Genomic DNA, 72,089 nt, shown 5'->3' with positions numbered 1-72,089 from the left:
CCTTGTGTGGGGGACTTCGTCCCTTAGGATGTGATAATTGGTAATTGAATGCCTTGTACGTGAGGTGACGAGCACGTACTTGAGCAAATTGTTGAAACCCGGATTTTTACTCAAATGGATTCTCTTTCATATTTGCCTTACTTTACTTGCTTTTATAGCCTGTGCTAGCGTAGAAGAGCATGTTTAATTGATCCAAGCTGCCTATTTGTTTAAATTGTCTTAATTGTGATTACGTGGAGCATGTTAGGCCAGTATTATTTGATGCCTTGTATTGTTGTACTTAAATTTCTGAATAATTCGTTGATGTTGGTTGCGCATTTATATTGGGACTACGGATGCGGATTCCGAGAGTTCCCCCTTGATTGTTTACTTTGGGACTACGGGTTTGATTCCCGGGAGATCCCCCTGTACTTTTATTTTGGGACTACGGGACGGTATCCCGGGAGATCCCCCTGTACTTTTATTTTGGGACTACGGGATAGTATCCCGGGAGATTCCCCTGCACTTTTATTTTGGGACTACGGGACGGTATCTCGGGAGATCCCCCTGCACATTGATGATTGGATTACGGGACGGTATCCCGGGAGATCTTTTGATATCGATATGAGATTTGGACTACGGGACGGTATCCCGGAAGTTCCATTGGACAGTTGAAAAAAGGGCTACATGACGGTATCCTGGGAGACCCCCGTCGGTATTCTTGTAATTTTGCTGTATTTACTCTGTGTTCCTGTTTTGTCTTGCAGTTCTATATTTCATTGATCTGTCTTATCACATCGCTGTGTTCATTAGTTTTCTTCAGATTTCGATACTGTTAATATCTCGCTATTTTATTGTTTCTGTCTCAGTAGGGCCCTGACCTTTTCCTCGTCACTACCCAACCGAGGTTAGGCTTGGCACTTACTGAGTACCGCTGTGGTGTACTCACGCCTCTTCTGCACATGTTTTTCATGTGCAGATCCAGGTGCTTCTGAGCAGGCGTACTGCCAGTAGCTGTCAGGGAGCGTATTGGGGACTTGAGGTATACCTAGTCGTGAAGACTAGGTGCCGTCATGACGTGTTCACAATTGGTGAACTAGGGTCGTGACATTGATGCAGGATGGCAGAGTCATAGCCTATGCTTCGAGGCAGCTGAGGATCCACGAGAAGAATTATCCGGTTCATGATCTAGAGTTGGCAGCCATTGTTCATGCTTTGAAGATTTGGAGGCATTACCTATATGGTGTGACGTGTGAGGTGTACACTGATCACAAGAGTCTTCAGTACTTGTTCAAGCAAAAGGAGTTGATTTTGAGGCAGAGAAGGTGGTTGGAGTTATTGAAAGATTATGATGTTACTATTTTGTACCACCTGGGGAAAGCCAATGTGGTGGCCGATGCATTGAGTAGGAAGTCCGCCAGCATGGGTAGTCTTGCTTATATTCCGGCCAACCAGAGGCCGCTTGCTTTGGATGTTCAGGCTTTGGCCAATCGATTTATGAGGTTGGATATCTCTGAGCCTAGCCGAGTGTTAGCTTTCACGGTTGCTCGTTCTTCATTATTGGAGCATATCCGTGATCGGCAGTTTGATGATCCCCATTTGTGTGTCCTGAGAGACACGGTGCAGTGTGGAGGTGCCAAGAAGGTGACCTTAGATGATGATGGTGTCTTGAGACTGCAGGGGCGAGTTTGTGTGCCCAATGTTGACGGGATTCGAGAGTTGATCTTAGCGGAGGCCCATAGTTCCTGGTATTCTATTCACCCGGGCGTCGCGAAGATGTATCAGGACTTGCGGCAGCATTATTGGTGGTGTAGGATGAAGAAGGATATTGTTGCATATGTGGCTCGATGTTTGAACTGTCAGCAGGTTAAGTACGAGCATCAGAGGCCTGGTGGACTGTTTCAGAGGATTGAGCTTCCCGAGTGGAAGTGGGAGAGGATTACTATGGATTTTGTTACTAGACTCCCGTTGACCTGGAAGAAGTTTGATGCGATTTGGGTCATTGTTGATAGGCTGACCAAGTCAGTGCATTTTGTTCCTGTTGCAACCACTTATTCATCCGAGAGCTTAGCTGAGATCTACATCAGAGAGATTGTTCGCATTCGTGGGGTGCCGGTATCTATCATTTCGGACCGGGGTACGCAGTTTACCTCGCTCTTCTGAAGAGCAGTTCAGCGAGAGTTGGGCACCCAGGTTGAGTTGAGCATAGCATTTCATCCTCAGACGGTCGGACAGTTCGAGCGGACTATTTAGATATTGGAGGACATGCTCCGAGCTTGTGTTATTGACTTTGGAGGTTCGTGGGATCAGTTCTTGCCCTTAGCAGAGTTTGCCTACAACAACAGCTACCAGTCCAGCATTCAGATGGCTCCATATGAGGCGTTGTATGGCAGGCGATATCGGTCCCCAGTGGGATGGTTTGAACCGGGAGAGGCTCAGCTGTTGGGTACAGATCTAGTTCAGGAAGCCTTGGACAAGGTCAAGATCATTCAGGATAGGCTTCGGATAGCTCGGTCCAGGCAGAAGAGCTATGCAGATCGCAAGGTCCGAGATGTGGCTTTCATGGTTGGTGAGCGAGTATTGCTCCGAGTGTCGCCTATGAAGGGCGTGATGAGATTTGGAAAGAAGGGCAAGCTTAGGCCTATGTTCATTGGCCCATTTGAGATTCTTGACCGTGTCAGAGAGGTGGCTTATAGGCTTGCCATGCCACCTAGCTTGTCAGCCGTGCATCCAGTTTTTCATGTGTCCATGCTTCGGAGGTATCACGGCGATCCAGCCCACGTGTTAGATTTCAGCACTGTCCAGTTGGACAAGGATCTGTCTTATGAGGAGGAGCCGGTGGCGATTCTAGATTGGCAGGTTTGACAGTTGAGGTCGAAGAGTTCTCCTTCAGTGCGTGTTCAGTGGAGAGGTCAGCCTCCTGAGGCATCGACCTGGGAGTCCGAGTCTGATATGCGGAGCCGTTATCCTCATCTTTTTCCCGACTCAGGTACTTCTTTCTTTTGTCCGTTCAAGGACGAACGGTTGTTTTAGAGGTGGAGAATGTGACGACCCAAAGGGTCATCGCCTGTTTTCTCATTCATATCGTGCTTCCGAGGCCTTGAAAACCTCATTTTTAGTCGCCTCGATTTGTGTGCGCAGTTCGGGCACGAAGCCGGGAAGCTTATATATGAATTCGGTGTGAAAAATGCTAAATTTTGATCTTAATATGAACATATTTGACTTCGGTCAACTTTTAGGGTAAAAGGACCCAGACCCGTGATTTTACAATCCCGGAGGATCCGTAGAAAAATATGGGACTCGGGCATATGCCCGGAGTCGAATTCCGAGGCCTAGAGCCCGAGTAATGAATTTTTCTGTGAAATTGTTTTTCTAAAATTATTAAGGAATATGGAAATGAAAACTTATTAGAACGTGTTGGTATCGGGACCGTATTTTGGTTCCGGCGCCCGGTACGGGTCTTATATGTGTTTTAAGAGGTTTCTGTGAAATTTGGTTGAAATCGGACGTCATTTGGCGTGTTTCGGACTTGAAATCCTAAATTTGAAAGTTTATGAAGTTTGAGGAAAAACCATTGATTTTGAGGTTTGATTCATTGTTTTTTACGTTATTTTGGCGATTTGATCGCACGAGTAAGTTCGTAGGATGTGGTTGAGTTAGTTTGTGTGATTGGTTAGGAGCCCCGAGGGCTCGGAGTGTTTTCGGAGGTGTTCGGGGTAGTTTGAACTTAGCAAAAGTTGCAGAAAATCTGCAATTTATGCACAGGCATTTTCCTCTTCGCGTTCGCAGCCTGCAGCTCGCGTTCGCGATGCCTTCCATGTTTCCTTCTTCGCGATCGCGTTCTTCATCACGCGTTCGCATAGTTTCAGCCCTTTCCTTCATCGCGTTCGCGTGTGCACTCACGCGTTCGCGTAGAGTAAATCCCTGGACCCCAGCTCTTCTCTTCTACGCGTTCGCGATTAGCCTTCCGCGTTCGCAATGACTTTTCCTGTTTACCCTTCGTGAACGCGATCCCTTTTCCGCGAACGCAAAGGGAAATTTCGCCCAGTGATTTTTTTTAAAATGTTTAAAACAGTAGCTAGGGGTTTAACTCTAATTCTCACGAGCTCTCTTCTTCCCCAAGCTTCTAGGAGTCCACTGAAGCCCTCACTCTTTAAGACCACTTGGGTTAGTAAATCCCCACTTATTTCCTTCATTTTTCTTCATTAATTACTGAAATTCTAAGCTTAAGTCATGTAATCTAGGGTTGAAATTGGGGAAAATGGGTAGAGTTAGGGCTTTTCAATTTCCTTTGATTTAGACCTCGTTTTGGGGTCGGATTTGAAAATAATTGTATATTCAGGCTCGTGGGGGATTGGGTGATATGAAATTGGTTCGAACCTCGAGTTTTGACCAAGCGGGCCCGGGGTCGATTTTTGGAATTTTGGGAAGAAAGCTTAGAAAACTATATTTAGGCATTGGGTTTGATTTGTTTAGCATATATTAATGTTGTAAAGTCGTTATTTCATAGATTTGATTGAGTTGGAGCCGAATTCGAGAGGGAAGGCGGTTGTTGTGGATTGATTTAGCTGTGGAAGTTGAGGTAAGTGTTTGGTTTAACCTTAGCTTGAGGGAATAGGAGTTGAGTCTTGTTTGTTACTTGCTAATTGTCGAGTACGGTGTATAGGCATGGTGACGAGTATCTATACACTGGTGTCTATCATGACCGTGAGTCCTTATTTGTGTTTATTCATATCTTGTTGTGCTTTTCCATGCTTAGTTGATGATTCCTATGTGATGAAAGAGTATGAGAAGGAAATTATGAATTGTAAAATTCTTGGGAGCATTGGCTCAAGTGATAAAGTGAGATGTGAAGTAAGAAATGAAAGAAAGCTAATGAGTTATTGGTTACTCCTATGCCGGTATGTTTTGGTGTTTGGTAGACTTTTCTCCCTTGCCGGGATACTGAAGTTGTTGTTATTGTTCCCTTGCCGGGATTCCTCTTTTGTTTGTCTATTCCCTCGCCCCATTGTTTGTGATTGTTGTTTGGGTGAGGACGAGTGATAAAGCACGAAGGGTGATGCCGTGCACGATTTTGATATGAAAACTAATGCACGAAGGAACATTCCGTGCCATGATATGATTACTAATGCACGAAGGGACTTCCGTGCCATGATATGAGTGTTATGCACGAAGGATCATTCCGTGCCATCATTTTGTGAGGTAAAGCACGAAGGGTGATGCCGTGCACTTTATATGATTGTTTTGGTGAGAACGAGAGTAAACGCACGAAGGATGGTGCCGTGCAACTGTTGATTTCTTACTCTCGTCGATATTGTAGTTGTACTGTTTCATTCCTTATTTATTGATTTTATACCTGAACTGTTATAGCCCCTACAACATGCTCCCCTCCCTCTTGACTGGTTGATTTCTGTATACCTTTATGTTGCATACATATATATTGAACTGCATAGGTTTGTTTGGTAGTCCGGTCTATCCTCCTCACTACTTCGCCGGGGTTAGGCCAGGCACTTACCAGCACATGGGGTCGGTTGTGCTAATGCTACACTCTGTGCATCTTTTTGCACAGATCACGGTGCCGGAGCAGCTTTTGGACAGCAATAGTAGATTTGGGAGCTGACTTCAGTCCAGAGACACTGAGGTAGCCTTGCTGACGTCCGCAGGCCCGGAGTTTCTTCTATCTTTACTTTAGTTTGTTATCCTTTGTACCGGAACAAACAAAACTATGTTTTTATTCAGACATTGTATTTAGCATTCTCTAGACGTTCGCGAGTTTGTGACTCCAGTTCTTGGGTAGAGATGTATTGAACTTCCGCATTGCTTTCAGTTTATTTATATTTAAGACTTCCGCTTTTCTATTAAATGTTTCGTTGTTTTTAAAAATGTCGAGGTTTGCTAAAAGAGGTAATAGATAATTGGCTTGCCTAGCTCCTAATAGTAGGCGCCATCACGACTCCCGAGTGTGGGAAATCCGGGTCGTAACAATGCATATTCATGCATATTCATTTACCATCATGCTACGGCTGGTCGGGCAGTCATACATTTACCACCAGGCTACGGCCGGTCCGGCAGTTACAATTGGTTGGGCGGTGATGCATCATTATTTACCACCGTTTGGGCAGTGATGTATCATTATTTACCACCATTTGGGCAGTCATGCATATACAATTATCACCGAGCTACGGCCGGTCGGGCAGTCATGCATTTACCATCGAACTACGGCCGTTTGGCAGTTATACATTTACCACCGTGTTATGGTCGGTTGGGCAGTCATACATCTTCATTTACCACCATGCTACGGCCGGTTGGGCACACATGCATTTACCATCGGGCTATAGCCGGTAGGGCAATTACCACCGGTTGGGAAGTCATACATTTACCACCGTGCGACTGCCGGTCGGGCATTTACCATTCAACAGTTGGGCAGTCATGTATCATACGATATGGATAATAGAAATAGGCTCAAAGAGAAGCAATATGTATGTAAGTATAATAAGTATGCATATACGGTGGCACTTCAAAGATTCAGGTTGATTCTTATATGTCTTTAATTAATGTTAACTTATTCTTATGTTTCAGTTCTGCCTTATACACTCAGTACACTATTCGTACTGACGTCCTTTTGTTGCGGACACTACATTTATGCTTGAAGGTATAGATAATCAATTTGACGAGCCCTTGTAGTAGACGAGATTGGCACTCAACAAAGGATCGATAAGACTCCACCTTATTCGGAGTGCAGGCGAGTATATGAGTCATCGTGTCAGAGTTTTACTACAGACTTCTGGGTAGGCCGGTACCCTGTCCCATTTGATGTCAAATAATCTTGGAGGCTTTATAGACAGAGGTTCATTTTGTATAGTATGTCAGAGGCCTTGACGGCCCATACGTGTTCATATTTTAAGAAAATGGTTCACTAGTATAGTGTTTTCCCACTTACAGTTGTACATTATGAGTTGTGTCCATGTGGGCCCATGATACTTACAAAAGGAATGAGTCCAGCTAACTCGACCTATGTATGTTCTAGTTTTGGTCGAACGATCATGAGTTACAGAGTGGTTCTCTAGGGCCAGCACGACACCGGTTGCCAGCCACGCCTCCCCAGGTTTGGGACGTGACAAAGTAGTATCAGAGTGGGTCGTGTCCGAGGAAGTATACAAAGCCGTGCCTATTAGAGCCTCACTTATGGGTGTGTTGCGCGCCACATTTATAATTGGCAGGCTATATGGCATTTAGAAAATGTTACTCTTCTTGTGTTCCCAAAAAAGGGCCATAGAGCTGAGTCGTAAGAAGTCGGTATGAAGCTTTCGCCAGATTTTGTATGCACCAGAGGTGCAGGTATCACAGTAGAGCTTTAAAGCGTAATTTCCAACCTATGTGGAACGGAGTTTATGAAAGAAATAGAATATATGATACGATTTTAAAATGTAAATAAGGTAAAGGTGGAGAAGATACGAGAAACTCAAGTACAAAAGGTTATGAATAGTCCAGACATCAGATAGAGGTTGGGTTTTAGTTTAGTTTTCAAAGGAGACCCTAGAGAAAATTTTGTAAATCTGTAAAAGTTAACATTCGAGGACGAATGTTTCTAAAGGGGGGAAGGATGTTATATCCCGTACTTTTTTACGTTGGATTTGTCATAAGATAATTGACATAAGTTCAATGACAAGACTATTTTTTAGGTTATAAGTACTTATGGTATTTATAACAAGTGATAAGTAAATTCGTGAAGGTGAGAGAGTAAAAGAATCGAAGGAAATGAAATTCGTCAAAGTTTGACATTTTAAGGTAAAATATAGTCTGAACTATAATATCTGGTATTTATGGACTAGTACCATACAAGGTACCATATGACCATGATAGTAAGGTGTATAAAGTGTGTTAAAAGTGAGTAGTATTTAAGGTAATTTGAGATAATACTTAATTATGTGGGTAATTGGTTAACTATTGGTTAGAGGGGGATTATAGTTAATTAAGGAATTAGTGGGGATTAATTAAGGCTTTAGATAAGCCTTAGCGTGACAGCAAATCAAGCCCTATTTGGTGACTCTTAAATCATAGAAACAAGGTGGAATAATTAGGAGAATTGGCCAAAAAACTCATTCTTATCAAGTGGGGCCCACGCCACTTTAATAAGGAACATTTCTAATTTATTCATTCATTTTAGGAAACATATCACACAAGATTATGACCAACTACACAAATAGAGATCCTTACATCCCATCTCTAAGTAAAGATCTTCAACAAGAATTCATACGAGACTTCTTAGCATACTAGCAATGGGATTTTGCGATTCAAAGGGAGTACGGTACAATCTTTCTCAAGAATATCATACAGATTTTTCCCTTCTTCGATCTGTCGTTATGTGTTTTTCGCTAAAGACGTGTGTTAGATGGTTGTCAAGACAATCGGTTCAGGTATGTTAAGGCTATCCTTCTTTCTTTAGGCATGATCCAAGAAACGATACATAGTTTAACTCTTAGAAATAAAGGATGTCTATGTTATTCAGTCCCGTAAAGTAATATTCAAGCATGTCTAGGTATGTATCTAGTTCCCCATTGAGGTATTTGATAAAGATGTTATTGTTTATAATATAGTAATACATGCATCTTCATGCATATTCATTTACTACCGTGCTACGGCCGGTCGGGCAGTCATGCATTTACCACCGGGCTACGGTCGGTCGGACAATTACCACCGACTGGAAAGTTATGTATCATTATTTACCACTGGTTGGGCACTCATGCATATTCATTTACCACCGAGCTACGGCCAGTCGGGCAGTCATGCATTTACCACCAAGCTACAGCTGGTTGGGCAGTTATACGTTTACCATATTTCTACGGCCTGTTGGGTAGTCTTGCATCTTCATTTACCACCGTGCTACGGCCGATTGGGCAGACATGCATTTCCCACCGGACTACGGCCGGTCGGAAAGTTACCACCGCTTGGGCAATTATGTATCATTATTTACCACCGGTTGGGCAGTCATACATTTACCACCGTGCGACAGCCGGTCGGGCAGTTACCACTGATCAGTTGGGCAGTCATGCATCATACGATATGGATAATAGAAATAGTCTCAAAGAGAAGAATAATATACGTAATTATAATAAGTATGCATATACGCATGGCACTTGTGAGATTCAGGTTGGTTCTTATATGTCTTTAACTAATGTTGACTTATTGTTATGTTTCAGTTCTGCCTTACATACTTAGTACATTATTCGTACTGACGTCCTTTTGTTGAGGATGCTACATTCATGCCTATAGGTATAGATAATCAGTTTGACGAGCCCTCGTAGTAAAAGAGATTAGCATTCAGCGAATGATCGATAAGACTCCGCCTCATTCGGAGTGTAACCGAGTATATGAGTCATCGTGTCAGAGTTTTGCTACAGACTTATGGGTAGGCCGGTACCCTCACCCATTTAATGGCAAATAATCTTAGAGGCTTTGTAGAGAGAGGTTCATTTTGTACAGTATGTCAGAGGCCTTGACGACCTATATGCATTCATATTTTAAGAAAAATGGTTCAGTGGTACAGTGTTATTTCACTTACAGTTGTACATTATGAGTTGTGGCCATGTGGGCCCATGATAGTTACAAAAGGATTGAGTCCAGCTAACTCGACCTATGTATGTTCTAGTTTTGGTCGAACGATCATGAGTTACAGAGTGATTCGCTCGGGCCAGCACGACACCGGGTGCCAGCCATGCCTCCCCAGGTTTGGGGCGTGACACTTCATAGCATTATTTACCTGAAAATCTAGCAATACACACCATAAAAAACCTTATATCATAATTAACGGAAACAAAAAATAAAGAAAAAAGACTAAAATAAATGGTAAAATCACCACTCATCAACACCCCCAACTTAAAGCTTTTGCTTGTCATCAAGCAAATCAAAACCAAAAAATCAATGAGGCTCTACCATTTAAAGCACGATTAGCATCGCTATCATTTCCAAATCACATTCTCTAATTAAGCATAACACTTATGGATTTGGTTGGTACTAATAATTAGGCTCAAGCATGTGAATCTCAACCATAACTCCCTCATTTAAAAACAACTTCAACAATGCGATGGAGTTTCAAAATAATCAAGTGACAACAATCAAGACTCAAGAAGTGACTCAAAAGAACTAGTCTACTATATATGCTCAATTTACATAATTCGGAATATATCAATGTCAGCAATCCATCATAATCCATGTGCCCTCACAAGAAAGAAGTCCCAAATTCACCATATGAGCAAGAACAACATAAGGGACAAATGCATAAAGACACTCACTCTCAACAAATAATTTTAAGTGTTACATAATATCATGTCATAAACTTCCCCTTATTTTAATTCGCCGCATATTCAAGAACATTTGGTTGGAGATCCCATAAGGACTTCTTAAGCTTGTAACGTAGGTTTAGGGAAGGATAAGATAAGCATTTTGGATACAAGTGACTACACCCTCCTTGAACACTATACATTTATCTTTCTTTTGCACTTTGCTTATTTTTAAATGACATAGCCCTTATTGACATCTAGTTACCAACATAGAACCACCTTAAAGTACCTCTCTAGTTTTCTCAAGACTTCATTTTTTTTATACAACTATTTTCTTTTGGAGCTTCAGTATCTTCATATAAACAACTTTGAAGTATATGTTTCTACACACAATGTACATCTTCACCATTTCCCAATTAATACCAACACCTCCAACTTAGGCTTTTAGCCTCATTCTTAAATTCAAGGAGGGACGAGTTCAAAAGAGGGAATTATTTCACAAAAAGTTAAAAGTTTGTAATGAAGTAACCAAAGAAAAGGTTAAAGGCTCAAATGGGGTAAACTAGTGATAATATTTATGCAATGATAGGATCGAAAGGCTAAAGAGGCTTTTTAAAATATCACAAAGAATGCATAAGGTCATCCCTCCAACCAAACATAATTAACAATAGCATTGAAAGACTAATGGGGCAAGTTCAATATGATAAAAGTAAACAGAAGAATTATTTTTAACAAGAACTAACACAAATGGCACATGAACTAATCAAGACGGATCAATTTCACTTCTTAGTAAGAATAATTAGAGCAATATCTTGCCAACTAGTAGGCGAAGAGTCACCAAAAGAGCCAAAACGTTATCACAAAAATTATTCTTCCCCATGCAACTTACTTTTTTTATTTACAACAAAAATCCGGATGGGTATTGTTAATTCACACTTCACATAGAAGAGACTAATTTTATTAGTACCAAACAATACAAAAGTCTCCACATAACAAAACAAGACTAATTCTCTTAAGAAAGTCATCACGCCATCCATCATAGGGAAAAGTCGCCTAGTTCAACACAAAAATATTCCTCAGAAAAGAACCATAGCACAAAAAGAATCCAAAAATTTTTATTGAAAAGTATATTACTACTAAAGAGATAAAAATAATATAAACTAAAAACTGCTAGAGAAAATAAAATAAACACTAAAGGAATGAAAGTAAAATAATTAAAAACTACTAAAGAAAATTAAATAACAAAAGCAACTAACATTAAAGGAATAAAAACAACATAAACTAAAACTACTAAGGAAAATAAATAAGAGAATAAAAATAAAATAGAATAACAAAAACGACTAATCCGCATTTATATCCCATCACAACTACGTCCGGCAAAGGTATATGATAAACAATAGTAAAATAAGCCCAGCAAGGGCACACAATATCCATACAAAAGCATAAGCCCAGCAAGGGAACAAGTTAAGCATCAATGTACAAATAAAGTATACTCCCTAAAGCCACCCCCAACTAAAAATATTGCAGTGTCCTCACTGCACAATAACTAGATAAAATAAGAGTAGTTTGAGGGTCTCCCTGAGGTCTGCATCAGACTAGTAGATTACGGGAAAAGGCTAATCACTACCGTGGAGAGATCTCGGCCTCATCATCATCGGTAGCATCAGTATCATCATCAACAGCATTCGACAAGAATGAATACTCTTCACTCTTGTCTTTGTCCTCGACCGGTATCTTCCTGTTTGGATGCACCCATTTAAAGATGGCCTTGATACCTCTCCACATATTTATCATGAACTTTCCCTTCTTCTTATTTCTCTCTTTCTCCTTTTTGAAGTCTGCCTGAAGATCTACATGTGCCTTGGCCATGTTGCCATAGGCTGCCTCGAGTCTGCTAACAGAAGTTGCCAACATACCATGACACTCTACCTGTTTTTTTTAGGAATCTAGGTAGGTTTTCATTTCTTCCCTGGTAAAATACTCGGGCCTAGGCGGAGGGTGTAAGGGTCCACTAGGGAGTTGTGACACTATGTCACGGATAGCGCCAAGCTGCGAGTTTAACATCCCAAATGGTCCCTCAGGCAATGCTCCCTATGAGGATGACTCTGGTCCGGTTGACTTTCCTCTTCTTACTCCTTACTACACTACCCTCGCCCGTTACTCTCAACGTATGAAAGGGTTTGTCATCCGGTAACCAATTATCGGTGCTACACACATTAGCAATTTCCCGCCGGCACAACTCTATAATCAATGAAGGAAACATCAAGCCTGAACGGTCATCTTGCAAATACTCTTTCAGCTCCTGAATGATATAATGGCTGACATTCACATGAATGTCGTAAAGTAATGCGATTATCAAGGCCCTGCCATATGAAACATCTGAAACATGCCGCACGGTGATACTCTATTGCAGATGATGTAAAGCCACATTTTGGCCTCAGCTGTGAAATCGATGGACTTCAAACCCTTTCTCTTGTTCGCCCACCTTTCTCTCATACCTGCAGGATAAAGTTTAGAAGCTAGCCAATCTCCATTTGAGCAATGATCCTTTTCTCGCACCGGCTCAAGTGGATGGTTAGGAAGCCCTAAAATGTCATTGATATGTTCACTCCCAAACCTCACTATTTTGCCTCTTATGGTGAGTTGTGGGTCGTCTAAGTTTGTACGTTTAAGGTTTGCGTAAAACTCACGAACCCGCTCCTTATTGGCCTCGCACGGAGTAGGCATAAAACAAGACCAGCCAGTGGTCTGCAAAAGGCCATAAAAATCTAGAAGTAACTCTGCCAATTTATCCTTGGAGATCCCCTTTTCAAGCACTAATTTTTTTGTGAGAAGGTTGTCATAATACCGGCGATAACAATCAGCATACATGAAGCGTTCATTGTTAAATTGTTACTCCACAACTTCTTCCTCAATTTCATAATTAAATGTCATGTTTTTGTTCAAGTTCGGGTCCATTTTTGAAGTTTAAAGTACCTAAATATCAAACCAAGTTAGTCAGGAATTATAATCATGATAAGCAAGTCAAAACAATGCAATTAGGCCAAAGAATCAAGCCAAGCCCACTACTAAAAAGTAAATGGACACGATCTCATGCAATATAATTTACCTAACTATGAGTCGAGGTTGAATCCCAAAGAGAACAATATGTAGGCGATTAGGCGTGTAAGAGAATTATCACTTATTATGCAATGCCAAACACTTGAAAGGTTTTGAGAAAATATTTGAGTCTAAATGCGAAAATGTAAAATAACCTAGAAAGCAAGTAAAATGATCAATGGCTACAAGCATAGATGCACGGGGAATTATACTCAAGTAACGATCCAATGTATTTCACGATTTTACAAATATGAGCGAGTTTATGTTAATTAGTCTCGGGTAATAATTCTATACTGGATTCTTCCGAAGACTAACAAGAATTCCTAATTGAATTATCTCTAAAATAATTAAGAGATTAAGCACACCCGAATATGGCTACAAGTAGTTCAATCCTATCCCTAGGTAGAATCTATAAAGTGAGGGTTAAAGCCTCAAGTTCTTACTAATTAATCTTTCCCAACCCAAAATTATCTTTCAAAATTAATTCGAAGTAAATGGGTGAGTCCTAGGGTTAGCCAATCCCTTTGGAAACATTAAAGAACAAGAATAATCAATGAAACAATAACTCACTTCATAATAAATAAAAATAGTTTAATACATAAGCACAACAAGATATTTAATCCACACTTTAAATATGGATATTCCTATAAACAAGATTCAAGTGTTGGAAAAAATACTACGCACTTAGATATACAATACAAAGCAAGAAAATAAAGAAATGAACATAAATGGGTAAGAAATTCTCAATCAAAAGCTTCAAATCTTCAAAGCCCAAGTGTGTGTGCAAGAACCCTAGCTCCAAAACTTGTGTTCTCTAGTCAAGAGACTCAAAAATACTTCAAAGGTCTGCCAAAGATACCAAAGATATGTTTCCAATCAGTTAAGTCATGTATTTGTGGGTTTGGAACGGAGATAATGTAAATTGTCAAAAGTGACCAGAACTGAAGACTGTTGATCGCACCTGCGGAATAATCCTCACAGGTGCAGTTCCGCAGATGCGGATATCTTCTAGCAGAAGCAATATTTGGTGGAAAATATTTACTCCGCAGAAGCGGACATCACGCGCAGAAGCGCGACCGCTGATGCGGACATCAAGCACAGAAGCGCGTCCGTAGAAGCGATTTCTCAATCGCATATGCGATCCCAGTGAAGGTTGCTTAACTCCGCAGATGCGGCCTTCTCCTCGCAGATACGAGGTCCCATAAAGCGCATAGTGTTCTGCATATGCGGAATCACTGAAGGAATTTGCATTTGTTTTACTCTTTTTTGCTCAATTCCACTTCAATTGAATTTAACTCTCTTCATAGCATCATTTACCTGAAAATCTAGCAATACACACTATAAACAACCTCATATTCATAATTAACGGATACAAAAACGAAAGAAAAGAGACCAAAAGAAATGGTAAAATCACCACTCATCAAGTAATATCGAAATGTGATGTTTAAAATAAATAGTGTTGTTTCTTTTGAAGTTGTAGTTGTCTCTTGACACTACCAAGTTGTAATATTATGGTAGTATATATTGCTCCGTTTGAGTATTGTATTTTACCCCGTTAAAAGATTTGGTATCGTTGTTACTCTCTTATATTATTGTCATTTACCGTGGATATTATTCCTGGACTGGGTATTATTTTTCCCAACAAAAAATACCTTTAAAATAAGTAATTCCTTGATAATAATGTATTTATTATTAATCACTATCATTGTTTGACTCAAAAGATATAAAAACCTCTTTGACTCAATCAAAAAGATGAAGGGGTAAATCTTAGCCAAATATAATCAACTCCAGATCAAAACGTTAACAACAACCATAATATAAAAGATGAAAGAGGCATGATAAATCTTATTGAGATTGAATATTGTCTTTCTCATAAATTGATGAAAAATAGGTTTACATGTATTCTTTGGGATCTTTTCCTCTTTTCTAATATACAAGGGAGGAGCTTTTGTCCCCTCTTTTTCTCGAAAAATCCTCCTCCCTTGTAGAGAGCTTTTCTTGACCATTTATAGTCAAAGTCACTTCACCCGCTGCCTGACTTGAAGTTTTTTTGTCACTGATGTATCTTAGTCGTGACTTTAGGTGTTGCCTTTTCCGATTTGTCGGATGTCTCAGAGGAGAAATGGAGTGGGCTCCGTCGATTTTCACCGCCTGGTTATCGAGGCGGAGTGTCGGGCAACTCGGTCGTGGTGGTCAGATTTTGACCAATACAGTTAGTCCCTCCGTCTTTCGGGGTCGTCCTATGTCGGACTCGGCAGACGGATCATGTTCGTTAAGAGGTCGAGAAAAATCTGACCTACAACTTTTCATTCCTTAGTCGCATTCTGTGGGCTTAAGGCGGAATGGTGGTGTCTCGTCTATCCTCATGGACCATTGCAACTGTTTCGGAATCGAGACGTCGGTTGGTACTGAAGCGTTGGCTCGTGGTCACCACCATTATGACACACATTTCTGGGGGATTGAAATGTTTCGTGCCCTACCAGACCCGAATGGCGATTATTGGGTTTTGTGCACGGGGAATTTATATCTCTTATTAATAGAAGAAACTTGTCATTTGATGGATTCACTTTATCTTTCGCTTGAGAGAATTCTTCAAACATAGCTTTTACTGATACTTCGAATTTCTGCTCATCTTCTTGCTCGCTGAAATCCTTCACTTCTTCTTCTCATTACTACTTTTGGAGCGTCTTCTGCTAAAACGAATGGCTGGTGATTCTCTTCAAGACAACCTTCTCGCCGTTAATCTGGTACCGGAGAGTTCTGTTCAGGTCGCCGGAGGGGTGGATACGGCGGAGGATGAGGAAATTCCTTCAGTGATCGAGATCTTGCCTCGTCTGGGGAGAGAGACGACTGACTTCAGCTCAAGTGGCGGAAAGGAGCCGGAACCTGTCCTTTCTGTCGTAAAGGAGAGGGGGATTGCAGATCTAAAAGAAAGGTGGGGAATCCCCGATTATGTCGATATACGGCCGGTGGATGGGGACGACATAGTTCACTTCGATCGTCTCGGGTACTGCGTGTTCTACGCCTACCCCTTCATTGTAGGGTACGCCCTCCCTCTTCCTATGTTGGTGGTAGATTTTTGCCGTTTCTACGGAGTGTGCCCCGCACAGCTTTCACCTTATTTGTACAAGTTGTTTCTCATGCTGCTCAAGTATGCGAAGCTCGCCGGTCGTGAGGTCACCTTGAACCACATGCTCAGCATTTTTGCTCCTCAATTGATTCGTGGTTCGATGATTCATATGCGTCCTCAGGGTTCAATGAGTCTGGTGGTCAAGATGGACGACAGGACCAATCGTTATTTCTACGAGAACTACTTTTATGTGCGGACCGAACACATTATGGCGGACCCAAAGGGATTTCCTGATAGATGGAACTTCGCACGTAAGTTTGCCTTTTTAGTTAGCGAAATGTTCGACCGTTTTCTGTGAGTATTAAACTATCTCGTCTTTGTAGCCGAGAGATTGCCTCCACTACTGTCAAAGGGATTCGTGAAGGGATTCCCCCATACAGCGGGAATTCGCACATGGTCGACCTTCCATGAGAGGTTCGGACGCAGGCCCCTTACAGGTGAGATGACACCTTTATCCACTGTTCTCTCTCCTCTTTTGTTTTTGTTTAGCCTCTTATGCATCGTGCATCGTTGCCAGGAAGGGTGCGGAGAGCTAGGCCTCCTCAGCTAGCTTTTTGCCAACCGGCCCCATCCACTCGCCCTATCTCAGTATCCACTATACGACCTTCTTTGAGGGCTGCTTCGGTTGAGTCTGCGGCCTTAGTTACTCCAGCGAGGGCTGCTTCCCAAGACGAGGTCCCGACCAATGTCGTTCGCCCAAAGGACGAGTCAACGTTTACTGGAGAGGAAGAGGGGTCATCGAAGAGACGGAGAGTAGAATTTGAGACGGCGCCCCCGACGGTGATTCATCTGGAAGACTCTCCCACGACGGGTTCCGGCGAGGGTGTTATTGCGGCTCCGCCTATAGGGACGGAACAATCCGTTGGAGTTACTGGTGTCGGTGATCAGTGATTGGAAACCCCTGCCGCCGTCTTGGTTCAATCGGAAGTTCATGTCGCTGTTGATGATCAACACCCTGTCGCGGTAGAGAACTAGGCTTCTGGGGCCACCGCTATGACTTCAGACGTGCCCTCATCTTCTGTAGCGGGTCGTGCCTCCTCTTCTGCAGCTGAGAGGGGAAAAGGCGTGGTGATTGATGATTACGAGTCGGAGTCATACTTGGACCCCGACGATGTTAGGATGTTCGATGAGGGTCTTACTCGTTCGGTGGTTAATGCGGGGGGCTCGGCCCTTATCCTTGAGATCCCTTCTGGCGTTAATCTTGGCGCAGGGGAGGACTTGGTGCCGCAATTCAGCCTGTTATGCTCCAAGGCTGAGAACAAGTCCCTTCGGGATGTTCCCGATGCTGAGTTGAGGGACGAGGTGGTCGTCATGGGCTTAAGGGTACGTTACATTTTGTTTCCGCTGTATGCTTTTGCCCTTTCCAAGAATATTTGTTTAACCCCGCGTTTGCGTCTTCCAGACATACTTGGTGGAAGGGGAAAGCATTCGCAGGGCCAACACCCGGGCGAGGGTCTTCCTGAAGATGCTGGAGAAATACCGTCTCTACCGTGGCAGGTGTCGCGAGATACATGAGCAGCTGAGGGCGGATACCCGCAATCGGGCTCTCGGTGAGGAGTTGGAGAAAAGGGATCGGGAATTGATGCAGACCATTCGCAGTAAGAGCGAACTCGAGGAGCAACTTCGCCTTAAGGACGAGGAGCTCGAGTTAGGTAAGGGGATCGTAGCGGAGTGTGAGCACTTGCAGGGTAGGTTGAGGTCGATACAGTCGGAGATGGAACAGAACTTGGTCAAGGTCGAGGCGATGAGCATGGAGTGGATGAGAAAATTGACCGCAATGGAGAGCAAAGTCGCTGGACAAGAAAACATTGAGAGTGCCTGGTCTGAGGCTTTGGCGAGAGCGACGGCCCTGGAGAACAACATTCGCGTACTTCAATCTGAACAGGAATCGGAGAGGGCGACAGCTACCCTCAGGGAGGCGAGGCTCGAGGAGCGCATAGGTGTGATCGATCAGGAGGCATCGGTTCTGGGAGATCGGGTTGCGGCCCTGGAGGCAAAAATGAGCGATTACGGGCTTAGATCGAGTCGTCTTCCGCTGCCGTTCCTCGCCAGACGCACGAGCTCTGGGTTTATGCTGAAGCCTAGCGGGACATATTTAAGAATTTGTGGGAAGCGGGCACCGTGGCTGAGGCGGCTTATGAAGAAGCGTGGGCGAAAGCTCGGGAGGCTCGCATTAACTGTGGATATAATGCAGCGACGCCCGAAGCTGATGGGATGCGGATGGTGATGATGGAGAATCTCTTGGAGACGGCGATGATAGTGGTGATGGTGACGGCGGTGATGACGCCGAATGAAGGATGTGGCCCTCTGCTTTTTCTTTTTATTTTCCTTTCATTTGTCGATTGTCGTTTGTTCGTTCGTTTTATTTTTTTCCTTTGGGTTGGCTTGGGCTGTATGTAAGCGGTGGTAGCCCGCACTGTGACTTTGCATAAGTAAGAGTTCTTTTCTTCGTTGTTTGCATTGTACTTCACTTTTTATTTCACCTGTTTATGGCTTTAGTGTAAGACAGAGGCTCGTTATGAGTTCAGGTTTTTCTGTTCTTCCAGCGGTTGTCGACCTTTAGGGGTGTGCCGTTTTGAACTTATCGAAATGTCGGCCCGTCGTCATTCGATTGGGGTCGAACCCTTCTTTTTATTTGGCGAAGGCTCTTAGCCTTAAAGGGCATTATTTCGAACTTATCGAAATAGCGGCCTATCATCGTTCGATCGAGGTCGAACTCTTCTTTTTATTTGGCGAAGGCTCTTAGCCTTAAAGGGAGTTATTTTGAACTTATCGAAATAGCGGCTTGTCGTCGTTCGATCGAGGTCGAACTCTTCTTTTTCATTTGGCGAAGGCTCTTAGCCTTAAAGGGCGTTATTTCGAACTAATCAAAAAAGCGGCCTGTCGTTGTTCGATCGAGGTTGAACTCTTCTTTCATTTGGCGAAGGCTCTTAGCCTTAAAGGGCGTTATTTCGAACTTATCGAGATAGCGGCCTGTCGTCGTTCGATCGAGGTCGAACTCTTCTTTTCATTTGGAGAAGGCTCTTAGCCTTAAAGGGCGTTATTTCGAACTTATCGAAATAGCGGCCCATTGTCGTTCCGGTTCCCAGAGAGTTTGGCATTTTTCGTGGGAGTCCCAGTCTGTTTTGTATCGCTTGCACCGGATGATGCAAAGCTAGTGAATACGAGTGTGTTAATGCTTTGTTTTCAGGTACGTGCAGTGTATGCCTTATCATTTTCTTGTCTGAATCCTGCCGTCCACCTCAGAGATGTTGCCGGCAAGAGGTATTTCGGTTGTGTTGAAGCCATATTTGCCCTTCAATCGAGATTTTCTTGTGCGCGTTCGTCTGCGCGGGGCTTATGTGCTCGCATGGACAAAGAATGGGAGATGAGGATGAGCTATTCTTCGCTCCGGCCCGGTGGTCCGGTGGGAGAATGCAGGTTGGTAACATCGTTTGTTTTGTTTAGTATCGATGGTCAATGGGGCGAAGATTTCCGAGCCCGGCTATCTTGCTTGGCTCTTCTTCCTTCCCTGCGCTGCTCTCGTGTCTTACGTGGGTTGGGCTTTTCCTCCGTGTTCCTTTTGATGAGTGATTGTCCTTCTTGGTTTCGATCTGGGAGGAACTAGGAAATTCTCACTAAGAAATCCCCACAGACGGCGCCAAATTGTTTGACTCAAAAGATATAAAAACCTCTTTGAACAAATCAATCAAAAAGATGAAGGGGTAAATCTTAGCCAAATATAATCAACTCCAGATCGAAACGTTAACGACAACCATAATATAAAAGATGAAAGAGGCATGATAAATCTTATTGAGATTGAATATTGTCTTTCTCATTAATTGATAAAAAAGTAGGTTTACATGTATTCTTTGGGATCTTTTTTCCCTCTTTTCTAAGATACAAGGGAGGAGCTTTTGTCCCCTCTTTTTCTCGGAAAATCCCCCTCCCTTGTAGAGAGCTTTTTTGGACCATTTATAGTCAAAGTCACTTTACTCGCTGCCTGACTTGACGTTTTCTCGTCACTGATGTATCTTAGTCGTGACTTTAGGTGTTGCCTTTTTTGATTTGTCGGATATCTCAGAAGAGAAATGGAGTGGGCTCCGTCGATTATCACCGCCTGGTTACCGAGGCGGGGTGTCGGGCAACTCGGTCGTGGTGGTCAAATTTTGACCAATACAATCATAATAATTCTTACATTGTTGATTACTATATAACAATTTCTTCATTATCGTTATCATTATCATTACCACATAAACAATTCTTATATTATATTTTATGGACAACTTGCATGTGAACCAAATAATCCCTATGTCTATCGGTTGAAGCCCGATAACCAATTACAGCAAATGCTCATCTATATATGGAGATAAATATAAATCATCCTGATAAGAGAGGATCTTTGCTTTTTATAAAAACTACATATTCTTGTTTTATTTGATTTGTTCAAATCGCTGACTATTTTTTAGTTTTAAAAAAAAAAAAAGAAACGTTTTAATTTTTAAATACCATTCTTGAAAGTACATTCTAGGAATCTTCGCATGTTTAAGTATTTTTTAACAAATATAAAGGACATGCTTACAGGTGTAGGAGAGGGATAGAGCATCTAATTTAACAACCCACTTTTCAGTCAATTGGACTTCAAAATATTACTCCCTCCATTTCATATTAAATATGGTAGTTTAACTCGGCACGAAATTTAAGAAAAAAAAGATTTTTGAAATTTGTAATCTTAAAAGGGTAAGGTGTAAAAAGTTTGTGGGACCATGATATTTGTGTGGCTAAAAAAGTTTCTCATTAAGGGTAAATGGGTAAAATGAAAGAGTTCAAAGTTAAATTATTTCCAAATTTAGAAATGTGTCATTTATTTTAGAACAGACTAAAAAGGAAAGTACTTCATCTAATATGAAACGGAAGGAGTAGCACCTTTTTGCTGACGAGTAACATGACAACATCAAGCCAACTATTTAATTGCAAAGTCTTCAAGCTTCAAAGGGTCCTAAAAAATGAGTTCAAAATTAAGCCAATAATTAAATTGCATTCACACAGCATTTGTTTACAGTTTTCTTAAGTTTTAACTTCTATCTTAGCTAAATTTAGTATAAATCCATTTTCCGAATGCAAAGCCTTTCTTAAAGCGACTAATTCCTCATTTCGTTTGGGAACCTAAAAAGAAAGCATAGTCCTTTCTCCACCTCAATCTCTAATATTACAAATTGTAAATACTGTGGAAGTAAAGGGTTATACTATACCAACAAAGATAATTTCAATTATTTGTGAAAACATATCAGTTGATGAACACTTGATAAAGAAGCCTTATTTTGTTGTTCTTTTTGTTCTGTTCATTAAATAAACAACATATATATGGATCTGATTTTGGAACAGTGTGGTGGTGAAAAAGAAAAAAACAACAAAACAAAACCATACATTTACTATTGTCTCGTGAGGGAGGTCATTGAAATGAGAATCCTGCAGCTTTGGATAAATAAAGTATATGTTAATTAGATGTAAAGCTGACAATGTGAATATATTATGCTCAGAAGTTAAAATGAAGGTTTTTTTTAAAGCAAAATAAATAAAGAATGGTGCAATCTGAAATGAATGCAAGTCTTAGGAATTACTCGAAGCTCACTCCTCCAACTCCCTGTTTACATTTTAAAGTACAATAAGTAGTACTTGCTATATCCTTAACCTGCCATAAGTGATGTATATGGACCAGGTTGGTTCGGTTTTTATCAAAACCAAATCAATCAAACTATATCGAGTTTTTAAATCTATAATCAAATCAAACCAACAAAAGACGGATTTTTTAATCTCGATCTTCCTCGGATTTTTCGGGTTTTTTTCGATAAATATACTCCAAATATTTCTTTAGTACCTTTCTTTTGAGCCTTTGCTCACTCCTGAAGAATGTAGCGCAATATCTTTAATGTTGTAGGCTTGCTTCTTTTTCTTCCAGTATAGAATGGACAATGATAAATTTTACCTAAAACTATTTCCTTGCCATAACCTTCCTTTAATCTTTGATACCAATTATCATCGTATTCTTCTATCTCTGATGAAATCTTTCAAAAAACCTAAGCCCAACAATAAAATAGGATAATCCTTCAAAACATGCAAACTGAATATGTAAAATTATGCTGGTTACAAACATTTGTGAACAATTACTTCCAACAAATTCAAGAAAAGATAGAAGTACCAAGAGATTTACTCATTCCTTTGAACCAATTGCTAAATTCTTACATCTTAAAGTTATGCATAAATATTTCCATCATCTTTAAGAAAAGATAGAGGTGCACCAGATATTTAGTCATTCTTTACGACTTAAACCATTGGTGATAACATGCGAATGTGATCATCCATTTTGTGTTACAATCTCAATGCTAAAAAGGATTCAAGAGTCATAGAATTACAGCCAAGAGTCATAGAAGGGGGATTTGTAGTCGTACCCTATATTTATGCGACAGTTTAACCTGTGCCCTATTTTTAAAAACTATTTATTTCGTAGCCAACTAACAAAAAATCCGTAATAATATGACTATTATACCCCTTTCAAAACATATAAAAGATGCATCACGCATAAATCAATTTACGGTTCTCCTCCATCACTCCGTCTCTCCTCAGATCGCCTCTCGCAAACCAGATTTGAACCAGATTCAAATTTCAAATTCAAAATTATAAAATACATTGTGAGTATTTAAATTCATCTTCAGAATTCAAAATAGTTTTTGAAACTGATTGATTTGATGATATATGTTTTCTGATTGATTTCATGATTCATCTTCACTGATATGCTGAATTTGCATTCTAAATCTGATTCACTTTGAATTCTAACATTCTAATCCGACAAATTCAAATATGCTGAAGTTTTCCACTGCATAATATGCGGAAATTTTTGGTTTATTTGCTAAACAAGATGAGTTTTTACATATGCTGAAGTACTTGTCTTGTAGTTTAATCAACCTGAAGTTATTTAGTTCATATGTAAAAAATTTAGGAAAACGAGCTAAAACATAGCTGCACTGTGCAAAAATAAAACATAAATTAAAATTTAATATTGCACAAAAACTTCAGCATAAAGTGCTGAAGTTTTTTAGTTAATCTTTAAAAACTTCAGCTAAACGAGCTGAAGTTTTCTTCCTACACTGGGTAAAAATAAAAACATAAATTACAATTTAATATTGAACAAAACCTTCAGCATGGGATGCTGAAGTTTTTTAGCTCATCTTTAAAAACTTCAGCAGAACGAGCTAAAGCTTTCCTCCTACACTACGTAAAAATAAAAAATAAACTAAAATTTAATATTGAACAAAAACTTTAGCATGGGATGTGCTGAAGTTTTTAAGTTCATTTCTGAAAACTTCAGCACCTACAAGCTGAAGTTTTTGTCCTGGATTAATTAATTTTGTTGTACAGCTTTTTCAAATAACTTCAGCCCATTGTGCTGAAGTTACTTAGTTCATTTCTAAAAACATGCACTTAGTAAGCTAAAGTTTTTGTCCTGGATTTAATTTTGTAATACAGGTTTTTCAAAAACTTCATCCCATTATGTTGAAGTTAGTTAGTTTATTTCTAAAAACTTCAGCATTTAATAAGCTGAAGTTTTTGTCCTGGATTCATTAATTTTGTCATACAGATTTTTCAAAAACTTTAGCACTTGATAAGCTTTTTAAAAAACTTCAGCAGAAACGTAAAGCTTTTTCAAAAACTTCAGCATGGGATTCTGAAGTTTTATAGTTCATCTTTAAAAACTTCAGCAGAACCAGCATGGCATGCTGAAGTTTTTTAGTTTTATCTTAAAAAACTTCACCAGAACGAGCTGAAGTTTTCCTCCTATACTATGTATTTTATTAATTTTTTTTGGAAAAACTTCATACCAAATAATGCTTAAGTTCCTGAATATGTAAAACATTTTTCATATAAAAATATGCTGATGTTCTTTTTACGTCACAGAAATGCCCGAAACATTTGTAAATAATTATAGCCAAGAGTCATAGAATTACAGCTTTAGGGTTGGGCTTGGGCTTATTTTGTTGTTCTACATGAGTGGGCTAGAATTTAACTCCAACCTATTATTATAGAGAAAATCTCACTTTATACCCATTAAGTTCAAACTATTTACCCTTAAATACCCATACCTAAACTATTTACTACCTACCCATGGGGCCAAACTATTTACCCGCCTCCTCCCCCTGAATATGGAACTTTTCAAGCACCTACCAGTTACCTGAGCGACCGATCCGGCAGAACAACTCAAAAGACAGGTAATAAATAAGAGAATACTAAAGATCCGAGCCATAGAATTTCCACCACATCAACCTGTGATCGGTTTTCCTCAGCCAGTTCCTCCACCTGGCGTCACCGCATCATCACCTGAATATTATGCTCATGGTTATCAGGCTGTTCCAAGTTCTTCTACCACCCTCTGCTCCTATATTGTGTTCATGATTTTAATAGTTACCGCAATTAATTAATCAAATGCCGAAAAAAATCACCTGATATTCATGATTTTCGTGAATTGTTGTTGCGTTTTTCAGTGATTATGGGTGGGTTGACTTTATTGTACAAAAATTCAAATCCACCATTGAAGGACCTTGAAGCTTGAAACTCATAACTTGGTTTGTTTGAGTTTTTAATTATTTTGATCCGATCCTATATGGGTTTGTTTGGAAAGTTGATTGGAGGTTGTATCTAAAGTTTTAGTCAATTTGGTGGAGATTTTGTAGTAGATTTTAGAAGTTTGGGTTGAAATATAGTTGAACAAGAGAAGAAGACGAATTTGTATTGTATACTCAAATAGTATACAAATATACCATTTTGGTATACAATTCATTCCAACTATATACCCTATTAGTATAACTATATACTATATTGGTATCATATGCTAGTTGAATCATTTTTGATTGTATTAGCTGCATTTATTAGTACAATATTTAAGTTTCTTTTAATAATAGTAATATATTTCAACATCTTGAAATACTTTATTACATTAATATGTGGTACACTATTTTTTTTATTTTTCTCTTTATGCATGTGTGTTATGTAGAAGTAGTATAGTCATATAGTTGCCGAGAATTAACCAGTAAAACTGTATACCATGTTGGTATAGTTATATGCCATATTGGTATCTTATGGTAGTTTGAGCATTTTTTTGGTTGTTTTGGCTGTATTTTTAAGTGAATTCTATTCAAAAATTATTTATATGAACGTGATTTGCAGTGCTGAAATTTTTTTGTGCTGATGGATATAGATTATATGTATTATGTAATAGTTTTTATAATTATAGGCAATTGTTGGAACGACCCATACCACTAAACACCCTGTTAGTATATGGAATGAGCAAGTTGCTTTGCGAATATTTAGCTTGCAATGCGAGCATGTAATTTTCTCATACTTTTATTGTATCCTTTAATGTTTTGGTACAGTAGTATAGTCACAGATAGTTGTAGCAATATTCTAGAGCAATCATATACTCTGTTGGTATACATGTATACCATATTGGTATCATGTGCTACTAGAAGTCTTTTTTGCTACTTATATTTTTATTGCATTTTCCAATATTTTATTATCATTTCTATTCTAACTAGTATATATGGAGATTTAGTGGTCGTAGATTATATTGTCTTGCTCCATCACTGGTTGGTGTTACTGCTAATGGTAGAGTATGTACTAATATTTGTAGGGAAGGAGATCAAGGTTTGCATGGCAATCACGTGGAATTAAAAAAGGAACAAGAAATAAAGAAAAAAATAAAAATAAAAAAATAAAGAAGGAGTCAAATTTGAGTGTGAAATAAGTTATGGTAAAAATAACAATAATATGATTTGGGCAAAAATAAATGAATAAAAGAGAAAAAATAAAAAAAATAGGAAGAAAATGAGAAAAAAGAAAAGGAGAAAAGAAAAGAAAAAAGCATAGAAATAAAAAAGAATTGGAGAATAAAGAAAAAATTCCCCACAAAAACTACTATGGGTAGGAAATGTAATTAGTTTATGGGTAGAAAAATAAATGGGTAGACAAGGGTAAATAGTTTTATTTTTGTAGGTAACTGCGTCAAAACCCCAATTATAAACATCAAATTTTAAATCTGATTTTGCCGATGGCAGGTGGCTATTGCGTATTGACTGTCTGACCAGTGTAAAGCAAAAGACAAAACTACTTATCTGCTGATAATGTAATTATTGCTATAAATTACTGAGTCCAAAACTTTTTTGATGCTTTTTTGTACAAAAAGCACATTTTTAGTGTTAAAAAAAAGTAACATTAATAAGCATTTCGCAGTATAATACTGCGAATTGCTTTAACGGAATTTTAGCCGTTAAAGCAATTCGCAGTATAATACTGCGAAATGCTTAAAAATGGGCCCAACTATTTTTCAAAAAGCATTTCGCAGTGTTATACCGCGAATTAGGGTAATTCGCAGTATAATACTGCGAACTGCCCTTTGATTTATACGTCTTCTTCTTCCTTTGGACCGACACAGCTTCCCCACCCACCATTAAAAAACTCCAGCGATTCTGGCCCCCACCCCCCGTAATATTTTAAAAAAANTCTTATAAATAATCGCACAAAAGATTTTCGCGAATGTTACTACTTTCAGATCCCTTGATCGCGGATTTCAGCATTTAGATTTTTAATTTTTCCAAACTAGTAGGACATAACATTTCTCGTTTTCTTGTAAATAAACTAGTAAGATTATAATCCTTATATTCATCCCTGCAAGATTTATAGCTTTGTTCACCAATTTTCAAAAAGGTTTTTACTTTTGTAGAATAATCATCATCAGTCGGAATCTTAACTTTGAAGAAAACAGAACAATTTCACAAATTGGTCAATCTAAGCTTGGAAGATAAATAGTACATGACGTAATATTTTATGGTGCCAGAACTTTGCTTCCTTCATCACTCAGCCACTCCATTGGAAACTACTTATCGTAGGGATCGAAGAAAGGCCTCACAAACAACTAATTTCAATCCAAATATCACAGGAAAAGGACCAAAACAGACACATAGTAGATTCTTGGCATAGGAATCGATGAAAAGCCTCACGAAAAACTAGTTTCGATACGAAATATATAACACAAAGAAGGACTATAACAACACATACAGCAGATAGTAACTTGGGGTGGGGTTGCACACTTGCATGAATTATATATAGTTTATTTATTACAAGTCACTATCCGGAGTGGTCCAAATAGAAGCCGAAAGTAGGCGCCGGGACTTCCACCCCAAAACGAGTTTATTGGTGCCAATCTCCTCCACCCTATACCCATCATTGAATAGCCCCAACAACAATTTTGCTTGACAATGATTTGCAAAGCTTATATTACTCTCACGATACCCCACCGCACTCAACCACTCCCCCCACGAGCACCTCTCATCCTCTCCCCAGGTTCGGTATATCCGGGCCAATGACCCGGTTATCCGAGGCCCAAGGAACACGCGCTCCACCAAGGCCCGAGCCCGGCTTTGGAGCGGGAACCCTGCCTCGAGGGAATCATAAAGGGCTGAGTAGTGGTGCAATGTGTCCATGAACCGGCCCACGAACCCTTCCTCCTCTCCAACTGGCCGTACTTCCTCTTCGACTAAGGTCACGAGCCTCGGATTCAGGGTCTTGGATCCGGATAGGAACGAAGCGATTGAATCCGAGGCTCGATAGGTAAAATGAGGCAAGTGTAACATGCAATTTATAATTATAGCTTCTCCTCGGACCAACTTCAGAGCGGATGGCTTAAACGTCTCATCCGTGTCCAACCTGCAGTGGTGAAACGAAAATGGCTGGCCGCTGGATGCAGCGAACGCTGTTAGCCGACGTCCGGTCTCTTGGACCGTCCCGAACGACCGACGACCACTGCCACTCCTCGACAATGCTGTGATCCTAAGGTGGGGAGTTGGGGGCCCATCTTTTCTGGACACCAAGGCTTGCATTAAGGAAGCCCATTGGATTCCTTCCATTATATCGTAGTCCACGATATGGACTCTTCTATCATGAGCCACGGCTTCTAAAATAGCTTGATTTGCTGTGAAGTGCCCAAATTTGATAAAAGGGGAGATGTCCTGTAATAACTGAAAAGCAGCAAGCACATCTCCCTGTTGCTGCTCGTCCTTATAATTAGGAGAAAACATGCTCTTAGGTAAAGATCCTGAGGCTGCACCGTCGAGCAACGCCTGCAAGGCATCAGTGAAATGTGCGGCTAACCTCTCCATGTTGGTAGAGCCGTTAGGGGAAGCCAATTCCTTGAGCCGAACCAATATCACCCGAGCTAACTCACGGCTTTTGTTCACGCCGGTTAGCGCCTCAGCTGCAGCCATCAGCAAGTGAACAAGCTTCAGCCCGTTGACATCTTCCGACTGATTGTTATTCGATTCTTCTGATTCCTCCATCAACACAGAATCCTCTGAGTTGTAAAAAGTAGTCGATTTTGGGATATTCATATTCAATCCTCCTGAAGAATTGTTCCCTTCGATCATGGATTCAATTAGATCTTGAAAATTATCGCCGCCAGAAAAAGCATCCCAATCAACAACTGGGGACCAGTCATTCCATGTACAACCATGATCATGGTCATCATCAGAAGAGGAGGTGGTGGTAGTAGTAGTGGTAGTGGTAGTGGTGGTGGGGGTGGTTAAACCACCGTAATAATCAAAATCTGGGATGGTGTCATCAACCATCATCGTCGCCATACCTAACAATAGTACCAAAGGCCTTGCGTTTCAAGTGTTTGTTATTATGCTAACTCAAAGAGAAGTGTGTGATTTATAAAGAAGAAGAAGAAGAAGAAGAGGAGAAGAGAAAGAAGAAGAAGAAGAAGGAGGAGGAGGAGGAGGAGGCTGAAACAAGAGACAATGAAGGTAGGAACCTGATTGAGATTAAGGCATTAATAAAATAGGGATTAGTACTTTAATGAATAGAGTGGTAATGATAGGGAGTTTGGTCTGATTTTATATACTCCCTCCGTTATGGTTTCATATTATTTGAGGTAGTTTGACTCGGCACGGAGTTTAAGAAAAAAGAAGAAGACTTTTGAAACTTGTGGTCTTAAATGCTTAAGGTTTGTGGGGCCATGCCATTTGTGTGGTTATAAAAGCTTCTCATTAAGGGCAAAAAGGGTAAAATGAAGAGTTTAAAGTTGAATTATTTCAAAACAGACTAAAAAGGAAAGTACCTCATTTAATATGAAATGGAGGGAGTATAACATTAAGCGGTCATTTGGCATGACGTAGTAAAAATAGTATTGAATAAGGTGTGTTAGTAATGGTAAGATTAGTTATGTTGACATTAGTTATGTTGAGATTATTTCTCATCCACTATTTGGTTTGGTGTATTAAAGCATTGCATATTTCTAAAAAAAAAAAATGTTTACAAAAATATCCTCTACATTCCTTAACTTTGTACACTATTTTTATTGTAATAATTTTATTACCCTCCACATTCTTTACTCTCTATAAATCTAACTTCTTTTTATAAGGGAGCAAAATTAAAAGAAAAAGCTAATTGAAGTATTAAAGTTAAAAAGAAAACAATTTAATTGCTATGACATAAATACAAAATACCAATTATTAAAAAATGAATAGATTTTTAACAAATCAAGTAAACTTCAGTGTATACTTCGAACGAACCAAAATCAAATTTATTTTAATATTAAATATGATATTATTTTGATTATAGTAGAATACTAAGTTAAAGGGAAAAAAGTAATTAAAATATCACAATATAAAAATATACAAATATGACGGAAAGTATTTGAAATAGGTTTTGAGGGATTTGAGGGGCAATTAGTTTATGCATGTATTAAAAATCCTTGCATTGTTAATAACATGGTTTGCTATGTATTAGTTATACATAGGATAATGACAAATAGAATATATAACTAATACAAGTATTAGTTATTCATAAATTCAAAAAATATACCAAATAAGGGATTAGTAATGCACAAAGCTAATGTTTGCATTGTTGTTTCTAATACCTCCTACCAAACGACCCCCATATGGTGTCAATGAAAGCTGATTAATCATGTATTGTATTAATTTACACTTTTGCCCCCATAGAATATTTTACTTACTAGTTTGAGATTTAGCCCCAATTGAATTTGTTTATTTTACTTACTAGTTTGAGATTTAGCCCCAATGGTATTTGTTTGTCATTAATCAATGTGGTCCTCTACCAACTAGAAGGTCGGAAGTTTTAAGGTACATCACACACTCTTTTGGATTGCAATAACCTTAAGCAAGGGGGAATTATTTTTATTAGATAGGTGAGGTTTCCGACAAACGAAGGGCATACTTTTGTGCTTGGTTTATTCAAGAAATGTGTGCCATCCACGTCATGTTGTATGCTCAGAAAAAGATCTGTTATAAAAAAATTCTACATTGGACCACGATCTACAAAGATAGAAATCACTTTGAAATTGTTATGTGGTCCGACTGTGGCTATGTATTTCATTTATAAGGGAGGTCTCGGTGTGTATCTCAATTATTTTACGAGTATTTATTATTTTTCATCAATATAAGTGCGAAATAATTTCGCCCATTAAAATTTAGATATGCAGAAAGAAGAAATTGCATAACATTTGTTAAATGTGAAATATGCATATAATTCTGACAAAATCAACTAATAGTATATATCTTGGTGACGATTTTATTAGTACCATAATATTTTTTGATGAACCGGAAGAAAGTATAGAAGAGCGTTTTGGCAACTTTAAACTTACTGCTAAAATCTTTAATTATACTCCTTCATGAGTAACAACATCATTATATCATTTCTTAAAATTATATTATCAAAGACTGCTCGAGCAATTATTGCTATGTGTTTTCATGTCATACATACATATGAGGGAGCATTTCATGTACCTATCTAGAGATTATTGCATTAATTAGTAATTAACTTTTGAATTTGACAGTTCTCTACAGCTTATATGTAAAACCTAGCACATTAAAGGATGATATAGAGATTTATGGGGAGAACTTTATCCATAGTGGCGAACATACTAAATCAATATATACTTGTTACTCGGTATTGATTTCAAACTTAAATTTGTGTCATCTATATATCAATTAAAATTTTGTATTTTGCACTCGATGCTAAATACAAATTATAAGAAAATTGTTATAAAACAATAAATGAAGGAGAAGAGTATTGCAGAGAAAATTAGAGAGAGAATTCTTATTGATTTGGGATGAATTACAATGGAATAGGCTCCTCTATTTATAGAGGAGAAGTGACTTAGCCACCAAGTAAAATATAGGCATTCACCTTAAATAGAATTCTATTTATAACACACCCTCTTGAATGTCTATTTACCAGATAATGTACCTCGTTAAAGCGTTAACTAAAATAAAACCCAATGGGAAAAAAATTCTAGATAAGGAAAAAGAGTACACATATCTAACAATACGCCTTTTGGTTGCCTCGTTAAAAACCTTGCAAGAAAAATCTAGTAGGACAAATGTAACAACCCGGCCGGTCGTTTTAAGAATTAACGCCCTGATCCCCTATTAACTGCATTCCCCGTGTTTGTTTCTGGTATCGTGAGTTGTTGGGAAGATTCGTTTGAGTTTCGGAGTGCTTTGGGACACTTGGTCCCTAAATAAGAGCTTAAGCTTTAGAATTTGGACCGTAGTCGGAGCAGTGTGAAGACGGCCTTGCAATGGAATTCTGTCGATTCCGTTACCTCCGTTGGGTAATTTCGGGCTTAGGGGCGTGTTCGGATTGTGTTTTGGAGGTCCGTAGCTTAATTAGGCTTGAAATGCCGAAAGTCGAATTTTTGAAGTTTCCGGTTCGATAGTGAGATTTTGGTATCAGGGTCGGAATGGAATTTCGGAAGTTGGAGTAGGTCCGTTGTGTAATATGGGACGTGTGTGCAAAATTTCAGGTCATTCGAACGAGGTTTGATAGACTTTTTGATCGAATGCGGAATTTAGAAGTTTTAGAATCCTTAGGCTTGAATCCGAGGGTGTTTTGATGATTCGATGTTGTTTTGAGTGTTCCGAAGATTGGTACAAGTTTGAATAGTGGTATATGACTTGTTCGTACTTTTGGTTGAGGTCCCGGGGGCCTCGGGATGATTCAGGGTGATTGACGGGAAGTTGGGAGTTAGATTAAGCAGCAGAAGCTGCTGAATTCCTGTCATAACCGCACCTGCGGTTTGGGGACTGTAGGTGCGTAAACGCAGAAGCGTGTGGTCAGCCGCAGATGCGGCCAGATGAGGAAAAGTCAGAAGTCGCAGGTGCGTGTGCTTTATCGCACCTGCGGGACCGCAGGTACGGGTAGATGGGCGCAGGTGTGGTCCCAGTGCATTAAGTAAAAATCGCATATGCGGTTGGTTAGACCGCAGAAGCGGTAGCGCAGAAGCTGGAAAAGGGCCGCAGGTGCGGAAACCCTTAGCCAAAACCTATATAAGGGTTCCTTCGTGATTTTCAGCTCCATTTTACCATTTTTATCCGGGATTGAAGCTTTTTGAGAGATTTCTGAGAGAGAATTCAAGGGAGGTTCGAGGAGGTAAGATTATTGGAACCAAAACACGTTTATATGGTGTTATTTCACTGAATTGACAAGAAATTTATGGAAAATGGTGGTTAAAATTGGGGGTTTAGGGTTTGAAATTGGTGACTTTGATTTAGGAATTTGAGGGGTTGTTTGTAGTCGGATTTTGATGTATTTGGTATGCATGAACTCGTGAGAGCGTAAGGATTCTAGTTTTGTAAATTTTATCCGATTCTGAGACATGGGACGGGGGACTTTTTGGGCAATTTTCTTAATTGCGCGTGCTAGCTTCGAATTTATTAGTTGAATTAGCTACTTGAAGTTATATTTATATTATGCAATTAATTTGAATAGATTTGGGGCATTTGGAGTCGGGTACTCGTGGCAAGAACGTGATTTCGAGTTGATTGAGTTGGTTCGAGTTAAGTGGCTTGCCTAACCTTGTGTGGGGGAACTCCCCTTAGCTTTTGGTATTGTGGATATATGAATGCCGTGTACGTGAGGTGACGAGTGCGTACATGTGCTAATTGTTGAAAAACTCCATTTTCATTAAGTAGCTATAATTATGTTTTCTTCCTTGTTGTACGCTACTTGCAATTGAAGCCTACTGTCTAGTTTAGGGAAGCATGCCTAAGTGACTTAATTGTTCTATTGGCTTAAACTGTTTACCTGTATTCTGTGTAGCATGTTAGGATAGAAATATTTGTGTTTCCTTAGTACGAAATTGGATAAAATTGAATATTCTTCGTGATACTGTTGTGTGTTTACTTTGGGACTACGGGCGATATCCCGGGAGATCCCCCCTTGCTTGTTTATTTGGGACTACGGGTTGGTATTCCGGGAGATCCCCCTGCACATTTATATTGGGACTATGGGACTGCACCCGGTAGATTTCCCCCTGTACTAGATATTTACATTTGGGACTACGGATTTGGCATTCCGGGAGTTCCCCTGCGCATTATGAACTGGACTATGGGACGATATCCCGGGAGATCCTTTGTGTATTTACATTTGGGACTACAGGACGATATCCTAGGAGATCCCCTGTTGTCATCTCGGTGTGGAGTTACATTCTTTCTATGATCTTTCCTTCCGTTATAGTTTTTATTATCTTTATTTTTCCTGTCTCATTTCATACTGCTTTATCTTATGCCGTATATATGTATATAACCAGTAGAGCCCTGACCATCCTCGTCACTACTCGATCGAGGTTAGGTTTGGGACTTACTGGGTACCGCCGTGGTGTACTCATGCCCTTTCCTGCATATGTTTTTCGTGTGCAGATCCAGGTTCTTCGGCTCAGCTATACCGTCAGTGAGGCAAGGCGATCTTTTGAGGCTTCGAGGTATATTTGCCGCGTCCGCAGACCGAGGAGTCCCTCTAAATTCCCTCTTTTAGCTATAGATCTTCTGTATTTTCTTTTGACTAGACATTCTGGAGTTAGAGCACTATGTAGTATTCTCAGCTTGTGATTTTATGAGATTCCGGGTTTTGGAAGTTGATTTAGTTTTTTGAGAGTATGTGTTGGTATATTCCGAGCGGCATCTTATACGTTTTATTATTTTTTATCCTCAGTTTTTATTTGTTTCGTATTTTGTTTCTTTTCCGCAATATTGATAGGCTTACCTAGTCGTAGAGACTAGGTGCCGTCATGACAGTTTACGGAGGGCGAACTTGGGTCGTTACAAGTTGGTATCAGAGCTCTAGGTTCATAGGAGTCATGAATCACAAGCCAGTTTATTAGAGTCTCGCGAATCGGTACGGAGATGCCTGCGCTTATCTACGAGAGGCTATGTAACTGTTAAGAAAATTCCACTTCATTTGATTTCCTTGTCGTGCGAGATTTTTGATATCGAAATTCTAAACTTCTATCTTCTTTTCTCTCACAGATGGTGAGGACACGTGCTACCGGAGGTGACCAGACACCCGCGCCCCCTACGAGAGCCGTCAGAGGTCGGGGCCGGGGTAGAGGCCGAGGACACGCACGCAGTGCAACTAGAGCACCCACGCGAGCTGCTATAGAGGAGCCACCAGCAGCTCCAGCTGGAGCCCAGGCGCCTGATACGCCTACTGCCACTACTACTCCAGCTCTCCAGGAGACTCTTGCGCAGTTCATGAGTATGTACACCACTCTAGCTTAGGCAGGGTTGCTTCCCCTTGCTGCAGCCACATCCCAGGCCGGGGTAGGAGCCCAGACTCCCGCTGCTCGCACTCCTGAGCAGCGAATGCATGTTGAGCAGGTCCCAGAGATTATACCGGCACAGCCTGTAGCCCCAGTTCAGCCCGAGGAGAGGGCAGTAGCTTCAGAGGAGGAGCAGAGGAGGCTTGAGAGGTTCAAGAAGTACCATCCTTCTACATTCAGTGGACTAGCATCAGATGATGCTCTGGGATTTCTAAAGGAGTGCTACCGTATCCTCCGTACCATGGGTATATTAGGATCGAGCGGGATTTTCTTCACTACCTTCCAGCTTCGAGACACCGCCTATCAGTGGTGGCGTACTTATGAGTTAGACAGTCCAGAGGAGGCAGCTTCCCTGACTTGGACTCAATTTTCAGATATGTTCCTGAGAGAGTATGTTCCTCAGAGCCTCAGTGACGCATGGCGCGCAGAGTTTGAGCGTTTGCCTACCCCACACTAATAATTGAGTAGCGAGAGAGGGTTGGAGCAGCTTTTACCCGATTTGGGGTCGGGATCGAATCCACAGAGAGCTAGAATTTGGAATCGAGTATCTATCTAGTGTAGAATTGCGTATGTGTTCCAAATGATACTTCTATTCATTTTTGGGGTTTTTGTTTACTTCTACTATTATCAAACTACAAATGGTAATTGCAGCTAAATTATGGTAAGAGTCACAATGCTACGAGTTGTTCAAATAGGTTTAAAAGGCACTAGGGTAGTGACTTCCGCCTAGGTGGTCAATTGACGGGTACTTGAATCTAAGGCACGTTGACACATTTGGGGAATATGTTATAACCGTTTCACGACTTTACCCACTCTCCACCTCTCGGTGGTTCGAGTGATTTTGCCCGAATTGGCTTTCTCAAGACCAATTGGGTATGCAAATTTGCACAAGCAACTAGGGTTCAATTCGGGTATCACTCTCTCGAGGTTTAACCCTTTAATTGGGGCTATCAATCTCTTGATTACGCCCCGATTCATTGTTGGACCAATTTCGGAGACTTAGGCTCTCTTCCTCAAGAAGAGCTCAAGTCAACTCAACACAAACTAGTGTTTGCAACCACTAATTCAGAAATTAACCATGAAATTGGCCCAAATAACAAACACACATAGTCAAATTAGCCCTACAATACAAGACCCATCAATTACCCACACTAGGGTTGAGCCACAACCCTAGCTTATGGGTGTAGCTACTCATATTCAAAGAAGAAAAGCAAGAAATAGATGAAGAAAAACTCATATTAACTAATCACTAAGTTAAATACAAAGATTCAATGATTAAAAGTAGCTAAAATTGCCCAAAATGGCTTAGAAAGTCGAACCCACGAGTGCAGCTGCTTAATTACAATATCTGATACCCTAAAAATGGAAAAAGAAGCTATTTATACTAGGCTGAAAAATCTGGACAAAAATGCCCCTGCGGGGTTAGTGCGGACCGCATAAAATAGACTGTGGTCCGCACTGGGGCTTTGGCCTTGAAAAATAGCTCTCTGAATCTTGGTATCGCAGACCGTAGAGAATGGACTGCGGCTGCGGAGGCTTCTAGTGCGGTCCGCATAAAATGGACTGCGGACCGCATTGTCTTGAAAACTCCAAATTGCAACTTCTCTGATTCTTGGCTCTGCGGACCACACTAAATCGACTGCGGCCGCATTGCCTTCAGTGCGGACCGCACAAAACCTAGTACGGCCGTACTGCCTCTTAGCCTGGAAGTAAGCCTCTCTGAATCTCCTAGTGCGGACCGCATAAAGTGGTGTGCGGCCGCACTATCGATCAAATGGACTGCTGTGACAGAATCATATTCCTGGGTAATGTACTTTTTCAGAGTGTATAATAAATTAATAAAAGGTGATTGTATGTGCTTTGTCGTATAGAGATGAAATGTTATTGCATTCAGTGTTTTCTGAACTACTAAGTTGTATTGATTAAAATTAACCGTTTATTACACCTAGCTTTGTAACTTACTATCTGAACATGTTACTGTAAATTCTTTTATTCATGATTACAGATAAAATGTTGTCAAAATAAAGTTATTTGTTGTCGTTACTTTCAGGAACTCTGAATTATAGTTAGAGGCATCGTCAACCTAAAAAGGTAAGTTTATGCTATTTTACTTGACGGGAATCAATGCATAAACTGTGACTTTATACATAACTGATAAAAACTATTATTCTGTATGTGTCATTGGAATGAATGAAGTGTACTTTGTGTCATTGTTAAGAAATTTATGCTCTTCGTATTAGTAATACCATAATATAACTTATGTCGTTTATGTTTGCTTTGTCGTACAAGCTTTGAATGAGACCGTACTTTTCATTATCTCTATCTGGTGTTAGATTTAAATAAACAATAAACAAAACTTCCTTGTTAAAAGTTTGTAAACCATAATAGCTCTTTGAGCTTAGCATTATTAAGGTCAAAGTATATATGAATTATGGGATGAATTTAAGACAATGTGAGACATCTATATCGTCGTCTTTTTAACATTCTATTGTTAATAAATTCAAGTGTATTTCAACGCCATTTTATTGTCATATTCTCTTCAAAGAGGTTATAAAGTATCATTTCTTATTTTCAATATAGTCTATAGACCTACGTTTAATCGTGATTATATGAATATTTGCCTTGGCTTCTAGCTCATCTCATTTGGTAATTAATTTAGTTAGACAATTTGTCAGATACATAAGAGCTTGAGTTATAATGCAATAATAGATAACAACTATCGTTAATCTACTTGAGTACAACTTCTTATAATTGAAAATTGGATAATCGCATTAGAGAAACTACTGCCATGTACTAAATTTAGGGCAAACAACCCACTTTTTTCTTGGCCATATTGACGTATTCCTCTATCGCCTTTACAAGTATACAAGGCATTAATATTAGTAGCAGGCTCCGATAGAATTTGTTTCTAGACTAAGAAGTGAAAATGAGAAGGACCAGTCTTGTCTTTGGCATTTGTTCAAGTTTCACTCCTTTTGAGCTGATCTTTGACATCTCGTCACTTTGATGATCAAACCTGCAATCAAGCACAACTTGTGAGCCGTTTGGGACTATTTTTTATGAATTTCTACTCAAAGCATAAGCAAGAAGGAGTATAAAATGCGTCAAAATCTCTAGTTATTACTCATTCCCAACATCAGGTCTAGCATGGCTCGGGAGTTGGAGATGGATATTCCTTATCAGCAGGTGGTGAGCATTGCTTGGAGAGTAGAGGGTATGCATGCTCGGGACAGAGAGGAGAGGGAGGCCAAGAGGTCTCGAGAGTCGGGCCATTATTTTGGTACCCGTCCCCCAGCTGCAGCTTGTCATGGTAGGGGTTATATGAGTCACCCCGTTCACTCAGCTCTTCCAGCAGCCAGTGGTATTCCAGCTCCTCCTAGACCTCAGGAGCCTTATTATGCGCCTCCAGTATCTAGTGTGCCTCCTACACGAGGTGCTTTCAGTGGCTAGTCACAACCGCCACGTCCTCCCAGAGCTTGTTTTGAGTGTGGCGACACACGCCATATGGTGAGGGATTGTCCCAGACTTAGGAGGGGTGCACCCCCGCAGACTTCTCAGCCACAGCGTGCCCCGCAGAGTTCCCAGGCTATGGTTACAGCACCAGTTGCTACCCCACCTGCCCCGCCAGCTAGGGGTGAAGGTCAGGAAGGTAGAGGTCGCCCTAGAGTTGGAGGCCATGCCAGATACTATGCCCTTTCTGCCCGTACTGAGGCTGTCGCCTCCAATTCTATCATCACAGGTATTATCCTGGTCTGTCGTGTTTGATTGCTCGTAGTGGTTTTGAGACCAGAGCTGATTTATTATTGCTCAGCATGGTAGACTTTGATGTTATCTTGGGCATGGACTGGTTGTCGCCCCATTATGCTATACTTGATTGTCACGCGAAAACTATGACACTGGCTATGCCAGGTGTACCGCGAGTAGAGTGGAGGGGTACCTTAGATCATACTTCTAGTAGAGTTATTTCATTCCTTAAGGCTCAGCGCATGGTTGAGAAGGGGTGTGACGCGTATCTAGCTTATGTGAGAGATGTCAGTATTGATACCCCTGCAGTTGATTCAGTCCCAGTAGTACGGGATCTCTCAGATGTATTTCCAGCTGATCTTCCGGGCATACCGCCCCATAAAGATATTGATTTCGTCATTGATCTGTTGCCGTGCACTCAGCCCATTTCTATTCCTCCGTACCATATGGCTCCTCCTGAGTTGAAGGAGATGAAGGAGTAGTTACAGGAATTGCTTTATAAGGGTTTTATTCGGCCTAGTGTATCACCTTGGGGTGCTCCTGTCTTGTTTGTAAAGAAGAGGATGGTTCTATGCGTATGTACATTGATTATCGCCAGTTAAACAAGGTTACAGTGAAGAACCGTTATCCTTTGCCTCGTATTGATGACCTGTTTGATCAGTTACAGGGTGCTCGTGTGTTTTCTAAGATTGACTTGCATTCAGGCTATCATCAGTTGAAGATTCGGGAGCCAGATATCGCGAAAACTGCCTTCAGGACTCGGTATGGTCATTACGAGTTCCTTGTTATGTCATTTGGGCTGACCAATGCCCCAACAGCCTTTATGCATTTGATGCATAGTGTATTCCGGCCATATCTTGACTCATTCATCACTGTCTTTATTGATGACATTCTGGTATACTCCCGGAGTCGGGAAGATCATGAGCAGCACCTGAGGATAGTGCTTCAGACTTTGAGAGAAAAGAAGTTATATGCAAAGTTCTCGAAATGTGAGTTGTGGTTGGATTCCGTGGCATTCTTGGGCCACGTGGTATCGAGTGAGGGGATAAAGGTGGATCCGAAGAAAGTGGAAGCAGTGCATAGTTGACCCAGACCATCCTCAGCTGTAGAGATCCGTAGTTTTCTTGGCTTGGCGGGTTATTACCGTCGATTTGTTGAGGGATTTTCATCCATTGCAGCACATATGACCAGGCTGACCCAGAAGGGTGCTCTATTCCAGTGGACGAAAGAGTGTGAGGAGTGCTTCCAGAAGCTCAAGATAGCTTTGACTACAGCTCCAGTTTTGATATTGCTTACCGGTTCGGGGTCTTATACTGTCTAATGTGATTCCTCGATGATTGGCCTTGGAGCGGTATTGATGTAGGACGGTAGGGTGATTGCCTACGCGTCCAGACAGTTGAAGGTATATGAGAAGAATTACCCTGTCCATGATCTTGAGTTAGCTGCTATTGTTCACGCCTTGAAGATCTGGCGTTATTATTTGTACGGGGTGCTTTGTGAGATTTATACTGATCACCAGAGTTTGCAGCATTTGTTCAAGCAGAAGGACCTTAATTTGCGCCAGAGGAGGTGGTTAGAGCTGCTGAAGGACTATGATATCACTATCTTGTATCACCCGGTCAAGGCCAATGTAGTGGCCTATGCTTTGAGTCGCCGGGCGGAGAGTTTGGGGAGTTTGGCTTGTCTACCAGCAGCAGAGAGGCCCATGGCGATGGATGTTCAGGCCTTAGCCAGCCAGTTTGTGAGATTTGACCTTTCAGAGCCCAGTCGGGTCCTTGCTTGTGTAGTCTCTCGGTCTTCCTTGTTTGATCGTATCTGGGAGCGTCAGTTTGATGACCCTCATTTGCTTGTGCTCAATGACAAGGTTCTGCGAGGTGATGCCAGAGATGTGACCATTGGTGATGACGGGGTATTGAGGATACAGGGTCGTATTTGTGTACCCAATGTTGATGGTCTTCGGGAGTTGATTCTAAAAGAGGCCCATAGTTCACGGCATTCCATCCATTTGGGTGCCGCAAAGATGTACTAGGATTTGAGGCAGCACTATTGGTGGAGGCGGATGAAGAAGGATATAGTTGGGTTCGTAGCACGGTGCCTCAATTGTCAGCATGTAAAGTATGAGCACCAGAGACCGGGTGGTTTGCTTCAGCAGATAGAGGTTCCGGAGTGGAAGTGGGAGCGGATCACCATGGACTTCATAGTTGGACTCCCACGGAATTTGAGGAAAGTCGATGCCATTTGGGTGATTGTGGATCGGCTGACCAAGTCCGCGCACTTCATTCCTGTGTGTACCACCTATTCTTCGGAGCAGTTGGCAGAGATTTATATCCGAGAGATTGTTCGTCTGCATGGTATTCCAGTTTCCATCATTTTCGACAGAGGTACTCAGTTCACATCACGATTTTAGAGGGTCGTACAACATGAGTTGGGCACTCGGGTGGAGTTGAGCACATCATTTCACCCCCAGACAGACGGAAAGTTCGAGCGCACTATTCAGATTCTTGAGGATATGCTCCGTGCGTGTGTGATGGAGTTTGGAGGTTCTTGGGATCAGTTCTTGCCACTGGCTGAGTTTGCCTACAACAAGAGTTATTAGTCCTGCATTCAGATGGCACCGTATGAGGCCTTGTATGGTAGGCGGTGTCAATCCCCGGTGGGGTGGTTCGAGCCGGGCAAGGCTATATTATTGGGCACAGACTTGGTTCAGGATGCTTTGGAGAAGGTTATGGTGATTCAGGATAGACTATGTACAGCCCAGTCCAGACAGAAGAGTTATGCGGACCGGAAGGATCGTGATGTTTCCCACATGGTCGGAGAGCGGGTCTTACTTTGGGTTTCGCCTATAAAGGGAGTCATGAGATTTGGGAAAAAAGGGAAATTAAGTCCGAGCTTATTCGTCCTTTTGAGATATTGCGACGTGTTGGGGAGGTTGCTTATGAGCTTGCCTTACCTCCCTGCTTGGCAGGAGTTCATCCGGTATTTCATGTTTCGATGCTCCGCAAGTATCACAGTGATCCGTTACACGTGTAGGATTTCAGTTCAGTCCAGTTGGACAAGGATCTATCTTATATTGAGGAGCCAGTGGCGATATTGGACAGGCAGGTTCGGAAGCTGAGGTCAAAGAACATTGCATCAGTGAAGGTTCAGTGGCGGGATCAGGCCGGTCGAGGAGGCGACTTGGGAGACCCAACAGGATATGCGCAGCTGTTACCCTCATCTTTTCACCACTTCAGGTATGTCTCTATGCTCGTTCGAGGACGAACGGATGTTTAAAGAGGGGGAGGATGTAACGACCCGGCCTTAATGCCCCGATCCCCTATTAACTGCATTCGCCATGTTTGTTTCTGCTATTGTGAGTTGTCGGGAGGATTCTTTTTGAGTTTCGGAGTGTTTTGGGACACTTAGTCCCTAGATAAGAGCTTAAGCTTTAGAATTTGGACCGTAGTCGGAGCAGTGTGAAAACGGCCTCGGAATGGAATTCCATCAATTCCGTTATCTCCGTTGGGTGATTTCGGGCTTAGGGGCATGTTCGGATTGTGTTTTGGAGGTCCGTAGCTTAATTAGGCTTGAAATGCCAAAAGTCAAATTTTTGAAGTTTTCGGTTCAATAGTGAGATTTTGATATCGGGGTCGGAATGGAATTTCGGAAGTTGGAGCAGGTCTGTTCTGTGATTTGGGATGTGTGTGCAAAATTTCAGGTCATTCGGACGAGGTTTGATAGACTTTTTGATCGAATGTGGAATTCGGAAGTTTTGGAATCCTTAAGCTTGAATCCGAGGGTGTTTTGATGATTCGATGTTGTTTTGAGTGTTCCGAAGATTGGTACAAGTTTGAATAGTGGTATATGACTTGTTCGTACTTTTGGTTGAGGTCCCGGGGGCCTCGGGATGATTCCGGGTGGTTGACGGGAAGTTGGGAGTTAGAGTGAGCAGCTGAAGCTGCTGAATTCCTGTCATAACCGCACCTGCGATTTGGGGACCGCAGGTGCGTAACCGAAGAAGCGTGTGGTCAGCCGCAGATGCGGCCAGATGAGGGAAAGTCAGAATTCGCAGGTGCGGGTGCTTTATCGCACATGCGGGACCGCAGGTGCGGTCCCAGTGCATTAAGTGAAAATCGCATATGCAATTGGTTAGACCGCAGAAGCGGTAGCGCAGAAGCGGGAAAAGGGCCGCAGGTGCGGAAACCCTGGGCCAGAACCTATATAAGGGTTCCTTCGCGATTTTTAGCTCCATTTCACCATTTTTATCCGGGATTGAAGCTTTTTGGGAGATTTCTGAGAGAGAATTCAAGGGAGCTTCGAGGAGGTAAGATTGTTGGAACCAAAAATCGTTTATATGGTGTTATTTCACTAATTTGACAAGGAATTTATGGAAAATAGTGGTTAAAATTGGGGGTTTAGGGTTTGAAATTGGAGACTTTGATTTAGGGATTTGAGGGGTTGTTTATGGTCGGATTGTGATGTATTTGGTATGCATGAACTCGTGAGAGCGTAAGGATTCTAGTTTTGTGAATTTTATCCGATTCCGAGACGTGGGTCGGGGGACGTTTTGGGCGATTTTCTTAATTTCGTGTGCTAGCTTCAAATTTATTAGTTGAATTAGCTACTTGAAGTTATATTTACATTATGCAATTAATTTGAATAGATTTGGGCCATTTGGAGTCGGGTACTCGTGGCAAGAACGTGATTTCGAGTTGATTGAGCTGGTTCGAGGTAAGTGGCTTGCCTAACCTTGTGGGGGGAACTCCCCTTAGGATTTGGTATTGTTGATATATGAATGCCGTGTACGTGAGGTGACGAGTGCATACATGTGCTTATTGTTGAAAAACTCCGTTTTCATTAAGTAGCTATAATTATGTTTTCTTCCTTGTTGTAATTTACTTGCAATTGAAGCCTACTATCTAGTTTAGGGAAGCATGCCTAAGTGACTTAATTGTTCTACTTGCTTAAACTGTTACCTTTATTCTGTGCAGCATGTTAGGATATAAATATATGTGTTTCCTTGGTACGAAATTGGATAAAATTGAATATTCTTCGTGATACTGTTGTGTGTTTACTTTGGGACTACGGGCGATATCCCAAGAGATCCCCCCTTGCTTGTTTATTTGGGACTACGCATCAGTATTCCTGGAGATCCCCCTGCACATTTATATTGGGACTACGGGACTGCACCCGGTAGATTTCCCCCCTGTACTGGATATTTACATTAGGAACTACGGATTTGGCATTCCGGGAGATCCCCTGCGCATTATGAACTGGACTACGGGATGATATCACGGGAGATCCTTCGTGTATTTACATTTGGGACTACAGGACGATATCCTGGGAGATCCCCTGTTGTCATCTCGGTGTGGAGTTACATTCTTTCTGAGATCTTTCCTTCTATTATTGTTGTTATTATCTTTATTTTTCCTGTCTCATTTCATACTGCTTTATTTTATGTCGTATATATGTATATAACCAGTAGAGCTCTGACCTTCCTCGTCACTACTCGACCAAGGTTAGGTTTGGCACTTACTGGGTACCGCCGTGGTGTACTCATGCCCTTTCCTGCACATGTTTTTCGTATGCAAATCCAGGTTCTTCGGCTCAGCCATACCGTTAGTGAGTCGAGGCGATCTTTAGAGACTTCGAGGTATATCTGCTGCGTCCGCAAACCGAGGAGTCCCTCTCCATTCCCTCTTTTAGCTATAGATCTTCTGTATTTTCTTTTGACTAGACATTCTGGAGTTAGAGCACTATGTAGTATTCTCAGCTTGTGATTTCATGAGATTCCGGGTTTTGGGAGTTGATTCAGTTTTTTGAGAGTATGTGTTGGTATATACTGAGCGGCATCTTATAAGTTTTATTATTATTTATCATCACTTTTTATTTGTTTCGTATTTCGTTTCTTTTTCGCAAATTGATAGGCTTACCTAGTCGTAGAGACTAGGTGCCGTCACGACAGTTCACGGAGAGCGAACTTGGGTTGTGACAACAAAACCTTGTAAGGGAAAAAGAGTACAACGCGTATTAACTCCCCGTGATGAGAGCATCAATTCACATCCTTAAGCATTTGCATTCCAATCTTATGCACCATCTTCAAAAGATCTTTGGTAGAGATTTGATAAACAAATCAGCCATATTAACTTGAACGAATTTGTTCCACCTTGAAATCATCATCCCTAAAAGATGTATTGTCTTCATATGATCTTGTTGGAATCATCAGTTCAATATCTTCACATAGAGGTGAAAACTCTTGCTATTATGTTATCATGCCTATAGTTATAGCAAGATATATTTGTGCACAAATTGCACTGAGGAAGTGGTACTTCAAGATCAAGAATTATATATGCTTCATGCAACTTAAATCCTTCATGGATTGTCATATAAGTTAAGTCATATAAGCCATATAGTAGACTTTAGATGCATATCAAGTTTTCATGTCATGCTAGACATATAAGATATCGAAAACTGATTGCACATACCATTGACTCTAACTTTCAAGTGTTTGAACTACATGTTCAAAACAACATGTCTTTCATATGAAACCAATTCTACTTGAACTATTTCTCTAGACTTAAGATGCTTATATATATTTAGCGCTATCATAGATGTTGTCGACAGATATTTTATATCGGTTCCAATCTCCTTATTTTTAATAAAGACATAACATAGAGATCTCTTCAGTTATATTTTCAGGCACCTGAATCTCTCCTAAGATTTTATAAAGTGTTATGTCATGTGACCTTCTAGATCACTTTCCTCCTTTATTATGATCATTTAGATCATTTGCTCATCTTCTTTATCAAGAAGTTATTTGAAACCGATTTGTCTATACGCTTTAAGCGTACCATAGACTTTGTCCTTCTAGGACTTAATATAAGCATTTCCAATGAGAATATAATTACTTTCTTTGGCTCAACAAATGCGTCCGGCATGCTTTGCAATATATTGCAAATGAATTATCTTTTTTATGAACCTCAAGTTCATATTATCTTATTCGAGGATCTAGATGTACGAATTATAATTCATTCCACGTATCTTTTTCTCAACTATTTATCTGTCTCCCCCTCATGTTAGAAAAACTAACTTGTTTCCTCAACTTTTAGAACCCATCTTTGTGTGTTATGGTGTTAATCAAAATATACACCGCACATCAATAATAATAAGATGGAATTATTTGGTTCCTGACCCTGAACCACTTGTGAGGGGAGAATGTAATATACTTGGAAGCCGGGAGGAAGAATGGAGTATAGCATTACCTCTAGAGTACAACCCGGAGCCTTCTTTTCGTAAATGTATATAACCTATATCAAACTAATATAAATAACTTTGTTCTCATAAGCAATAGTTTAGCTATGAAGTGGACGCACTCAGTAAATTATTTTGCTAAATCAAGTGTGATGTAAACCAACTTATCAAGATGAACTATCTTGAATAAAAAATCTAGAATGTGCTCTAAATTAAATTATTGAGCAAGTTATCTGGCAAATACCATGTTGCGGATTAATAATAATCGCACATGTAACCATCTCATAGATGCATCTTATATGGTATACATGGCAAGTGAATGGGCCCATATTCACCTTCGATATTTTGTAACGACCCGGTTAGTCGTTCTAAGAGTTGTAGCCCCGTTCTCTCATTTCTATGTTTTATGTGTTGTTCAGCTGTGTTGAGTTATATCGAGTTGGTAGGTTTGGGTTCGGAGTAGTGATATATGACTTGTTGGAATTATTGGTTGAGGTCCCGAAGGCCTCGGGTGAGTTTCGGTTAGGTTTGGATTGTGTTGTGCTTGTTTTTCTTATGTTTTGACGCCGTTCTTCAAGCATAAATGATATCATATTGAACAAATGAGTTACAATTTCTTTTTTGATTGAAGCATTAGATCCGTATCGTAATTACGGACCCGTAGAAAAAAGAATCATCAAATTTGGACATCGTATGAGGATTTTAGGGTCATTTTACTAAGAATTAGATTGCCAGATTTTTCAAATTAATTACGAAATTGCCACTGACGGCGTATTTAAAAATCTGCACTATTTGCAAATATTAAAACCTACATATCTCCTTCGTTATAAGGTCAAATTGAGTGATTCAAAAGCCTAACTTGACTAGAATTTCACAAGGAATCCATTGGAGGCATAAGATCATTTGGCATGAGAAACGAGGCAGAATAGCTGGTAGAAAAATATACAAAACTAGGGTCTTGTCACGACCCGGATTTCCCAACCTCGGGAGTCGTGATGGCGCCTACTAATAGGAGCTAGGCAAGCCAAATCAATTTGCTTCTTTTAGCAATTATCTCTCAATGAATAAAATCAAAACAATATGTCAAAGCTGAAGTCTCAATATATAATTAACTGAAAGAAAAATGTGGAAGTTTAACAGAATCCTCTACCTAAGAACTGGAGTCACAAACTCACGAACGTCTAGAGAATGCTAAATACAACGTCTGAATAAAAAAAATACAATACTGTTTGTTACGGTACAACAGATAACAAACTGAAGTAAGGATAGGAGAGACTCCGGGCCATGCGGACGTCAGCAAGGCTACCTCGGGATCTCTGGACTGAATTCAGCTCCCAAATGCTCCTACTGCTGTCCAAAAGCTGCTGCTCCGGTACTGTGATCTGTGCAAAGAGATGCACAGAGTGTAGCATAAGCACAACCGACCCCATGTGCTGGTAAGTGCCTAGCCTAACCCCGGCAAAGTAGTGACGAGGCTAGACCAGTCTATAACGGAAGGGAGAATAGAGAGGGACTTCTAGGTCTACGAACGCGACATATATACCTCGAAGTCTCTAGATCGCCTAGCCTCACGGATGGTATGGCTGAGCGGAAGAACCTGGATCTGCACACGAAAAACATATGCAGGAAAGGGCATGAGTACACCACAACAGTACCCAGTAGGTGCCAAGCCTAACTTTGGTCGAGTAGTGACGAGATCAGGTCAGGGCCTTACTGGTTATACATATATAACAAGGTAAAACAGTATGAAATATGGCAGTATAGTTAAAATACAAACAGTCANCATTTCTTTCAACACAATACACAACATAATCCCGGCAAGGGAGAAAGATGTTATAATAACTATCCCAGCAAGGGAGCAATGTAATATAATAAACTATCCTGGCAAGGGAGAGAGATGTTATAATAACTATCCCGGCAAGGGAGCAATGTAATATAATAACTATCCCGGCAAGGGAGATCCAGCTATAACCAAACTCATTCAATTTCTACTTAACACAATTAAATCCACACTTAGTCTCAACAATTACTGGCTCAGTGTTAAAGATTTCCAACCAATTCCTCATAAATAACAATTACAAATTCGATAATTTAGCAAATTAGGACTCACGGTCATGCTCGACACCAGTGTATAGATACTCGTCACCATGCCTATACACCGTACTCGACAAATAGCAATTAACAAATAAGACTCTACTCCTATTCCCTCAAGCCAAAGTTAGACCAAACACTTACCTCAACTTCCACGGCTAAATTAATCCAAAACGACCGCTTTCCCCTTTGAATTCGGCTCCAACTCAATCAAATCTATGAAACAACAACTTTATAATATCAATAATAGCTAAACTAATCAAACACAATGCCTAAATATAGATTTCCAAGCTTTCTTCCCAAAGTTTCCAAAAATGCCCCCGGGCCCGCTTGATCAAAACACGAGGTTCGGACCAAAATCAAACCCCCATTCACCCACGAGCCCGAATTTATAATTTGTTTTCAAATTCGACCCCAAAACGGGGTCTAAATCAAGAAAAATTGAAAAACCCTAACTCTACCCATTTCCCTAACTTTCTACCATTAAAACCCTAAGATTATTGATAAAAGTTGATGAAAACACTAGATAATGGAAAGAAATCAGTTAGTAAGTGCTTACTTGTGATTTGAGAAGAAAATCTCTTGAGAAAATCGCCCTAGTCTTCTAATTGTTGAGAAAGTTTGAAAGAAAATCGCTGAAGTTATGTTTTTAAAAAGACTCACTGCCCAACTTCCGCATCTGCAGTACAGGGGTCGCACCTGCGCCACCGCACGTGCGGAAAAATGGGCGCTTCTGCGGAAATGGCTAGGCCCCGCTGGAGCCGCACCTGCGAAGAAAAGATCCGCTTCTGCGGACCGCATCTGCGGGGTAGGAATCCGCATCTGCGAAGGAGACTGCAACTGCGACCCGCTGTTCGCACCTGCGAGTCCGCATCTGCGGCCAAAGGACCGCAGGTGCGGTTACACCGAAACTGGTGCAGCAGTAGTGATTTTCTGCAATTTTTTTCTAAGTTTCAACAACCCCGAACACCCCCGAAAACACTCCTGAGCCCTCGGGGCTCCTAACCAAACACGTACACTAACTCAACAACACCCTACGAACTTAACCGTGCGATCAAATCGCCAAAATAACATCAAAAACGAGGAATCAAACCTCAAAATCATTACTTTTTTATCAAACTTCATAAACCTTCATTTTTAGATATTTAGGTCCGAAACACGTCAAACGACGTTCGATTTCGACCAAATTTCATAGGAAGTGCTTAAACCACATATAAGACCTGTACCGGGCGCCGGAACCAAAATACGGGCCCGATACCAACGCTTTCTAATCCACTTTCATTTCAAATTTACATATAAATTTCGAAAAAACAATTTCTTTTAAAAATTCATTTCTCGGGCTCGGGACCTCGTATTTTGATTCCGGGCATACGCTCGAGTCCCATATTTTTCTACGGACCCTCCGGGACAGTCAAATCACGGGTCCGGGTCCGTTACCCAAAATGATGACCAAAGTCAACTTTAACCATATTAATATCAAAATTCATCAATGTTTACACAGAATTCATATTTAAGCTTTTCGGCTACGCGCCCGGACTGCGCATGCAAATCGAGGCGAGTAAAAATGAGGTTTTCAAGACCTCGAAAGCACGGAATGAAAGGGAAAACAGGTGATGACCCTTTGGGTCGTCACAGGTTTGCTCATTCGGTCATATTTTGAGTTGGGGAGCTCGGATTTGGGCGATTTTCACCATATGGATTGGGGTAAGTGTTCTCTACTCAATTTTGATTATAATTTATGAATCCATCTTCGTTTTTGGGATTTGATTGATGATTTTAAAGTGAAATTGAGGGAGTTAGGGTTTGAGTTTTGGAGAGTTTTAAGTGAGGATTTGAGGGACCAAACGGAGTCCGATTTTGACAAATTTTATATGGTTAGACTCAGGAGAGGACGATGATTATTATTCTACCATTTTTGACTGATTCCGAGACATGGGCCCGGGGGCCGAGTTTTGGCCGATTTCGGATTTTTGGCATGTTTATGTAGTTTTTATTGTGTAATTCGATTCTTTAGACTCTGTTGATAGTAGTATTCTGATTATGGTTAGATTCGAAGATTTTAGAGACCGAGTAGAGGGACGACGACATCCCGGAGTAGGATTTTACGCTATTCAGGTAAGTAATAGTTTTAACTCTGGCTTTGAGGGAATAAACTCGGAGAAATTGATATCATGTGATTGTTTGGTGGTGATACCCATGCTAGGTGACGGGCGTGTGGGTGTGCATCGCGAGGGATTGAGACTTGGTCCGTCCCGTGAGGCTGTGAGGCCTAATGGCTATTATCTGTGGTTATGTGTTTACTTGTTGTTGAACTTGTTTGCCTTCATGTTAGAGATCATGTTTAGGCTTTATTCATGCTCACATTAATTATACTCAGTCATAGAAATTATTGTACATGTTTACCTCCGTCTCTATTATTTGCTAATATGCTGTGATACTTGATGTGGGTTGTGTCGCATTATTTGTTGATGATGGTGAGGCTAGTGTGGTATTGATATGATGGCCTGGTTGTTAGAATATTAATACCATAGCACGTGAGTTGTCCGCGTAGCATGTGAGTTGCCTGTGCGGGTCCAGGTATTTATACCATAGCGCGTGAGTTGTCCACGTAGCACGTGAGTTGACCGTGCGGATCCAGGTATTGATATGCTAGCACGTGAGTTGTCCGTGCTTAGCGCTTGGGCTTTGGGAGCCCCTCCGGAGTCTGTACACACCCCCAGTGAGCGCAGAGTGTTGAGTGTATTGAGTGTTGAGTGTTGAGTGTTGAGTGATGAGTGATGGAGTGACATTGTTGTGAGGTTACATTTACTTTTGCTGTTGCTGCCTGTATCTGTTAAATTTCTTTGTGGCATTTACTGAGTTATGGAATTTACCTGTTTATTCCTGTTATTTTTAAAATTGTGAAAAATAAATAATTGGACTATTTTGCTCAGCTCGTCACTACTGCTCAATTCCTTAGTTATTTCTGTTATTATCGAGGTGGTTGTACTCATACTACACCCTGCACTTTATGTGCAGATCCAGGTGAGTTAGCGCGGCGATCGTTGAGTTCAGGCCGGCCTTAATTGGAGACTGCAAGGTAGCTGTCAGCGTCCACAGGACCTTGTTACTCCTTTTATCATTTCTTCTTTGGACAGTTAGATTGTTTATATATCTCAGTTCATAGTTTTAGACGCTCGTGACTTAGTGACACCCCGATGTTTGGGACTCGTTTTCGTATTTTATATTATTTATATTTACAGTTGGTTTAGTTAATCAGGAATTAAATTATTGAAAATATTTTATTAAATTCTTATAATCAAATTAGTAGTGATATTGTGGTAATAGGCTTGCCTTGTAACACGATAGGCGCCATCACGACCACGGTTAGATTTTGGGTCGTGACAAGTTGGTATCAGAGCCTAGGTTACATAGGTCTCACGAGTCATGAGCGGGTTTAGTAGAGTCTTGCAGATCGGTACAGAGACGTCTGTACTTATCTTTGAGAGGCTGCAGAACCTTTAGGAAAACTTCACCTTCTTGAATTCTAATCGTGCGGTATTGATTCAGCTTGAAGTGTAACTCTTTGAATTCCTTCCACGCATTCATATGCGCACATGAGCGCTCGGTATCAGTTGTGCATCGACGGATTGTGCTTCCTTGGATGAGGTGCGAGATGTGATTTCTATGTGTTGATGTTGGGCCAGTCTGGGGAGACTTGAGGCCGGGTTTTATCTGTAGCTGGAGTACGAAGATTTCGATTGTGTGAGCACGTGCTTATATGTCCGTTGGTGTCCCTATTAGTGGGATTAGTGATTTGAGGGCTATGTGGTGAGTATGATGTGACCGCGAGATGAGTTCATATGATTTGAATGTGACGATAAGGTATTGCTGAAGGTTTCACCTATTTGAGACTCCAGGTATGTTTTTAGACTCGTTCGAGGACAAAACGTTTGTTTAAGAGGGGGAGGATGTAACGACCCGGTTAGTCGTTCTAAGAGTTGTAGCCCCGTTCTCTTATGTGTTGTTCAGCTGTGTTGAGTTATATCGAGTTGGTAGGTTTGGGTTCGCAGTAGTGACATATGACTTGTTGGAATTATTGGTTGAGGTCCCGAAGGCCTCGGTTGAGTTTCGGATAGGTTTGGGTTGTGTTGTGCTCGTTTTTCTTATGTTTCGACGCCGTTCTTCAAGCATAAATGATATCATATTGAACAAATGAGTTACAATTTCTTTTTGATTGAAGCACTAGATCCGTATCGTAATTACGGACCCGTAGCAAAAAGAATCATCGAATTTGGACATCGTATGAGGATTTTAGAGTCATTTTACTAAGAATTAGATTGCCAGATTCTTCAGATTAATTATGAAATTGCCACTGACGGCGTATTTAAAAATCTGCACTATTTGCAAATATTAAATCCTACATATCTCCTTCGTTATAAGGTCAAATTGAGTGATTCAAAAGCCTAACTTGACTAGAATTTCACAAGGAATCCATTGGAGGCATAAAATACGAGTTTCGGGATCGTTTGGCATGAGAAACGAGGCAGAATAGCTGGTAGAAAAATATACAAAACTAGGGTTTGCTCATTCGGTCATATTTTGAGTTGCGGAGCTCGGATTTGGGCGATTTTGGAGGCGATTTTCACCATATGGATTGGGGTAAGTGTTCTCTACTCAATTTTGATTATAATTTATGAAACCATCTTCGTTTTTGGGATTTGGTTGATGATTTCAAAGTGAAATTGAGGGAGTTAGGGTTTGAGTTTTGGAGAGTTTTAAGTGAGGATTTGAGGGACCAAACGGAGTCCGATTTTGACAAATTTTATATGGTTAGACTCGGGAGAGGACGAGGATTATTATTCTGCCATTTTTTTACTGATTCCGAGACATGGGCCCGGGGGCCGAGTTTTGGCCGATTTCGGATTTTTGGCATGTTTATGTAGTTTTTATTGTGTAATTCGATTCTTTAGACTATGTTGATAGTAGTATTCTGATTATGGTTAGATTCGAAGATTTTGAAGACCGAGTCGAGGGACGAGGACATCCCGGAGTAGGATTTTACGCTGTTGAGGAAAGTAACAGTTTTAACTCTGGCTTTGAGGGTATAAACCCGGAGAAATTGATATCATGTGATTGTTTGGTGGTGATACCCACGCTAGGTGACAGGCGTGTGGGTGTGCACCCCGAGGGATTGAGACTTGGTCCGTCCTGTGAGGCTGTGAGGCTGTGAGGCCTAATGGCTATTATCTGTGGTTATGTGTTTACTTGTTGTTGAACTTGTTTGCCTTCATGTTAGAGATCATGTTTAGGCTTCATGCTCACATTAATTATACTCAGTCATAGAAATTATTGTACATGTTTACCTCCGTCTCTATTATTTGCTAATATGCTGTGATACTTGATGTGGGTTGTGTCCCATTATTTGTTGATGATGGTGAGGCTAGTGAGGTATTGATATGATGGCCTGGTTGTGAGAATATTAATACCATAGCGAGTGAGTTGTCCGCGTAGCACGTGAGTTAACCGTGCGGGTCCAGGTATTTATACCATAGCGCGTGAGTTGTCCGCGTAGCACGTGAGTTGACCGTGCGGATCCAGGTATTGATATGCTAGCACGTGAGTTGTCCGTGCTTAGAGCTTGGGCTTTGGGAGCCCCGCGGGAGTCTGTACACACCCCCAGTGAGCGCAGATGTTGAGTGTATTGAGTGTTGAGTGTTGAGTGTTGAGTGCGAGTGCTGAGTGATGGAGTGACATTGTTGTGAGGTTGCATTTACTTTTGCTGTTGCTGCCTTTATCTGTTAAATTTCTTTGTAGCATTTACTGAGATATGGAATTTACCTATTTATTCCTGTTATTTTTAAAATTGTGAAAAATAAATAATTGGACTATTTTGCTCAGCTCGTCACTACTGCTCAATTCCTTAGTTATTTCTGTTACTATTGAGGTGGTTGTACTCATACTACACGCTGCACTTTATGTGCAGATCCAGGTGAGTTAGAGCGCGGCGATCGTTGAGTTCAGGCCGGCCTTAATTGGAGACTGCAAGGTAGCTGCCAGCGTCCGTAGGACCTTGTTTCTCCTTTTATCATTTCTTCTTTGGACAGTTAGACCGTTTATATATCTCAGTTCATAGTTTTAGACGCTCGTGACTTAGTGACTCCCCGATGTTTGGGACTCGTTTTCGTATTTTATATTATTTATATTTAGAGTTGGTTTAGTTTATCGGGAATTAAATTATTGAAAATATTTTATTAAATTCTTATAATCAAATTAGTAGTGATATTGTGGGAATAAGCTTGCCTTGTAACACGATAGGCGCCATCACGACCACGGTTAGATTTTGGGTCGTGACATATTTCCAGCATTCATGGGATTCAATCCCAATTTTAGTTGGTCAATTAATTAATGAGAACAAGCAATATAAAAGAATTCGTAAAGAACTTTCTACTTCTTTAATATTTACCCATGTGAATTCTCTATTATTTTTGCACATCATACTTAAATTGATATGGCTAAACCAATTATGCCAACTGAATAAATTATCAACATTGATAAATTTCAGGTTTACATCATGACGTGTGCAATTATCAATAAACTCCAAGTTTATTATGATATGGGTTTTTATATCAATAAACATCCACTTTAGTCTGGTATTCCTTTATTTGTGTAGTACAAACTGGAGAATAAAGCGGGTAGCTTTTCACATACATATTATTCCGCTACAAGTAGTAGTAATAGAAGATATTAAATCTTTCCTTTATTTATAGTCTCAATATAATCAACCGCTTTCGCGTATACTTTGAAAACTGAATAAGTTTCTTTGAGACTTACTACAACACAATACCATATTGGTAATCAATTGTGTTTCTCCAAAATAGTATAATCGGCTCTTGCAGAGTTCTCAATTAATTTTGTAGTACCACATATCCATCAGCATCCATATGGTGAATATCTCTTTTAAAGAGAAAGTCATACCATTATGGTTATGGTCAAAGCTATATGCAAGATCTGTTTCTTGCATTACCGTTGTCTTTTAATAATCACAATGCCAAAATATTTTGGCGTACAATAAGTACGTGACCAATGACTATTTACTCCATAATAATGACATTATTTTCTTATATCATCTCAAGCCTCCTCCTAGAGGTGAGTGTGGTATATTCATTACCACTAGCACGTTCATATTCTTCCAAAAATGAATATGTATTAATAAATCACATTGTCACATTCACACCATGAATGGATCATAATCATTTATATGTGCTTTACAAAATCTCATGTCAAATCGATGACAAACATTACATTCACAGAGTAAAGGATTATTTTGAGAATCCTTATTATTCTCATTATCACAATGATGACGATTATAATTTCGTCTATTACCATGTCCACATCCATTGATACCTTCACGGTAATAATTTTGTCTTCTTTCAGACTTATCACATATTGCTATCACATTCTCTTAAGGGAATGAGAATAGAGCAAATTCAATGGGACGGATTTTTAATTCTTTGCCTACAATCATGGCAAGGCATAAATATTTTACCACTTTGGGTGCTATAATTTCTTACTAACTCCATTAGAGTTATAATCAAAATTTATTTTCTTTGCTTGTATTTAAAATCAAATTATAGAATAAAAGAGAAAAATACGGTAAAATACATACCTTAAATCCAGAATTTAATCATGAAGGAAGTTCATGGAACAATTGACAATTATTATGCTCAATCCCAAAGCTTCTACTCAATTGGTTAGAGTCTCGTGCTGATAACGTGTTATAAAACAATAAATGAAGAAGAAGAGTATTGCAGAGAAAAGTAGAGAGAGAGAGAATTCTTATTGATTTGGGATTAATTACAATGGAATAGAACCCCTCTATTTATAGGGGAAAAGTGACTTAGCCACCAAGTAACAAGTCTTAAAGTCTCTCTAAAATATAGACATTCACCTTAAATAGAATTCTATTTATAACAAAAATAGATTTTTAAGCCTTATTCACCTACTGTTTATTTTATGTGAATATGCAGATTATAATATGAAAAGTTAAAACAGATTATTATATGAAAAACTAAAACAAATTTCAAATAATTAAGGAAGGAAAATGAAGAAGAAAGGTAACTCACTTGTGAGTTGTGACTAATGCTACCTTTTAATTTGAATTGAGTATTTACTGGTTTATACACCATATGTAGGTAAGATTTTTTTGAGATTCATCGTATTCTGCTAATTAAACTCTAAGTAAAGTAAGCCATTAGGTTTTTGGGCACAGTTAAGTAGAATAGTAATTCTGCATATATGTTTCAAACAAGCTGAGGTTGGTTATTCCATATAGTTAAGTAATTTTAAAACTTCCTAAAAGACATATGTTAAAATATGCTAATTGTTCGAAAGAATGCGATATTTTCCAATGCAGGGTCTAATGATACATAGGTTACCACCTTTTAAAGTGCTTTAAGCAGAGGCGTATCCAAGTTGAAGTATATGGGTTCGCGTGAACCTATACTCCTCTCCCTAAGTTATGTATAACAATGTTATATTTCTTTAAAATTACTTAAATATATGTGTGTGAACCCATGCTCAAAGTCTATTATGGTGCAAGAATAATCTTATCATTTTTACCGCTCTATTCGGTCATTTCAGGCGGCAAGATCTGAATGCATTTTTTTTTTAATTAAACTGAGGTCTCAAGACGTAAATCAGCCAATAAATTTCGGATCTGGTAAAAATAAATAAATAAACTTAGATCATGAACTTAGTATAACCAGCCGACTGTGCAGTTATGATCTTACAGTCTTTTTTTATATTGACATATAAATTGACAAGAAAACAATAATATGTGAATCGTCAGTAAATATAAATCCATGGATTTATTTTTATAGCATTATTATTTCCACCAACTTTGATTGTTTCCAAGTTCCAAGCTTTGTAATAGCTTGCAGAAGCAACTATAGAATTACAAACACTTGTCTCTGGGTTTTATCTCTTTCTAATATGTACATTAACATGAGTTCAATTCTTCTTTCAAATACTAAAACGTTACACCAAAAGTTAAGCTCAGTGTGCATCACATGCAAGAAAGACAAATTTTAGATATAAAACAAAGCACAAAACAACAATTTAATAGAGTAAGGACTTGATCCAATTTTCTTGGAAATCATCAACTTGACTGCTCAGTTGCAAGAATTACTTCAAAACCCTAAATGGTATACAAAATTAATTTTTTAAACCCTAGAATAATATGAATCAAATCACAGTTCAGAGTTGTGATGATTCATGAGTTACTTTAGAAATAATTCCATAAATAGAAAAGTGTTAACGGGGAACTACAACTTTTTTTATTGATAACCAAGAAATCTCCGAGGAATATTTGGTGCGGAACTTGATGGATAATTGGCTGTCTCTCTATTATTTTCACTCAAATATCAGGGTTTTTTTCTACAGTAGGGTTCGAACTACATGAAAAAATAATTCTTTTTTCGAGTTTCTAGTAGCTTGTTTGGATTGTTGTTACATGTCGTTTCATAATGTATCGTATTGTATTGTATTGTACTGTATTGTTTGATGAATACATCGTTTGGATAGATTGTACATCATTTACCGTCATTTCATGATGTCACACATCAACAATACGAAGAATAAACTTACAATATTATTAAATAAAATAGGATATGAAGTAGAATTATTATATAAAAGAGTAGAGTAAAGGATAATATATGATTATTTAATAGTAAGGAAGGGCAAGATGAGAGAAAAAAATAAGTAACGACGCCACCACATCAAATCCGCCGTTCCATAAAGTGGCACTTTTTGTCATTACATAACAACGAATTTAGCAATACAATACAGTAAATTTTAAGTAACAATCAAAATAAATATTATATTTAAAGTAACAATATAATACAATTGGTAGCAACCATACAGTGTAACGACGCCACCACAGGTGCATATGTTTTGCACCTTGTAGACTATAGTGTAACAATCATGTACTGAAGTCTTTGGTAACAATGAATGCACTTTGTATAGAAGATCAAAGTTCAAATATATGAAATCGGATTTGAGTCAAAAATATTGGTAGCAAAACTTTCGGTTACAAAGTTTAATTCGCACACAATTTCAGCCACATTCTTAAATTTTGTAAATTGACCAACACAAGTGTTTTAAGTGTCAATAGAATAATCTCTCTTCCACAATTTGCTTATCTATTTCAAAAAGAATACCATTGTTCTACGTGTAAAAATAAATTAACTCCAAGCTTATCATTTGATCTTTGATGGCATATTTTTATAGTTACAAAAATCTCATGGTATATTTAACACCATAAGTTCAAAAAGGTTTTCTTTTTTTTTTTTATTTCTCTGTTAACGTCAAGTCCAATCAAATACCGCCACATCAATTGAAAATGCTGTAATAGCTAAAGAGAAATAAGAAAGAAGTACGAAAGTACACAGAGCCGATATAGAACTCGGTTTGACATAACGCATAATGAATTATTTCAAGCGGCTTCAACATCATTTCCTCAAGATTTTTACAATTTTTAATTAAATTAAAAGTATTTGGGTTAGCTCATCCAGTGAGCGCCCTACATTCCACAATTGAGGTGCAAGGTCAAAACCCAATCGGTAGCGTATTGTACAGGGTAAAATTGGTTAACGACAGTTGAACGAATGGCGAGATGACACGTAGAACTGAAAACAGGTAAAATGTGAGTCAGCAAATAGTTAGCACCGGATACAAGCATATGACCGATGCTCAGAGGTGGATCTAGGATTTTAGATCTATGGGTTCAGCATTTAAAGTTATGGGTTCATATCTACTACTTATTACAATTTTACTGATTTTTTATGCTCCGCGTTAAAAGTATTGGGTTCAGTTGAACCCGGTCGTTCTATACTGCATCCGCCACTGCCGATGCTGAGTGAGTTCCAAAAGCAACAGAGAACAAAGATTTGAAAGAAAAATACCAGTTGAGAAAGACAACATTCAATGGGCAGATGTTACAAAGAATCTATGTATTAATAGCCAACAGTTATGCAGTCATCAATGGCAGTTTTATTCTCATTCAATAGGAGCTTCATTTGGAGATCTTGTCTCCCTAAATAGAACTATAAATAGGATAATTAGTATCCATCGTAAGGGACGAAAAATCATTTGTATTCAAAGGATATAATTTGCTCTCATACTATAAAATCTCTCGCTTGCTTTTGTTCTTAATATTATTCAGATTATTGATTCCAGAAAAGCTCATCGTATAACCACGCTTTTATTTCTTTTAAGTTAATTTCATAATCTTGATTCCATTCTTATCTATTTCATATTTTAGGATCAAGTTAATTCATACGTCTATAAATCATGTTACAAATTCAACTGTACTGTTTTACGGGTAAACAGTTTGGCGTCCACCCTGGGGCATAGACAATTGTGTAATTGCTTTGATCCATTCATCTATTACTAATAAATTTTGATTCCTTTCTTAGAAAGAGAAAAATCAGATATGGCAGCTAATGATGTGAACAATTCCTATAATATTGGAGCACACAACGTACGTGAAGATGTGTTCCAGTGTGATGATTAACTAGTGAAACTCGCAATGAAGGAGATGAAACAACTCCAGTTCATGAAGGTCAAAATCCTCGTCAAGTGATAAGTCCAACTCCTAATGATGCGAATAACGAACACTTTGTTGAAACGGTCAAAATCTTGAGAGAGCAACAAAGGAAAATTATGAATCACCTCTTGAGACAAGACCGAATTATGACAGAATTAAACCAGGCGCTTTCGATTGCTTATAATAATTCTAATGGAGGAGTTCAGATTCTTCCCAGTGTTCCTGCAAATCAAATAGTTCAAAGAAAAGGTAACGACGCTCCAAGGGAGGAGATCGATTTTAACGAGGCAGGTGGTACCGGTAGTGGATCTTAGAATGACAACAACGCTAGCGACCCTTTCAAAACCGAGCTCATGAGATTCAAGATGAAAATGAATGAACGAATGGACTAAAATGCTAAATAATTCCATGCTTGGATGGATCAGATCTCGGGAGCGCCACCGGTACTAAGGGGACTGGATTCCAAGAAGTATACATAGTTGCCGTTCAAACCAAGTGTGGCCCCAGAGTTGATTCTGAAAAGGTTTAAGATGTCGGATATTCCGAAGTATGATAGGAATTCGGATCCACAGGATCATATCAAGACCTACACTACGGCTGTAAAGGGAAATGACTTAGCCCAACATGAGATCGGATCTATCTTGTTGAACAAATTTGGCGAAACCCTGACGAAGGGTGCTTTAACTTGGTATTCTCTTTTACCTAAGCATTCACCTGATACTTTTGAAATGCTTACAGATTCTTTTATTAAAGCTCATGCTAGAGCAAGAAAGGTTCAAGCAAGGAAGGTGGATATATTCATAATAACCCAAGGAGAATTCGAACTATTGCGAGAGTTCGTGATTGGTTTCAGAAGGAAAGGATGTTATTGCCAATAGAGTGTCAGATGAGTGGGTAGCAGAAACGTTCACAAAAGGTCTCAACTCATTGAGCTCCGATGCCTCCAGGAAACTGAAGGCAAGATTGTTAGAATTTGAGGCAACAATTGGGCAAGTGTTCATAATCGTTATGAGTCAACGATTAGAATAAAAAATGATCAGTTGAGTTCCTCGGTGTCGTCCAAAGGGCGTAATCGTGATCGAAATCAGGAAAGGTTTAAAGTTGATGTTGATATATATCAGAGAACTTCCAGAGGTTGCTTTCAACCTTACAAAAGGGGCGATGGGCGAGGAAATAAAGCTTTTCAGTCATCGAATAGGTTTGCTTTTGATAGAAGAATGGATCATGGTCGGAGTAGCAGAACTTTATAAGAGAAAAAAGCATCGGGGTTCGAGATTCAATGTATCCCCGGTTATCCAACTACAACTTTAACATCAGTTTAGTGGAGTTGGTGTCGGCTATGAGAAAGATTAATGAGGCTGGGTTTCTGAAACCCAATTCGATCAGATCCTAGTCAGAGAGATCCTAATTTATGGTGTGAGTTCCATGGAACACATGGTCACAGGATTGGGGACTGCCGGCACCTTCGTGAAGTGGTGACAACATTATTGAAGAATGGTCACCTCAGATAATTTCTAAGTGATCGGGCCAAGAATAGTTATGGGAAAAATCGTGATGCTGGGGAGCCAGCCAAACCGGCTGCAGGATCCCCTTGTACGACGGTAAACATGATTTTTGGTGGTGACGAGGTAAATTGGGTGTCATTTTTAGCAACAAAGAAGACGAAGATATCGGTAACTCATGGCAGGAGGATCCGAGAAGATGCAGATGATGATATCACCTTCACAGAAGAGGATGCTGATGGACTTCTTGTACCGCACAATGATGCTCTGGTTATATCTCTTAATACTTTGTATTTTAAAATTAAACGTGTGTTGGTTGATCCATAAAGTTTAGCCAATATCATACAAAGGAGAGTTTTTGAGCAAGCAAAGTTAACTAGAAGGCAACAAAGCTTCTAGTCGGGTTCAATCTAACGAGTGTAACGACTCGGGGAGAAATCTTACTGCCAACACATACAGAAGGCATAACGAAGACCACTATGTTCGAAGTAGTAGATGGAGACATGGGATACAATGTGATCCTTGGAAGGACATGGATACATGAAATGAAGGATGTGCCTTCAACTCATCATCAATTGCTGAAATTTCCCACACCGGAGGGAGTCAAGCAGATCATATGAGATCAATCGGCTGCAAGAGAGATGAACGCAATTACCTTGTCTAGTATGAAAGGAAAATAGTCGGGCAAATAGCAACTACGGGAGACAGTTCCCACTCCCACCGCAGTTGAAGATATTGGATTAGAGGAGTCATTAGATTCTATCAGGTAACGAGGTCTTTTCAGGTACCGAAAGAAACGGACGCGACGAAATTGACCGCTGAAGAGCTTGAACAAGTGGTCTTGTTCATGGAGGTCTTATAAAGAAAATTTCACTTAGGAACAGGGTTGAGTCCCTAACTCAAGTTAAAAATTATTGATTTTCTAATAGCTAACGTCGATTATTTTGCATGGTCGCATTTAGATATGACAGGTGTTCCATTTGAAGCGGCTATCCACAAGTTGAGTTTGGATCCTAACTTCCTTCCGGTAAGGTAGAAGAAACAACCAATAGCAGAGATCAGAAACGGATCCTACTTAAGTAAATAAATGTTTATGTAAATGTACTTTAAAGATGGAAGGAATAAATCAAAGTCCTTTTGGTTTTATCTTATTTCTTGTCTAAATGATAAGTTAATTTATTTTTCGTTTGAAAGTTAGTTAAACTTCATATATTTGTGCCGGAATGAACACGAGACGTCCTCTTCAAGAGCACTATAAACATAAGGACCACTGAAAGTTAGTTAAACTTCAAATATTTGTGCCGGAATGAACAGGAGATGTCTTCTTCAAGAGCACTGTAAACACAAGGGCCCTCTCTTATGAAACCCTCATAGTCAAAGGGTAGATTCCAGAAGTGTGAATTCCCAGGATCAAAAGTTATCGGATGTAAAAATAATTTTTGAGCTTTGTCAAGTAAATAAAAGAGAATTTTTCTTGCACAATACTTAAGCAAACATTTCTTTCATTACTTAAAAATGCAGAACTCAATGAAGAAGTTTTTGCATAATTCCAAAAAGGGGAAAAATATATAAATCAGTTAGTTTTGCTGCTAGAATCTCAAGGGCGAGAAGAGTCTTCGTTTTCCTTTTCTGGAGAAGGTTGTTCCGCTTCCGGTTCGAGGCCTTAATCGTTATCTTCTTCTCCTTCAGCTTCCTCTTTGAATCCTGAATACTCGGAGCAAGTGTTCGAAGATTTACAGACAACAGGCCGAGCAGGGAGATTCCTCAGAGCAGTTGTCTTCAATTCACGAGTTTTGGTAATGCAATCATCCATGTTTGCAATCCCTTCTTTTGCCTCCTCCAAAGTCTTCCTTTTCATGTGATAAATGGTATCGGTTTTCTCGAGGAGGATAGAATCTTCCTGGTCTTGGATTTTAGCTCGGAGTTTCTCAATTTTTGATTGGAGCTTATCATTTTCAGCTTTCATAATACTGATCCTGGAATCAAGCTCAACATTGGTTGTCGCATGAAGTTGGTTCTGCTCCATCACCCATTTGAGCCTTTATTCCATTTTGGCTCTCTTCTCCTCGGCGGCATTAGCTTCTTTGGTTTTCAAGCGTAAGTTTTCTTCTAAGTTGTTGATTTGCTCCATAAAAGTATACTCACGGTCGGCCGCCGCAGTTACAGCATCATGAATATCTTTATGTAATTGGGTAGCTTATTGGATGTGGGCCATTCTATCTTGCTCGGATTGCTTCAATCGAGCCTCGAGCTCGCCCATTTGGGCAAAATTTTCTTCCGAAACAAGGAGGTACTCGGCAAGCTGGTTTCATTCGGCCAAACATTGATTTCCTTCCGTAGAAAGTTTTTCTTTATCCAAAATCAACCTTTGCAGGCCCTCGGAAGCAAGAAGATTAGCCTAAAAAGGTCAAAGCTAAGGTTATTAAGGCAAAGTCTAACAAAAAAAAGGATAGAGAAGAAGGTTAGACCGATACCTGAGCCGAACAGTGCATGTTGTTGTTTATCAGACACTCGGTAGATAGAGAGTATTTTTCTCCAGTCCTTTTCGTGGCAAACGGCTTCAGATAGTTGGCAACCTCCACCGGCTTGGAAAGTATGTGACACTAATTCGAAACTGTGATAATGACTCCATTTTCCATTAGGGTTTTGAGTGAGGTGCCGGGTAAGTATTTCTCAAATTTCTATGGTCGGTGACCGTGGGGAAGGAACATCTTCTATCTGTTCGGATGGGGCTGTTGGAGAGAGGGCAACTGGTGTAGAAGGAGATGCGGTAGTAGTTGGCTCAGAAGTTGATGGCGGAGGAACGTCAAGGGGAACTCCTTTGACCTGAAGCAACAATGGGGATTCAAAAACGAGATGCAACATTTTTAGCCAATCCCATATCCGTGAAGAGTCCTTGAAATTCTTCTGGTTGTGGAGTTTGAAGCTCACCCGATTGAGCATCCAATTGAGCTGATGAAGATCTTTTTCTTCTATAAAGGGAAGCCGCTTCATCATCGGTTCCTTCATCATCAAGGACCACTGTGGCTGGTCCGATTGGTATTTCTTTCAAATTATTTTCTCGAGTCCTAGCCGAGGAGGTACGTTTTGTCTTTAGTTTCTTGTCTTTGGGATGGGGACTCCAGGAGGAGGCGCTTTCATCGGAAGAGAGAGTGGATTCACGAGCTCTCCTCCAATTAAGGACATTTTGTAATGCCCGTTGGGCTTCCTCTAGGTCATCGAGAACCTCCATGGCAGGGCAGACAATGGATCCCCTCGGAAGTTCTGTGTGTTGCAAAAAGAGAGTTAACAAATTGATTCTGAGTCATGCTAAAAGATGAAAGAAGGAAGGAAGAACCTTTACTTACCATGGTTTTTGGCTTTCCAATTAATTCTGCAGCCATTTGTTTCCACCTTTGAGATTTCAGTGTAGAAATGTCTGAAATTATGTGTGCCCATTGGGCCAGGGTTTGAACCTATGGTGGTTCCCAATGAGTATCTGGAAAAAGGAAAATACAAAGTTAATGAAGGATGAAAGTCCTTTTTAAACACGGAAAGGAAAAGATATCCGAAGAATTACGAAAAAGGTTCCACGATTCAGGAATAGCAGGTGTTGCTATTGGGAGAATATCCCTGGTAGCAACAACAATGAACCATTCCATCCACCCACGATCGTTGTCATCATCAACAGTGGTAAGTAGGGCGTGGTGACCGCGTTTGCTGATCTTTAGCACACCTTCTACAGAAGATCTTTGGAGAATAGAGGTTGATCATGTGTGCGAGAGTTAGGGTTTCCACGGTCTCGGAGCATAATTTTCGATGACAAGCCACCGTATGTCATTCTGATGGGCCTACTGAGCCAAACATATTTGGTAACGATGGTAAACTTCTAAAATTATTGGGTCAATTTCTTGACCCAATCCCAAAGTGAAAGGGTATGTATAAACATACATGAACCCTGGTTTGGAGAAGGTGACCCTTTCCCCCTCACTGGGCGAAGATTTCAATGTTATTCCATTCGCAATCCTGCTTCACGATGGGAAGATTAACAAGATGAATGGAAGAAGGGTACTTGCAAACAGGCCAATGTCTGTCATTTTTGGGATTAACAGGTTCTTTTTGGACTTGAAGATTAGACTGGTGTTAAGTTCAAAGGGTATGATGGAGTTCACGGTAGGAGGTTCAGATTCGACATATACTTCTTTTGCTTTGTTCTTTTTAGGGCTACCTCCGAAGAGAAGGTCGGTGTTTCCGAGTACAATAGGGTTAGAAGACATGATGGTAAGAAATTTGAGAAGGGAGATTTCACTAAGAAAGATGAATTTCGCAGTAGGGTTCTGAGATAATTCGAAGAAGAAGAAGAATTTTTAAAGTGCAAAGTAAAATTGAAGAGGAGGGGAAAAGTTTATAAGCAGCATAATTCATGGTCATGCTTACCTTGGAAACTGGCAAAAATATTTGTCAAATTGCAGGGCAACACGTGTTCGGATCATTAAATGCGAAGAGAAGTGCGTCCTTTCAAATGTCAGAAACTATTTAGAAACTTACCCGGTATGGAAAGAAGTTTTATCTACTTCCCGGTAACACTAAAGTATTGTCATCGAAAAGTAGGGGGACTATCTGTTTAGGATAAAATTGGTTAGCGACAGTTGGACGAGTGACGAGATGGCACGTGGAATTGAAGACAAGTAAGATGTGAGTCAGTAAATAGTTGGCACCGGATACAAGCATATGACCAGTGCTGAATGAGTTCCGAAGGAATTAAAACCGAGAACAAAGATTTGAAAGGAAGACACTGGTTGAGAAAGACAACATTCAATGGATAGCCGTTATAAAGTATCTATGTATTAATATCTAACCGTTATGCAGTCAATAATGATAGTTTTATTCTCATTCAATAGGAGCTTGATTTGGGGATCTTGTCTCCCTAAATAAAGCTTTAAATAGGAGAATTAGTATCCATTGTATGGGACGAAAAATCATTTGTACTCAAAGGCTATAATTTGCTCTCATACTATAAAATCTCTCGCTTGTTTTTGTTCTTAATATTATTCATATTATTGCTTCCGGAGAAGCTCATCATACAAACATGCTTGTATTTCTTTTAAGTTAATTTCATAATCTTGATTCCATTCTTATCTACTCCATATTTTTGGATCAAATTAATTCACGTGTCTATAAACCACGTTACAAATTCAGTTATATCGTTTTACAGGTAAACACGTAGTATTCCTTTTTCCTTTCCTCCTTCCACTCTATAAAATAATAAAAAGATTTAACAAAGAAAAAAAAAGGTCATGAGTGGCGACTATGTCATGGATGTCACTTAGCCTTGCCGGCTCGTCCGGCTCAATTTTTGTACCATCAATCTTCACCTCGTGAGAACTGAGATGTAGACTCATTAAAACATAATCAAATTCAGTAACAGTAAAATATTAATAATTATCATTATTAATAAATCTCAAAGCCTGGTTTCAACTATTCATAGTTTTACGTTGGAGAATGTCACTCTTTAGTGGCCCAATTAGAAAATTTTAAAAAATTGAATGCAAATGAATGATTCAGTTGGAGAGATCGGAAGTCAGATGAATGTTATTGGTTTCATTGTCCACACGTCACTGCATTTGGCTTCTATATATTGAAAAACACCGAAAATTGAGTGGAGACGCACAACAAAATTGGTCTCCTCTTTGCTAGCCAATTACGTTTGAATTGGATTTTGTCAGTGTTTGGATTTATAGTTGGAAGAACCATTTAGGGATCACTGTGATAAGTTTACCTTTTGTTTTGATTGCTCATATAAAATTACTAAACTAATTAGCTATTCGAAAACATAGTTATAGTTACTTGAGCATGAAAAACAATTATATTAGGTGTCAAGTTAAAATTAGAAAATAAAAATAAAATTTCTCAAAGATATGGATGAAAATTCGTATTTAGAGAGAAAAATTTGCTTTATCTGTTAGTATGTTCTTAAAATTTTTACAAAGTTTGTAATTTCAGAAGATGTAATAAACTTTTACAAATTTTTACATGGTTCAGGACATACGCATCGCCCGTGTTTGATAAAATATCGCACCTGATGCTCATGCCTTTTAAAACACTGCTTAAGAGGCTTATGGAATTCAACAGTATTCAAAACCTTTCTTGACAGCTTTCGTGTGCTGTTTCCATCAACAATATTTTGGTATACTGACACTACTAGAATTCCTGCAAAAATCGACCAAATTTTAGCAACCAAAGTTGGTCTGTCAAGAAAAGCGACCAAAGTTGGTCGCTAAACTGGTGAAAATAATAAAATAATAATTTTAAATAAATTGGCGACCAACGTTGGTCGCCACTTGGTCGAAAATTTTGTCAAACTGTTGACCGGACTGGTCAGACTTGCTTGGTCAAAGAATTACTCAGATTAGCGACCAACGTTGGTCGCTTCATGGGACCCACTTATTAAATTTTAATCATTGTAATATTATTTTTAAAAAATAATAAAATATAAATAAATAAAATTTAAAATTAGCGACCAAAGTTGGTCGCTATTTAGATAAATAAATCTGATTTAAGTTTAGCGTCCAACTTGGGTCGCAAATTTAAAATTATGTATATTTAGCGACCAAAGTTGGTCGCTATTTAGGTCACCATTGGTCAAAATTAAAAATTACTTTTGTATTTACTAAATAAATAATATAAATGTTAGCCGTTAACACTTTTGTAATACAAGGGATGAATAGTACTACGAAGCGTGCGTGTGTGTCTATATATATATATATATATAATATATATACTTACGCTATAATATACACTAAATTTATTAAGTGTATTAGGTAATATTATATCGAATGTAGCTTATATATATATATATATATACTGAGCTATACTATGCACTAAGTATAAGTGTATTAGGTAATACTATATCGAATGTAGCTTATATATATATATAATATATTATACTTACGCTATACTATTAAGTATAAGTGTATTAGGTAATGTTATATCGAATATAGCTTATATATATAATATATATACTTACACTATACTATGCACTAATTATAAGTGTATTAGGTAATATTATATCGAATGTAGCTTATATATATAATATATATACTTACGCTATACTATGCACTAAGTATAAGTGTATTAGGTAATTTATATTGAATATAGATTTTATATAATATATATATATATATATATATATATATATATATATATATATATAATATATATATATAATATATATATAGTATATATAGTTTACGCATGTACTATGCAAACTAAGTATAAGTAATATTAGGTAATATAATTTTAAATTGAATTAAAAGTAATTTAATTTTTTTTAGATATAGCGACCAATGTTGGTCGCTATTCTGGTCAAACAGTCAGAAATTAGCGACCAACTTTGGTCGCTATTTTGGTCAAAATAGTCAATACATTTTTGCTACCAAAAATAGCGACCAAAGTTGGTCGCTTTTTGTAAATACAGTAGCTAAAAAACGGGTTTCCCCTCATATTCTCTTATTTTCTTCTCTCTCTTCTCTCTCTCACACTCAAACCCCCCTCCCCTTCCGTCTCCCTCCACCGATGCCACTGTCTCCCTCCACCCTCCACCCGCCGGCGGCAGCAGCAGCTCCATCGTCGGTGTCCTCCACTGTCCAGGTAGGTTTCTCTCTCCTTTCCTTGTTTTTTTCGAAATACACTGATTTATTTTAATTCCTTGTAGTTTGATTTGTAAAAATTAATTATTCTTGGCTAAATTAAATCTATGATAATTGCTAGTAGCTAACATATTTAGTTTTACCTACTAATTTGGGGAAAAATAGTTTGAAGAGAAGAAACCCTAAACTTTTAGGGTTTATGATTTGTTCTTGTGAATCCTAAATTTTTAGGTTTGAATTATAACCTTGAATCTTTGTATTGTCTTGATAGTTTAGTTATAAATTGAAATTTTAGTTTATGAATTGGAATTTTTGGATATGACTTGAAATTTTAGGATATGACTTGGAATTTTAGGATATGACTTGAAATTTTAGGATATGACTAGAACCTTTAGGATATGAATTGAACCTTTAGAATATGAATTGGAATTTTAGTTTATGAATTGCAAGTTTAGGATATGAATTGGAATTTTAGGATATGAATTGGAATTTTAGGATATGACTTGAATTTTTAGGATATGACTAGAACCTTTAGGATATGACTAGAACCTTTAGGATATGAATCGAACCTTTAGGATATGAATTGAAATTTTAGTTTATGAATTGGATTTTTTGGATATGACTTGAAATTTTAGGATATGACTTGGAATTTTAGGATATGACTTGAAATTTTAGGATATGACTAGAACCTTTAGGATATGAATTGAACCTTTAGTATATGAATTGGAATTTTAGTTTATGAATTGCAAGTTTAGGATATGACTTGAAATTTTAGGATATGAATTGGAATTTCAGGATATGACTTGAATTTTTAGGATATGACTAGAACCTTTAGGATATGACTAAAACCTTTAGGATATGACTTGAACCTTTAGGATATGAATTGGAATTTTAGTTGATGAATTAGATTTTTTGGATATGAATTGGAATTTTAGGATATGACTAGAACCTTTAGGATATGAATTGAACCTTTAGGATATGAATTGGAATTTTAGTTTATGAATTGGAATTTTAGGATATGACTTGAAATTTAGGATATGAACTGGAATTTTAGGATATGACTTGAATTTTTAGGATATGACTAGAACCTTTAGGATATGAATTGGAATTTTAGTTTATGAATTGGAATTTTAGGATATGAATTGGGATTTTAGGATATGACTTGAATTTTTAGGATATGACTAGAACCTTTAGGATATGACTAGAACCTTTAGGATATGAATTGAACCTTTAGGATATGAATTGGAATTTTAGTTTATGAATTGGAATTTTAGGATATGACTTGAAATTTTAGGATATGAATTGGAATTTTAGGATATGACTTGAATTTTTAGGATATGACTTGAACCTTTAGGATATGACTTGAACCTTTAGGATATGAATTGGAATTTTAGGATATGACTTGAAATTTTAGGATATGACTTGGAATTTTAGGATATGACTTGGAATTTTAGGATATGACTTGAAATTTTAGGATATGACTAGAACCTTTAGGATATGACTTGAAATTTTAGGATATGAATTGGAATTTTTGTTTATGAATTGGAATTTTAGATTATAAATTGAATTTTTTTGGATATGAGTTGAACCTTTAGGATATGAATTAAAATTTTGGTTTATGTATTGGAATTTTAGATTGCAGGAGGATTTTGTAGAAGGGGTTGATGGTTGTCACGACCCAAAATCCACTAAGGGTCGTGGTGGCGCCGGACACCTCTGTCAGGCCAGCCTAACTAAATTATCAATTAAATCCTCTTTTAATACTTTTGAAAATCTCAGGTTTTTCCTCCCATTTTTTATAAATAAAAGATCAATACTTGAATTCTAATTTAAGTAATAACAATTAGTACACATCTTTCGAAAATCATCCCCAGAACCCGGTGTCACAAGTGCATGAGCATCTACTGATGAGGATATAAAATACAATACAACATCCGTCTGGAATATAATGGACAGGAAGGAAATACAATTTACTAGAAAGGGGCTTTAAAAGCTGCGGGCCGCCTTGCATACTGCAACTCACCTAGTCCCCGAATCGTCCGTGCTGCTATGCCCAGTAGGCCGATAAAGTGACATATACTTGTGCAACAAAAATGCACAGAAGTGTAGTATGAGTACGTAATCAACGTGTACTCAGTGAGTATCCCGCCTAATCCCGAAGGGGTAGAGACGAGATGACCAACTTCGACACTTACTAGAGGTCAATTAACAATATTCTATAAGTGCGAGGATAATCATGGATTTATATATAGAAGTTTCAAATTGTGAGGCCGGGAAACAGGTAAACACCTTCAATAATAAATTAAGGGCTTCCAAGGTTTATTCTTTATTATCTTATCAGTTTATATCAAGCCACGAAGGGCCAATCCCACATTTAAAATTCTTAACCAACAAATAAACATGCGCAAATCACACCGAGGCGACGGCCCGCTCCAACAGGAATGTAAACTGTGCACTGCCGAGGGTCGAGCGACCCGCACCAATAGATGCATCTATTTAATCTGCCGAGACGTTCGGCCCGTTCCATAAATAAACACATACCCTGCTCGCAAATCATGCATGCGACGCAGGTGCACATAAAATATATGCTCAAGTAGTCAAATAAGAATTTATCGGAGCTATTTTATCAAATGAAAACCAAATCCTCTTTTAACAATTCAAGAAAATGAAGTTTGATCCTTTGATGTTCATTTACTAGTTCAACTTGATTTTAACAATTCAAATGTCAATAAGATTTCGAATATCCCAAGTATAGCATGCTTTTGGGTCCTAGACTACCCGGACAATAGCATAATAGTAGCTACGCACGGACTCTCGTCACCTCGTGCGCACGTAGCCCCCACAAATAGGAGCACATAACCAATTTAACTCACCTATGGGGTAAATTCCCCCTCACAAGATTAGAAAGGAGACTCACCTCGCTCCGAAGACTCTTAGCCGGTATCCTACATTCTTCCGAAGGCTTGAACCGACGCACAATGCACCAAAACTAGCCAATTAACGACAAACTAATGAGAACATGCTCAAATACTTGTTAAAAATTCAGATTATACAAATTCCCAACTCCTCTTAGTGAAATGACCAAAATGCCCTCGGGCCCACGTGCTCGGAATCCAAAATTTCTCGAAGATAAAAGTTACCCATGACCTTAGGAACTCAAATATATAATTTTC

At 39.4% G+C, this 72,089-nt stretch overlaps 1 protein-coding gene across 1 annotated transcript; it reads right to left on the bottom strand.

The window, feature by feature from the left end:
• Positions 1-27,416: 27,416 nt before the first annotated feature.
• LOC109243710 (nodulation-signaling pathway 2 protein) lies at positions 27,417-29,411 on the bottom strand. The gene has a single exon (XM_019410686.1). The coding sequence runs from the start codon at positions 29,148-29,150 to the stop codon at positions 27,633-27,635; it is 1,518 nt and encodes a 505-aa protein (XP_019266231.1). The 5' UTR covers positions 29,151-29,411; the 3' UTR covers positions 27,417-27,632.
• Positions 29,412-72,089: the final 42,678 nt, after the last annotated feature.

The sequence above is a fragment of the Nicotiana attenuata genome, unplaced genomic scaffold (genome assembly GCF_001879085.1).
Source record: "Nicotiana attenuata strain UT unplaced genomic scaffold, NIATTr2, whole genome shotgun sequence".
Lineage (NCBI taxonomy): Eukaryota > Viridiplantae > Streptophyta > Magnoliopsida > Solanales > Solanaceae > Nicotiana > Nicotiana attenuata.
This window is presented reverse-complemented; position numbering and strand designations above follow the sequence as displayed.

Excerpts from the sequence above, each read along its gene's own strand:
- LOC109243710 (XM_019410686.1), bottom strand. The coding sequence starts at position 29,150 with ATGGCGACGATGATGGTTGATGACACCATCCCAGATTTTGATTATTAC.